The sequence below is a fragment of the Cydia strobilella genome, chromosome 14 (genome assembly GCF_947568885.1).
Source record: "Cydia strobilella chromosome 14, ilCydStro3.1, whole genome shotgun sequence".
NCBI classification, from domain to species: Eukaryota; Metazoa; Arthropoda; class Insecta; order Lepidoptera; family Tortricidae; genus Cydia; species Cydia strobilella.
Window position 1 is genome coordinate 4,390,039 of NC_086054.1, and position 72,089 is coordinate 4,462,127.

Sequence of the window (72,089 nt, forward strand, 5' to 3'; positions counted from 1 at the left end):
GCAGTTCCAGGAAGCTGTCCATCTCCAGCCGAGCGGAAGCAATCCTGAGTATTCCAGACCAGCTGTAAGGTGTCGTGAAAGCTGCTTAAGGGATGTGAGTAGATCTTTTTCATCATCCTTTCTGTTCCTTTTATACGTATCCTTACTTGTCCTAAATATATGTGTTATTAGGGATAAACAACGCCGTAATAACATTACAGTTTAGGATATAATTTTTTTTACGTTATTAAGGATAATAAAACGCCATAATAACATTCCTTAGAATATTTAGAATATTATTCGTGTTATTAAGGACAAGACCAACCATAATAACATTTGTTTACGACGTCAGCAAAGGTGTCAAACTCCACTTTCAATTGACCTACTTAGTGTACTTAGGTATTTCGTAATCAGTCTATTTTTAGCGTGATTAAACTATAGTTATTTGTATTTAAAATGGAAGGCATTACTTTAGTTCCAGAGAATGTTATTAAGATGATCCCGATTTTCAAAGGGGAAGTTAGGGAGTTAGCGGTATATATAAATAAATGCGAATATGTCATAAGTAAATTTATGGGAAGTGCCGCACAAAATGAATATTTATTCCATGTTTTAACTAGCAGACTTGCGGGTTCCGCAGCCGTTTTAGTCGGGGAAAGGGAAAACATTCGTACTTGGGACGTACTTAAAACATTGCTAAAGGAACATTTTGGGGATCCCAGGACAGAGAAATGCCTACTATTAGAAATGCAAGCATTAAAAATTAATAAGGGCGAAAGTTACTTAGACTTCTGTCATAGAGTCCAACAGTTTAGAAGTATTTTACTAGCCAAGGTCGCAGAAACCGTCGAGGATGCCACAATACGAACCGCGAAACAGGAGATCTATACTAATACCTCCTTCGATGTTTACCTTTATAATTTACCACAATATTTAGTTAAAATGATCCGCTTAAGAAATGTCAACACACTAGAGGGTGCACTCAAAACCGTTCTAGAAGAAGAAAATTTTAACACCGTTTACAATATGAAGAATCCGTTTAGGAATCCGGTAAATAATAGGCAGTATAAAGGTAGACAGAACCATAATATATCTAGTAATTCCCCTAATACGGAGCCCCAAGATAGGCAGGATAGAACTTTAAACAATAATTCTAACTTTTCTAGGCAGAGTTTTAATCAGAGACCACAAAACAATGTAAATTCATTTAATGGCTCACAACAATTTAGAAATAATTATAGGGCACAAAACAATTTTTCAAATAACGCATCTAATTTCCGTAATCAATGGCAACCATTCTCTGGGTCACCAGCGACGCCGCAAACGCAGAATCAGCAACATGCAGGTTATTCACCGCATTATTACGCGACGCAAAATCAACACGCGTCGGCTCATAATGGTACGTCGGGTAGTAACACTGACGTCACTATGAGAACGGCTAGTTCACGACGCGTTAATTATACCGAAAATATCGATGCGAATCAGATGCATTTAGAGCCTAATTTTGAACCAACCCCGGGCCCAAGCACCGAGGTCGGAAATTTTTTCCTTGCGGCCTCGAACCGAGGGCTACAATAGTGTTAAATTATAACCGAAAAATGAAACTTCCTCATATTGCAGTCCCGGAATTACAGGCTCTCATGATGATCGATACAGGAAGTGAAAGGTCATTTATGAAACCGGAACTGGTTGAAAAATATTTTGGACGTTTTAAGCACCGAGAAATATTTGAGATAGTGAGTACCCACGGACGCAGTACACATGACACGGTTATTTATATGGATTTACCAAAAAAATTTAAAAGTGATGGAAGGCATAAGTTTTACGTATACGACGTAGATGATAGGTATGACGGATTAATAGGTAGCGATTTATTGCATCAGTTAGATGCAAACGTTAACTACAAAACTCGTATGCTTGAGACAGATTCAACGCAGATACCAATGTTATACACCCCGCCCATGAAGGAGACTTGTGAATTACCTCCTCGCAGTGAGTGTAGAGTCAAGTTACCAGTAACTCTATTAAATGGCGATGCGATTTTAGAATTTCAACAGCTCTCGGAAGGGATAAGAATGCCCGCCGCGCTAGTAAAATGTGTGAATGGATACGCATCCACCGTCATTCAAAATTGTACGTCACAAGGCATGACCTTAGTAGTCACAGCACCGTTTAAAGTAGAGCCGTATTCGAGCGAGACAGTAGTTAACGTAAATTTCACCGCGGATACAACCTCAAATGATAGGTTATTATCAGAAAATCTCTCCAAATTGAGATTGGATGATTTGAATGAAGAAGAAAGAAAGGCGATTAGACAGTTGTGTGAAGAATATAAAGACATATTTTACTGTGAACACATTCCACTTTCATTCACGAATCAAGTTAAACATAAGATCCGAACGGTAAACGAGGATCCAGTTTTTATTAGGGCTCACAGGATGCCCCCCGCTCAAACACAAGAAATTAAGAAGCAAGTAGATAAAATGTTAAAAGATAACGTCATCCAGGAGTCACACTCTCCTTGGAGTGCACCGGTCCATTTAGTCCCCAAAAAGATGGACATGTCCGGGGAACAAAAGTGGCGTATGGTAATCGACTATAGACGTCTTAATGACATCACAGTCGACGATAAATACCCCCTACCAAACATAAACGACTTGTTTGATATGCTAGGCAAAAGTACATACTTCACAACGTTGGATCTAGCCAGTGGATATCATCAAATAGAGGTTGATGATGATGATAAACCTAAAACCGGTTTTAGCACCGGATTTGGGCACTACGAATTCAATAGAATGCCGTTCGGGCTAAAGACAGCCCCTGCAACCTTTCAGAGAGCTATGGATAACGTCCTGAGAGGCCTACAAGGAATACACTGTCTAGTATACCTTGATGACGTCATAATATTTTCTAAAAGTTTACAAGACCACGTAACAAAACTTAAGGCTGTATTTGATAGATTTAGGGAAACTAATCTTAAAGTGCAGCTAGATAAGTCCCATTTCCTCCGAAAGGAAGTCCTCTACCTTGGACATACTATAACGAGTGAAGGGCTTAAACCAAACGACGATAAGATACATGCAGTACTTAACTATCCTATACCTAAAACCGCTAGCGAAATAAAAAGTTTTCTAGGGCTTATAGGTTACTATAGAAAATTTATTAAAGATTTTGCAAAAATAACACGACCAATGACGGCATGCTTGAAGAAGGGAAAAAAAGTAATACTAGATGACGAATATAAAGAAAGTTTTGAGCTTTGTAAGAAAATACTAACTAATGCACCACTATTACAGTTTCCAGATTTTCAGAAACAATTTATTTTGACCACTGACGCGTCAAATTACGCGATAGGTGCTGTTTTATCCCAAGGGCCCATAGGGTCAGATAAACCTATTGCGTATTTCAGCAAAACCCTAAGTGATACCCAAGTTAGGTACAGCACAATAGAAAAGGAACTATTTGCTGTTCTGGAAGGTGTAAAACATTTTAGACCTTATCTTTACGGGAATAAATTCATTATTTATACAGACCACCGTCCACTCGCCTGGTTATACTCCCTTAAGGAACCGAACAGTAAACTCACGAGATGGCGATTAAGATTACAGGAATACGATTTTGAAATCTTCTATAAAAAGGGCAACCAAAATACAAACGCTGACGCAATGTCCCGTATCAGACTCAACGTAATAAACGATGATAATGAGTCACTGGCCGTTAATATAGATGAAAAAGAGCAAAACTTACAGAATTGCGTACAGTCATTAACAGACCAAATTGCCAAATTAAGTAGACCGGAATCGGACGAAGAAATGGAAACCATAGAAATTTCTGATTCGGATGACGGGGCTACAGCTCACTCTATTTCTAATCGCGAACACGAAGGGATTCCGATTTTAAATGAAGCCATAGATTTGAAACCGAAACAAATATTAGTATATACATGGTTTAAGGACGATATTAGCGTTAAGGATATTTCGAATAAGAAACAGAAAATTTTAGAAGTTCACATGCCAATAAATAACGAAACATTAGTCAATAAATTTTTAAAAGAGTATGTAGACTTAAAAAACAAATATTTTATTTATTTTGAAGCACCCAAATTCAGGAAAACTTTTACTAACGTAGTAACATCTCTTTACAAAAAGGGAGCACAAAATCTAATTGAATGTACCGAACGTATAGTAACCATAACGGATGAACACGACATTAAAGAATTAGTAAAAAAATACCACGAGGGCAAAACTTGCCATAGGGGCATAAATGAAACTCTAGCCAAACTCAAAAGGGATTACTGGTGGAGTAATATGAAGGAAACCATTTCAGCCATCATTAATGCATGCGAACAGTGTCGAAAGATGAAGTATGAAAGAAAACCCATTAAACCACACATTCAATTAACACAGACACAAGAATCACCATTTCAGGAAATATTTATAGATCTTCTTTTTATCGAAAGTAAATACTATCTTACGGCAGTCGACGCGTTTAGTAAATTAGGACAAGCGATAGGTATACCGAATCGAAGTACTCCAGAAGTCGTAAGAGCATTAATAAAATATTTTAGTTTATACGGCGTTCCTAAAAAGATCAGTTGTGATTCTGGATCTGAGTTTAATAACGAATTAATGAAAGAATTGCTGTGTTTATACAAAATTGAATTGCACATAGGGACCCCGAATAATCCCAACTCAATGGCAGTAGTAGAACGATTCCATTCGACTATAATTGAAATTTATCGCTTAGCAAAGTACGATAGAAGCGATCAAGATGCAGCTTCAGTAATGACGTACGCCATTATGGCCTATAATAACTCTATACACAGTGCTACAACTTTTACCCCATTCGAATTGGTATTTGGTCATACGGAAACCGGAAATACGTTTGACATAGATAGGGATCGTAACTTAATGCAAAAATTACTTATAGACCATAGAAGACGGCTAAAAGTTTTATACGAATATGTTAGCGAAAAATTAGTTAACGATAAGGTTAAAGTTAGGGATAAGAAAGGAGGCGAAAGCCCACCAGTTATCAAAGAAGGCGACACGATTTACATGAAGGACACGAGGATTCGTAAACCCAAAGAAAAACCCAGGTATGAAAAAGCTAAGGTTATAGGCAAACCAGATAAAAACATTATTCCTGTACAGCTTAAGAAAAGAAACACCCGTGTACCACGCAAAAATATCAAACGACCTCCACAGGTGGCGTGTGATATTACTGATGGCCCTGGCGCATCAGGGATGCAGCCTTAACGTCCAAAACCTCGAGCGGAGCCCGGGGATAGCTCCAGTCAGGATGGGTACAGCTCTGATGAGGACTAGCTCCTTTTTTTTTTTTTTTATACCACGTCGGTGGCAATCAAGCATACGGCCCGCCTGATGGTAAGCAGTTACCGTAGCCTATGAACGCCTGCAACACCAGAGATATTACACGCGCGTTGCCGACCCTTTAAAAACCTGTACACTCCTTTTTTGAAGAACCCCATACTGTAGCCCCTCGGGAAAACCTAATAAACCTAACCTGGAGCATAATTAAGATTATAGATTTAGAATCGATAAGTTCTTTGTTAGAAATAAATCTATACCAATACAGTAAGTTAAAACAAATAGTTGATAGTAATATAGATACTAGAAGAGAACTAATGGGTTTAGAAATACAGATAAATTCGTTTACAGAACTAGCTAGAGATAGACTTTTACAGATTTTACCAACAACAACAAGAACTAAAAGAGGTATTCTCAACCCCTTAGGATCTATAGTGAAAGTAATTACAGGTAACTTAGATAATAACGATGCTATTAGGTTTGACACGGTAATTGATAAGATGAAACATAAGGAGATATCAGTAGAGAATAAGGTAACATTACTCCAAAAGGCACTTGATAAATTAACAAACGTTTCGAGCGACATTAATTTTAACGTTAAACATTTAGGTTATAAAACAAAACAATTAGAGTCAATTCAAAACGATGAGATAAAATTAACTAACTTAATTACTATTATGAATAGCATGTATCAGATTCTAAATAACTTTCGCACTATCTACAATATCATACAAGAAATAGAAACAGCCATAGCTTTTAGTAAACTGTCAACTCTACATCAATCTATTATAAACTCGACCGAAATTATTAAAGTTCTTTTTGAAATAGAAAAACATGTCACTCTCATTTATCCAGTGTCAAAGGAAAATTTAGTTAAAATAGAACGTAGTATAGACCTTAAGTCATTTATTAGTAATAATCGTTTAACCTTTGTGCTAGATATCCCGCTCATTGAGAAAAACACATATATTTACTACAAAATTATACCTATCCCAATTTACAAACCTCAAACCAAACAAACACATACCATTATTCCTAAATACCCTTACCTTATGATGAATAGATTGAATTTCCGCCCAGTAGCTAGATACTGTGAGGAAATAGAAGAAAACAAACACATCTGCTCCGAGGACGACATAGTACAACATCCAGCAGCAACCTGCATAGAACAATTGATGCTATTAAAAGACAACCCACATCAATGCAAACAACAAATAATCAAGACAGAAGACACCGTAATACAGAAAGTTACAGCAGACCATTGGCTCCTACACGCAAGAAAAAGAACAGTCATATCTGAAACATGCGGAGACGAGATCTCCAAACAAACCTTAGAGGGAACCTTCATAATAACCCCAGCGAAACAGTGCGAGACACAAATAGAAGATATTATCATAAAAGCAGTTACCAATACAACAATCATCAGTTACGTCCTACCTCCTGTTGTACTACCAGAATTGCAGCAACAAATCCAGAAATCCAGGAATGCAGTGGACCTACGAGGCGTAGACTTCAGCGACGTAAAAGACATTCTCAACAGCGTAAAATACAATAGTGAAACTAGTGAAAGTGACAACAGCGAGAACTACATCATTACTAATAGAATCAGTGTGTGGACCATTGCCCTATATACCATTTCAATTATAATAGCAATAATTTTCATAACACAAAAATTACATTCTGTATTTTTCAGACGGAATTCTCTGAAGCCGCCACTGCCAACTTCAGATAATTCCTCTCTTAAGGAGGGAGGAGTTAAGGGTGCCAGCACCCCTAATATATCATTTGTCAGCACTAATTAACATTCAATTCAGCATGTCCTTATCTAGAGCATTACGTCAATGCTAAAGATGCTGAATTGCATTAATTAATTATAAATACTAGGTCTTAAGTAATTTTAAGTTAGAATACTCTTGATTGTAAAACTAGGTAGTTACTCTGTCTGTCGAAATAAATATATTTTTTTAATCAAAAGTCTTGCTGTTATCTTAATTCGCGCGGTGCGCGACGGAAGGGTGTGGTGGGTGACCAGCGGCCGCTACCGGATAGCCGTATGAATATAAAGGATACCTATCACAGCGTAGGAAATCTGTGCGTTGAAGAAAGAAATGGTTATTTTATTATTATACGTATGAGCTTAAGTCAAAATTAATAGAAGGTTACAAGGTATAAGTGTTTGTAAGCTATAAATACTAATACTTTTCTTATACGAGGAGCGTAAGTAGGTATAGATTAAAAGGTATCCTAAGGCAACAAATAACTTTGTGAGCGTTAACTATTTAACATTCACGTTATATGTGACAGTACTTCAAGCACGTGACAAAAGTGCTGCACCGACTCATACACCGCTAGCAACTCGCGATAGTAGGCTGGCCAGCTCGTGTATCGAGCTGGAAGCTTCCTGCTCAAGAAGGCGAGAGGTTGCCAGTTCTCAGGCGATCTCCGATCCTCGCGACTACTAGTGAGCGGTCAACAACGAATCGATTCAAGACATGCAAGCGACATCTTGACCTCCGGCTAGATGGCCTGGATATTATTTTTTTTTATACCACGTCGGTGGCAATCAAGCATACGGCCCGCCTGATGGTAAGCAGTTACCGTAGCCTATGGACGCCTGCAATACCAGAGATATTACACGCGCGTTGCCGACCCTTTAAAAACCTGTACATTCCTTTTAATTACCATAATTACTCACATTATATGTAATTTTATTTATGATTCAAATGATTTATTGTATTTTAAAAATGACATTTACTTCTGTGATATTTTATTTTTGTTTGACATTTAATGATGATTCAAAATTGCTTAGATTGACATCAATTTTTTACATGTTTTTGTTTATACATACTTATATGACGATCCTTATTGGGAGAGAAAATTATTTTAATTTATTTTGTATTTTTTAGTATGTAATGTTTGACGATCATGATAAGAAGATAAACATAATTTTGACATTAATGCAAATTTATAGTGTAATTTTTATCCTGAAATAAATCAATCTAAATCATTCTTTATTTAAGGAAAATACCTAGAGGGTTGACAAAAATATTGTTACAATACTGAGAAACCACACGCTTAAAGATGCTACCGAGCGAAACTCAGGTAAATTCGTTGTTGTATATCATAGGTGGCCAGGCCAATAACGTCATCGCGTCAATGAAACTGAATGAAAGCGCCATGAAATCTTATGACTCGTCAATGGTAAATTCGAATCATATTACACAGCGCGCAAAAAACAAGATGTGTAGAGCCAGATTTAATCAACGCGTGCAAAAGGAAAACGAGTCCATAGACGATTTCATCACAGACTTGCACAACATCGCAAAAAATGTGTTCGAAAGTCTCGAGGAGGAACTCATACGTGACAGAATTGTCGCTGGCTTGTATACTAGGCCCTCCAAAACCTGGAAGAGGAGCCGAAACTTGAAACGGTAATCAGGGTTCGACACGCCGAGATCGTGGAGGCCAACATGGCCACACTCAATCCCAAATATCCCAATCAAGTACAAGCCCCCGAAGTACATTATGTAAACAAGAGAATGAGTCCAAAGAAACCTATAATACAAGCCGGAACTTCAGATTGCTGCAGAAAGTGCGGACGTCAAAAACTGCAGACTGCGAAGCTACAAACTCTATTTGTAAAGGAGGCGGACTCAAAGGGCACTGGTTAGTTGTCTGTAAGAAAAAGAAGACAAAAAGGAACATAAAACTATTAATGAGGTGATAGAAGATGAATTTTTCTTTGGAAGCATAGAAAGCTCAGAGAAAATTATTGATTCTGTATATTATAATGGTGATGAAAGAAAGACGAACTGACTTTATGTAATTTATTCTAATTAAATATTTGTGGAGCACAGTCCCGAAACTTGTACAGCGACGCCATCTTGGGTGGAAGAGAGAGTTGCCATAGATAACACTAAATGTCAAACTAAACTAGTGATGTTATTACCAACCTAACATCCCTTTCCTTAAGTTTATATTATAATTACATTAATGACCAGTCTCTTATTTAACTCATCTTTACAACATGTTATGTTAAAGTCTTTCAGTTAACTAAGTATTAACAATTAAATAATCTTCACATTTAAACATGATAGTCTATTCTTTTAACTGGTCTCTATAGTCATTACTAAAAATCAATGTATTTATATTTATAGTTAACAATAAAATGTTCTACAAATTATGACACAGTCTTTTCATTAACTGGTCTTTACAGTTACACAATTTAGTTTACATCTTTTATGAAATAGCTTAATTGCAAAACTACATTTACAATCAGTTGACTTAATTACTAGAGTATTACTAAGTATATTTATTTTACAGTTGACTAAATTAAACTATATTATATCTAAAATTCCGTTATATAACGCTTTCGAGGTTTAACAATACGTCCTGATCTCGTCACTCTGTGATCAGTTATTACTGGTGTTGGAGTACCCGTCTCCTGCCTTGCCTCTGCCACTTCCATACTTCTTTCCCTTCGTGGTGAGCAAGATCGCATGGGAGACGATTGTCTCAAGTCACTATTCAAGATACTATAGTTATGAATAAGATGAATCCTATTTCTTACGTAAGTTACATCATTACTAGTTTTTATCACATATGACCTATTATTACTTAACCGTTTTACAATTACAGCCTTTTCCCAAGTACTGTGTGGATTTGTCTTATAATAAACCTGGTCTCCTGGATACAAAATGGACATTGATTTAGCATGCTCAATGCCATATGAATGGCCAGGCGTGGCTTACAAATAAGCCTTGAGTTGAATAGTGAAGCACTTGTGATAAAGAAATCAGCCACGGATCGTAGTGTAGGGCAGTAAAGGTTTACATCTATGCCAGTCAATCAGATATTCCGTCTATGGATTCGAGCCGTTAGGGTTCCGTTCAATCAATCAATCAATCTTTAATGTCAAAAACACATGTCAAAAATTGCAATACAAATAAAATTAAAAATACACAACACACAATATAGTTATATATATAAATGTCAAAAATAAAAAACCATTAAAAATCAAAAATACAAATATCAATAAAATAAAATACACTGAGAATCATTTCATGTTAAACTTAGTATAAAATTCTTTCACCGTAAAAAATGCCTTGTCAATTAACAACGCTTTCAACTTTTTAACAAATAGCTCGTAAGCAGCCGCCTCTTTTATTTCACGGCTCAGGCTGTTGTACATTTTTATGCCAACAACCCCCAACGAGTTGGACGATTTTGCGAGTCTGACCAAGACGGATTTAATATCACGATCAGTTTGCCTCTGATCAGGTCGACGCATCACATATTCACTCTTATGCTTATACATATATTTTGCCACCTCAAGTATATATATAAACAGGGCACTGTTAGAATTTTTAATTCGCGGAAGTACTCTTTAGTCGGAGTGAAAGGCGCCACCCCAGCCAGCATTCTAACAGCCCTCTTCTGCAGTATGAAATGAAGACTCTATCCCTGTCAGCTGCCAGCCCCCAAAGATCAATACCGTACACAAGGATTGAGTTTACTACATACGCGTAATATGCCATTCGGAGGTTCTCACGTGAAAATGCAGGGGCAAGCCGAGACAGTGCAAACGATGCTTTGGCAAGGCTTCTGGTAAGTGCGTCAATGTGTTTATCCCATTTTAAGCCACAATCAAATTCAAACCCAAGAAATCGCATGTTCCGCACTTGTGGAAGTGTAATATTATTTATTGATATGTTAAGGGGAGTCGGATATAGTCCTCTTAGCCAGAAATGCATTATCGATGTCTTATTAAGGTTAATCAAAAAGCCATTTACTTGAAACCAACATGTAAATTTTCGTAATGTATTCACAACGTTCTCTTTTAGTTCCTCAAAAGTATCACCGGTAACAATGGCACATCCATCATCAGCAAACATTATAAAATGACCATCTTGGAACAAACTAATGAGGTCGTTAACCATCACCAAGAAGAGGAAATTTCCAACCGCTGAACCCTGAGGGACAGAACAGTCATCAAGAGTCCTCATCTCAGGCTTAGTGCCCCCCCCCCCTCCCATCAACTGACACAACCTGTTCCCTATCCTTTAAAAAAGTTTTAATAAAATTTAAAAGACTACCTTGTACACCATATCTTTGCAACTTATGTAATAATAATCTGTGATCAACTAAATCAAACGCGCGGGACAAGTCACAAAAAACTGCGGCAACCATTTTCTTTTGGTCAATATACTGAAGGACACGCTGATGGACCGCACGAGCGGCATCTACCGTAGACCTGCCGTGGCGGTATGCATACTGGCGATCGTGAAGTAACTTGTTAGTTTCAAAGTATTCCATTAACCTATTACAGGCCTAGCTCACGTTGTTAGTACAATTGCTCTAATATTTGTATGTCATTGTTTCAGATCTGATTGATATTCGGAATAATGGGAGCTTGCCGGAGACAAGAGTTCTACAATGTTATGGTCAATGATGTGCAAGACTTTGATTCCACCATAATTGTCACTATTCGGAACACCAAAACCAAAACCAACCGGACTTTTGCCATTACAGGCAATTATTGCCAGATGGTTAAAAAATATATACAACTTCGCCCAAATCAATCGCCCAACGTGCGAAAACGTGCTGTCAAATAGAGAGTCTGGAAGAGTGACGGTCAACATGTGGGCGTGGATGAGTGCCGATGGTCCTGGTGAGCTGGTATTTTTACCAGAAAGGGCCACTGGGGAAAATTACCTGTTAGTATTGAAAGACGTAATGCTCCCATCATTAAAAACCGGCCATCCATCTATCCGGCGGCAGAAATGCCGGAAATAATGTTTGTTCAGGACAGCTGTCCTATCCGTAAGTGTAGGTTAGTCATGGACTGGATAGAACGGGAACCTGGGCTAACATAACAGCATTACAGTGGCCCGTCCGCTCCCCGGACCTCAATCCCATCGAAAATGTATGGGGTATAATGGTGCAGAGGTGGGATATGAGAGCCGAAAGGACCAAGGAGGCTCTCGTCCATCATGTTGAAGAGGTTTGGGAGTCGCTTAGGGGCTCTAATATCTGTGCAGACAGTAGGCCAAGAGAAGGGCGACAAGGCAAGCACCACCCGCCCTGGCAATAACGATAACAATAACCACCACGGGACAGGGAACCGAGACAAGAACAGTCTAGTGGGCTACACAAAGACCCGCTACCCATCATCGGACACCACCACTAGCCTCAGCGGATCACCAGCCCTCCAAGCAAAGCAAGCTGCATACGGACAACCAACAAGCAAATCAACCCGCCGCGCCCCTTGAGCCATCAACGACAGCCCCACCGCCGCCCTAGCAACATCGCCAGCACGCAGCACCGACCATCAACCGCAAGTAGAATTTAAAAAATGGTATAATTTCAAGTGCGAACAAACTATAGTTTCAGTGATAATTTTAAGTGCGTAATTTAAAAAAAAATGCCAGTCGCGAGTATATTATGTCCCAAATTTTAGAAATATACAACAAATTCACAGCTCTACAAGAAAACATTCGAAAGTTAGGGAAAAAACGCCGCAAAGAGACACTCGGACAAAAAAAAAACATGAATCTCTTTTGGCACTAATAAAGGTAAATCCGGGCATAAATCCGGTTATTTTTAAAGAAATCAAATCAACTGTAATGAAAATGCTGCCACACGATCGTCTGTGTACATTAATGTTCGATGAAATGTCAATTTCCCCACAACTATTTTATAATTCCTACACGGACGATCTTGCGGCGACCGTGTCCGATCGGAGGAAATGAAATGTCTACTTAGGGTACCACAAGGCTCGTGCCTCTCGAATACCCTATTCAGTATTCTTCTCAACGATCTCCCACAGGTAATAAAGGGCTCCAACATATACATGTATGCTGATGACGTGACAGCTGTCATCACCGGCGCATCCGACCAGCAGTTGGAAACGAACGTCAACAGTACCCTTCACCAACTGACCAGATGGTTTAATGCGAACGGTCTAGCCCTCAACAAAAGTAAAACCTCCTGGATGAAGTTCAGGCTTAACGGTCACGTGGTCCAGCCGTTGACGGTGTCCGCCGGTGATGACGCTGTCCAGCAGGTAACTGAAACTAAACTTTTGGGTTTCACTATTGATAACGGGCTACGGTGGGACGAGCACATCGACCAGCTGTGCGCTAAGCTGGGAAGCGCGTGCTACGCGTTGAAATGCCTCGCTAGTACTGCAACCAGGGATGTCGTCAGGAGCTGCTACTTTGCCACGGTGCACGCGTATATCTCGTATGGTACTGAACTGTGGGCTGGAGCAGCAGACTGGCATAGGGTATTTGTACTCCAAAAGCGGCCGTTCGAGCGATAGCAGGTGTTCCTGACGACGTCTCTGCGCGCGAGTATTTTCGAGAATTTAACATACTATCCCTACCAATCCTACCATGCTTATTAATAAAACAAGTGGCAATATTCACTTATAATAATAGCCAAGAGTTCGCTACGAAGTCAGCGAATACAAATTTTATAGTCTGCGCAGCAACAAAAACGCGGGCCAATTTGCCCCCGTGCCCCACAAGCTCGCGAAAACACAGCGGTCAGTATACGCCCTCGGCCCTCTAGTTTACGGTAAGCTACAGGACGGTATCAAAGATGCACCTTCCTCGCATATATTTAAAAGCAAACTGAAGAAGTGGCTGATGCAGGCACAATTTTACGATGTAAAGGAATTATTAAGTAAGAAATAAATTACAAAATATTTGTATACAATATGATATATATATACCTACACAAAAATGATGTGTCAATTATTAAAATTATTAAAACTGTGAATATTTACAACCTGACCTGTAACGATGTTATTAATACATATTTTTCTTTTCTTTTCTTGTAGGTTTCGAGAATTTGGGAAACAGTAAAACGGAACATTTTGCGAACCATGCTTTGGTGTTCATGGTGAGGGTGTAAAATTTCAAACAACCGGTAGCTTATTACTTTACACATCGGTTGTCCACACCAAAACTTAAAGAAATATGTTAACAGGCCACCGGACTTATGGTTGTGGCAACCGTTTGTGATCAAGGGCCTCCAAATCCTGCTTGCATAAATGAATTGATTAATGAAGCCAAAAAAAAATATTTTCATGAGGGAAAAGAATGGAGAAAATATATAATCATCATCAATAATCATGAAATTATTCCATTGTTTGACGTCCCACATTTACTAAAAGGAATCAGAAATAATTTATTAAATAAAGTATAGTTAAAGACACGCTTTGTTCCTAGAAAACCTGCTGGAAAAGTTGTTTTTCTGCTAGACGGGCACTCAACTTATTGTAACTCCGTGGAAATGCTGGAATATGCAAATGAAAACGATATCATTTTGATATTAATGCCGAGTCACACGTCCCATTATGTCCAGCCCCTAGATCGTTCGGTGTTTAAATCACTTAAAACACAATTTTATGAACAGTGCAGACTTAAGCTAATTCAAAACCCAGGACGTCGTATAACGGGGTGCGGGACTGGTAGACCTCCTCGTGGTGCACCCTGGGAGGGGGAGGATAGCCCTCTAGATAGAGATAGAGGGTGATTCGCAAAAGATGAAATGCCTAAAATAATTGGAAAGGATTGGCTATCCTTACTACAACTATGGCCCCCAAAATTTGAGCAAAAGACATGTGAGGAAACAAAACAAAAGTTGTGTGTAAATACATCTAAGGATAAATTAATTACAAACATAAAAAATGAGTTTGCTACAATTTTTGAGCCTGGCATGGGTGTATATAGGGGTGAGCCAATCCATTTACGTCTATGAAACCTGATGCTAGGCCAGTTTTTATGCCGGTGAGATCTGTTCCATATCCTTTAAAAGACAAAGTTAGAGATGAAATTAAAAGATTAGTTGAACAAAAGCGTATTGAGCCAGTGGAATACTTGAGTGGGGTACGCCGGTGGTCCCATTCTTGAAACCAGATGGGTCAGTTCGATTATGTGGGGACTATCGGATAACAATAAATAAATATTTGCAGATTGATCATTACCCATTGCCAACTATTGACAATATTTTAATGAAAATGCAGGGAAACAATTATGTTTGTGAACTTGATTTAAAGGAAGCCTATCTGCAGGCTCCATTAGATAAAGAATCACAAAAACTAGCAACTATTGTCACAGAGGAGGGCATATACAAATACTTATACTTACCTTTTGGGGTCAGTACCGGCCCAGGGTCATTCCAAAGGCTGATAACACAAAAATTAAATGGCATAGACATAATAGTCTATATTGAGAACATATATGTATATGGAAAAACCATAGCAGAAACGAATCAGAAGTTAGAGCAGGTATTAAAAAGACTAATGGATTCAGGGCTAAAACTTAAACTTAATAATTGCAAATTTTTTGAAGAATCACTAAATATCTTTGGTTTTGAAGTAAACAAAAGTGGTGTAAAAATTATTAAAAGCAACATTGAACCTTTACTGTCATTACCACGCCCTGACTTTGTAAAAATGTTAAAATCTTTTCTGGGTAAAGTAAATTACTTTAACAGATTCTTGCAAAACATAGTACTGAAGCCACTGTATGACTGTCTAAGGAAGGATAAATTTGTGTGGACTGAGGAATGTGACAGTGCATTTCAAAATATAAAAAAAGCTCTTGCAAATACATCCTCACTCTCACATTTTGATCCAAATGCAACAATAATACTGACATGTGATTCATCAGATTGTGGAGTAGGTGCCGTGTTATCTATAAAAGACCAAAATAATGTTATAAAACCAGTGGCGTTCGCCAGTAAAAAATTAAATGATACCCAAATTAAATATCCTATTCTTGAAAAAGAAGCTTATGCTGTGATTTTTGGTGTGAATTCTATGACTACCTATTTGGAAAAAAAATTATATTACAAACGGATAATGAGGCATTAACAAAGATATTGGGTCCAAAGTATGGCATGGCCCAAGCCGGTGCCTGCTGCCCCCACACAGACGCCCCCCACGCAGGGGGAATGGACGCAGGTGGCGAAGCGGGGGAAGGAAAAGAAGAAGGCCACCCCTCCTACCCCTTCGGCGACACAAGCGGCTAAGCCGTCGGCCCCGGCAGCCAAAAAGCTGGCGGTCCCGAAAACCGCGGCGGTAGTGGTGGCTCTTAAGCCAGAGGCGAAGGAGTCGTACGCCTCCGTAATGCTGAGAGCCACTCAAGCCTTTCGGCTCGAGGAGATTGGCCTCGAGCATGTTAATGTGCGGAAGACGGCGGACGGGGCCCGCATCCTGGAGGTGGCGGGGGCAGACAATGGCCGCACCGCCGACGCTCTGAAGGAGCGCCTGGAGGCAGCCATAGGAGACGCGGCCCGAGTCTATAGACCGGTTAAGATGGCGCGTCTCCGAGTCTCCGGCCTCGACGGGGCTGCCACATCAGAAGCAGTGGCGAAGGCGATTGCGGCCAAAGGGGGCTGCTCGCATGCGGACGTCCGGGTCGGAGATATCCGCATTGGCTACAGCGGCGCCGGTTCGGCCTTTGTACAGTGCCGCGAGCGCGAGGCGGCGAGCGTCGCGGCGTTGGCGGGTAGGGTGAAAATAGGGTGGTCGTCCGCCCGAATCCAAGCACTTGAACCTCAGGTGCTCAGGTGCTTTAAGTGCCTGGGCATCGGACACACTAGGGCCACGTGCCCCTCCCCGATAGAAAGAGGAGATCTGTGCTTCCGCTGTAGCAAGCCGGGGCACCGAGGGGTGGACTGCCAAGCAGAGGCCTTTTGAGCAGTCTGCCACCAGGCGAAATTTCCAGCGGAGCACAGGATGGGCGGTTTCTCCTGTAACCCCCCTAAAGTAAGGGGAGTGGAAGCCCGCAGTTGGAACCGTGGGGCTACGGGTAATTTCAGGCTTTAGGGCGTCTGGGGTATATCCATTAAATCCAGCAGCGGTACCAGACTACGCATTTATTGAAGAATCTGCAGGTGGTGCTGCACCGCACCAGGCTCGTCTAATGCTCATGCTGTACGAGCTATTTCACTTACTCCGTCTGCAGTGGAGGAAGACAGCGATGAAGACGCCATTATTCCGAGTTGTTCTAATGAGCCAAGACGAGATGTGAGCTATAGCCCCGAAATCGTTTCCAAGAGATCGTAACCCTCAGTGAACACTACCATCGAGTCTAATGTTTCAATGCCTGGCACTCTGGAAGAACGTCAGATTCAGTTTATTTATTGGTACGAAGAAACGATTTTTTACACGTCCAATATGATTCAGACTACACCGGCCTACACACACTCACCCCATCACTACACTCTACCATACCTTTCCCACTCATTCGGCGTGGTCGAGTGATTGAATATGCGACGTGTAGACCTACGGAGGTTTTCTAGCCTTTTGTTCCACCACGTCGTTGTGTTAGTAGTTTTTGCCTCTTTCAAAGGACAGCTTTGTTCGTAGGCCCTAAGTATGCCTTCAGATAATAGATTAACTGTCAGGTTGAGAGAGTCTGGTGTTTTGACATATTTTGGTACATCCTTTAGACGATTTTCCAGGTCAGCCTTATAGGCTTCCCATGACGTTTCTTTTGGATTTCTACGCGTTAGTGGTTCCCTATCTAGAGAGTCCTTAACACTGAACAAAATATGTCTGTGGTCCGACATTGAATTTTCGCTGCTGACACGCCAGTTGGCTAGGCAGCTTGCCGCCTTTTCAGTAGCGAAGGTTATATCTAATACTTCTTGCCTAGCTCTAGTTACGAAGGTGGGCGTGTTGCCCTTATTCAACAAGTGCAGACAATTGGTAAAGATAAATTGGGATAGTAACTCACCCCTTTTGTTGATTCCAGTGCTCCCCCAGATGGTGTGGTGGGCGTTGGCATCACAACCCACAATAAGTTCCGCCTTTTGTGCCTGAGCGTACTCTAGCACTTTAGTCAGTTCTTCTGTGGGGTCTTGCTTCTCTCCGGGCAGGTAGGCGGAGCAGACTATTACCTTCAGTGCTCCTCTCCCTTTGAGATCGACGTAGGCAGCTACTATATCTTCACTGCATAGCTCTGTAACAGGCAAGAGGTTTATATTTTTGTTAAATACGATGCAGGCTCTCGGTTTAGCTCCTTTTTCGTAGATTAGTACCTTTCCTGCTCTGTTGAGTCCTGTTGCCATGGACTTGGTGTTTATCCATGGTTCTTGTATGAGGGCGATGTCCAGGCCATTTTCGCCAAAAAGCTTCTCTACGACCGCTGTGGCCGCTATGGCGTGGTGGAGATTGGCCTGAAGGAACATCATCCCCCTACCCCTGGTAGCGTCTTTTTTATTTGCCACGGCGGTGGGCACTGCCGTGCCCTTGGTGGCCTCCTCCGTTCCCTCTACCCCTTGGGCGGTTTTTGCCCCTGTAGCCTCCCCTGTTGGCGAGAAACCGCTGCAACCCCGGAGGTCCTGGAGTGGGATTGGAAGTGGAAGGAGCCGCACGCTTTGGACCTGCAGCATGGGATAACCTCAAATCGGTATTTGAGAATAAAGGTCTGTACAGGCGCGTGCTGCTCTTGCGGCAGTTGCATCGTATAGAATATAAGCAATTTAATTGCATGTCCCGTTACCTGGAAGCGGTGATGTCGCTCGTGCATCAACTAGCGGACATTGATAAAAATATTGAAGACAAAGAAGTGGTGGAACTACTTCTTAGCGGACTGCCAGATGAATACGACGCCCTGGTAAGCAACCTCGAGACTGCGAATATTGCCGACAACAACCTCACCGCTGACATGGTGAGATCTCGCCTTCTCCAAGAAGAATCGCGGAAAAAGGAAGGATCTTCCTATGTGGATGAAGCCGCTATGTTTTCCAAGGCAAGAAATCATTCCGTCAGTGCAACACCGAGACAACAAAAGCAAGTTATTTGTCACTACTGCGGAAAAGGAGGCCACGTAAAAAGCAAATGCTTCAAATATAGGAAAGACAAGGTGAAGAATCGGTCACTTCTAGCTACCGAGTCATCGAAAGCATTCTTTGCTAAGAAGTCAACCTTTTACTGGACTCTGGTTGCTCCAATCATCTTTGCAATGACAAGACAATCCTGAAGGACTACAAGGAGTTGCCGGGCGAAGGAAGTAAAGTGACTCTGGCCAATGATGACTCTATATCAGCTGAAGGTGTCGGGGAACTACTAGTGGGTGGTGTCATCGATAAACTTAATAAGGTATTATATGTCCCTAACTTGACCGCTAATTTGTTATCTGTGAGTAAATTGTGTGATATAGGCTATACTGTAGTTTTTACCAAAGATAAATGTAATATATATAATAGTTGTAAAATTCATGGCAACCCTATTACCTCAGCATTTAATAGGAATGGTTTATATGAATGGGTTGGGTGTAGTCAAGGGAAAGGAACTTCGCAAGAAGTGCACTCTTCCATGTTCTTGCATAATAGGCAAAATACACAGAGTGCTAATGTAGCTGTTTCTTCTCTGCCAGTTCAACTTCTACATTCCCGTTTAGGTCACCTTAGCTTTAAAAGCATGTGTACTTTAAGGGATGATCCTGCAACCGGCATCAAATTTCAGGAAACTTCTGGTGTAAAGTGTGAGACCTGTCTGCTTGGGAAGCAAGTTTCCTTGCCGTATCCCGTGGGCGAGGCTACACGTGCAAACAAACCTTTGCAACTTGTGCATAGTGATGTAGCAGGTCCGTTTCAAGAAGACAGCATTTATTTATTTGTTTATTATTATACATATCAGCACTTACAGATAAACCTTACGTGCTAATAGTGTTGTTAGTAATTATTTCATGTGATTATACACTAATATAATTCTACATATTCAACTTTCTGTTATTATACAATTCTATCAAATGTTTCATTACGAATTATATCATTAAATAGGTACATACTTATTGTTGTGTATCTGTGGTTCAGCAATATATATGCTATCTGTGGTCCTGGGTACATGTCACGCAAGTTCTGAATAAAGAGTTACTATTAATTACAATATAAATTGTATTATTCAAATAAAACATGGCGCAGTCTGTAAAAAAGTAGAAAATATATTGTAAGACACGTGCAGAAAATTTTAGAAGTTGTTAAAGATGGAGCATTCCATCAAGCTGCCACCAAACTTTGATTTGCGAGCTGCAAATGCGGCAACAGAATGGCGGCTATGGCGTCTCTGTTTTGAAGACTACTTGGTGGGTTCGGGGCAAGATAATGCCGCGGATAAGGTAAAATTGGCCCTCTTGAGAAATATGTTAGGAATGGAAGCTGCCAGAATAGTCACAACGTCGCTACAACTTTCCGAGAGTGAAAAAGATAATTACGATTCAGTAATGGCCGCAATCACAAAATATGTCAGCCCGCGTGTAAATGAAGTGTTTGAACGATTCAAATTTAACAATAGAAAACAACAAGAAGGAGAAAGCTTCGATAGTTTCTTTACGGAATGTAAACAATTAATTTTAACATGTAACTATAAACAAAACAAGGATTCAATAGAAGATCAATTGTTGAGGGACAAAATTGTACAAGGAGTATTAGACAAAACAGTACAAGAATCCTTACTGAAACTAGATAGCCTTACACTTGAAAAGGCAGCCAACTATTGTCGCACTTCAGAAATGAGTAAACGACAGGTGCAGGAGATGAACCCAACAATAGAAATTGATGTGGTCAAAAAATCAAAATCCCATCAGGCACAGAAGAAATACTTATTTCAATGTAGGAGCTGTCAAACTCAACATGGGCTGCGAGAATGTCCTGCCTATGGAAAAAAATGCACCAGATGTGGAAAATTGAATCACTTGGCAGTCAGCTGTAAAGTCAAGAAAATTAATTTAACTCGAGAAGATTCAGAAGAGTCTGATGATGACACTTTATTTTGTGGTGCAGTTAGTAGTAAAGGGAAAAAGAAATGGATGGACTTTATTAACATCGAAGGAAAGAGCATATATTGTAAAATTGATACCGGCGTAGAAGTAAGTGTAATGCCAACAAAAATCTTCAAGGAACTTCATTCTAGTGCGGCGCTCAGACCAACAAAGACCTTAGAAGCATTTGATGGCACAAAAGTCAAAGCCATTGGAAAGGTCCGTCTCCATTGCAAGTACAAGGAGCGAGAGTGTTATGAGGACTTCAGAGTTGTAGATTGCAAGTTAATGTTATTAGGAGAGTCAGGTTGTGAAGCTTTAAAACTAGTGAAGCGAATTTACAGTGTTGATGAAGCTGAAGATGGGACTCTAAAAGAGGACTTCATAAAAGAAAATATAGATGTTTTCCAAGGTCATGGTAAGTTTCCAAAAAAATGTGCAATACCTACTGTTGATCATGAACAGATCTGTCATCCAGCACCAAGAATTCCTTATACATTGCATGAACCTTTAAAAATAGAGTTGAACAGATTAATGGAAAGGGGTGCTATAGCTAAAGTAGATGATATAGATAGTCTTGCTTGTATTAATAGACTTGTTATAGTAGAAAAACCAAATAAGAAAATAAGATTGTGCTTAGATCCTTCAGACCTCAATAAAAGTATTGTTAGGAAGCCAAAAACCCTACTGACAGTGGAAGAAATAGCTGCTCAGTTGCAAGGTAAAAAAGTGTTCAGTGTATTTGATTTGTCAGAAGCATTCCATTGTATACCTTTGACAGATGAGTCATCATGGAAATGTTGTTTTTCAACACCTTTTGGAGTTTTTAGGTACTTAGTTCTTCCATATGGCTTATCTAATTCACCTGATCTTTTCCAGGACCAAATTGAAGGCTACTTTGGAGATATACCAAACGTTATAACTTGGTTTGACGATATTTTAGTAATGGGCGAGACAGAGGAAATTCATAATGAAGCTGTGAGTAAAGTTTTGGCCAAGGCCAGGGAGATTAGAGCAGTCTTCAATAAAGATAAACTACAATATAAAAAGTCTGAGGTCAAGTATGTAGGCCAAATATTTAATGGAACGGGTATGAGTGTGGATAAAGCGAGAGTTGAGTCACTAATTAAATTAAAAGAACCAACAAATAAAGATCAATTACAACAAATAATTGGTTCTTTCAACTATGTTAGACGCTATGTTCCTGAAATGGCTGAATTATTAGCACCATTAAGTAAATTACTTAGAAAAGACATTGAATTTCAGTGGTTACCATTGCATGCCAGAGTTTTTAAAGAACTAAAAAATAAAATTTCTCAAGCTCCTGCTTTATGTCCATTCAACCCACAAAAACAGATAATTCTGCAATGTGACGCTTCTCAAAATGAGGTAGGTGGCTGTATGTTTCAACAAGGAGAAAATAATGTCTTAAACCTTGTAGCATGTGTTTCAAGAACTATGAATGATTGTGAGTTGAATTACAGCCAGACTGAAAAAGAATTATTGTCAATATATTTCACAACTCAAAAGTTCCATAAATATATTTATGGATCAAATGTTGTAGTTCAAACTGACCATAAGCCTCTACTTGCAATAATGTCTAAACCGATTAGTAAAGTAGGATCACCACGTTTAAGGAGACTTTGTCTGAAGCTCTTAAACTATAGTTTAGAACTAAAATATGTGCCAGGTAAAGAAATACATTTTGCTGATATGTTGTCAAGAAACAGTTTAAAAATAACAGATAATGATCCTCAGATGTTGGAAATGGTACATTCGGTATCTGTTCACTTACCTATGAGTGACGAAAGAAAGGCTCAATTTAAACTTGAAACAAGTCGCGACTTGACACTTAAAGAAATATATAAGTACTACTATGACGGATGGCCAGATGAGAAAAAACTGTCAAAAAAATGCCTTCCATATTTTAAACTCAGAGATAAAATTTATGTTGAATCGGGCCTCATCTTTCTTGAGAATAAAATTATTGTACCGGAGAGTTTAATACAGTATGTACTTAAATGTGTACATGAAGGTCACAGTGGTATTAGCAAGTCTATTCAGAAAGCCAGGCAGCTTTTCTATTGGCCAAATCAAGCATTGGATATCAAAGAGTTTATTGAGAAGTGCCGAACTTGTGAAAAGTTCAGTTCATCTAACTCACATGAGCCATTATTATCACATAAAATTCCAAAATATAGGTATCACAAAGTAGGCACAGACATTTTAGAGTTTGCAGGTAAATCATACTTAGTCATTGTTGATTATTTTTCTCATTGGCTAGAAGTTAGGCCTCTTACTAATAAAACCTCGAAATCTGTAATTGATGCCATGCAAGAAGTGTTTACAAGATTTGGATATCCAGTAGAAATCATTGCGGATAACAATCCATTTAAATCTCAGGAATGTATTAACTATTATAAGTCTAAAGATATTAATATAATAACCAGTAGTCCGCATTATCCTAGAAGCAATGGAATGGCAAAGAAAGCTGTGAATATTGCAAAGAACTTACTAAAAAAAGCTTCAGAGGATAGAGCGGACTACCGAGACTTCATTATGAGTTATAATAACACTCCTTTGTCTGGACTTAAATACTCTCCGTCCCAAATATTAAACAGTAGATGTATCAGAACTAATGTACCTACTAATGGACAAGCCTTGGAACCAAAAGTAGTTAAAGAAATTTATAAGTTGTTAAAGTTAAGGCAATCAATTACTAAAAGTATTCATGACAGACATGTTAAGAAAAAAGAAACTGTATTTAAAAAGGGAGACCATATTGTGTACAAAACAAAAAATGATGAGTACTGGAAAAAAGGAATTATACTTGGTAAGTGTAAAGAACCAAGATCATATTAGATCACTAAAGACGGTTCGTCCAAACCTTTTAGACGAAGTACTCATCATCTTAAAAAGTCTTTCACCAATGTTACAGCTCTAAGCAGAAACTCCAGCGATGTGTCACCTTTTATTGATGAAAGTGCTATGAATGTTGAAATAATTGATAATGATGGTGTTCATAGAGATAATAAAACTGATACTGAGGTTGTAGAAAAAAATTGTAACAATAATATGAATAGTGATTTGTTAAACAACTTTAATGATAATAATGTAAGAGATAATGAACCTGTATCAAAATATTACCAGACTAGAAGCGGTCGTGAGGTAAGACCTAGGCAGCTGCTAGACTGGTAGGGAAGGTGTTGTGTATCTGTGGTTCAGCAATATATATGCTATCTGTGGTCCTGGGTACATGTCACGCAAGTTCTGAATAAAGAGTTACTATTAATTACAATATAAATTGTATTATTGAAATAAAACACTTATATTATATTATTATGTCATTATGAAATTATACTAAATTATCATCATTATGTATGTCACATGTCACATTATTAACTATTTTTTTATTGTAACAAATATTACAGTACAATTTAATCCAAACGAAATTTCAACAAATCATTATTATTTTCACAGTATAAATTAAATTCACATTAACAAATAAAAGATACAACATAACATAATATAATCTAAACTTAATTACAAACGTTTACAACAATTATGTCACAGATTCTACAATAGAGCTAGGGGTTACAATACTTTCCAAGTAACGAGATGTCGCACTTAAAAATTTAGTCTCCGGCGGCATAGTAGCATTGGCGGTGCGAGGTTCATGGTAACCATGACTGACGACTACACCAGGAAGTCACACATCTTCCTCATGCGTCATAAATCCGAGGTAATTGAACATTTTATTACTTATAAGAATTTGGTAGAAAAACAATTAGGATTGCCAATTAAAACACTTCGGACAGATTTTGGGTCTGAATATTGTAACAAAAGTTTTGCTGATTTTCTTAGAAAAGAGGGTATTGTTCATCAGAAGAGTGTACCTTATTGCCATCAGCAGTGTGGTGTTGCTGAGAGACTGAATAGGACTCTTCTTGACAAAGCTAGATGTATGCTATATGAAGCTGGTCTCAGCAAGCGTTTTTGGGGTGAAGCAGTTATGACTGCCGCATACTTAAAGAATAGGAGTCCAACAAGTGCATTGTCGGGAAGTACTCCTGAAGAGCTCTGGACAGGCACTACACCAGACCTCAGGCATCTTCACGTCTATGGCTGTATTGCCTATTCCTTAATACCTAAAGAAAATCGTCGCAAACTTGATCCTAGAAGCAAACCTTATATTTTTGTTGGTTACAGTGAAACAACAAAAGGTTTTAGGCTTTTGGACCCACTGAACCTTAACCCTTAAATGCATAATGATGTATATATGCATCGTATATTTGATGGTCCGTGGCTCAATATGCAGCTATCCAAAATCACATTTATTACTTTTATACAGCATGACACATCTATTTCAATTTATTAAAAAGTTATACAAAAAATCATGCATTTAAGGGTTAAGAAAGTAATTTTGTCTCGAAATGTTGTGTTTTTAGAAGATACATTTTACAACAACTTAGATAAACTAAGTTTTAACCAATCTGACAATGAGAATATATTTTATGAATTTGAATTTACTTATAATGATAATGCTAAATCTAGTCATAATAATATTGAAAATAATGATAATTTAATTCCTAGTCAGGATAATGTAATTGAAATCCCTAGTGATAGTAATGAAAATTTAGTTTCTAGTCAAACTGATGAGGATTCAATGTCTATTCAAAATGAGCAAATTCCAATCTGTAACTCAAGAAGTGAAGAACATATGTGTAATCAAAAAACTGATGATTCTTCCATGGCGTTTTCAGATTCAGAGGAATTCTGTACCGGAAGCGAGAATGAGGAGCCAGGCTGCTCTACTTCGGGCTCAGGTGACTCGTCGAGCGAGTCTATAGTGCTGTCGCCGCGACCGTCACATTCAGGGGAAGCCCTGCCCCCAGCTGATGCGCCGGCTGTACATTCCTCACGTCCCGTACGTACTACAAGGTCACAAAAACCCAAAAGGTATGCTGATTATACGTCAGACTACTCCATGGTAGCGCACAACGCTGCGTCTGTCTGCAATCTAGATGTACCCCTATCGTATAAGGATGCTGTCACTGGTCCCCTTGGTGCAGAATGGTCTACCGCAATGAAGTGTGAGTATGACTCTCTCATAGAAGGGTTTGGTCCTACCGAGCTCAAAAATAAAATTAAAAACTTGAGGGCAACTTACTACTTGGAACTGGATAAAATTAAAAAGTCCTCAAAATCAGGCGCTGGTGGAAATGTGTATATCCCAAAAGTGAAATGGTTCGAAGAAATAGACGCTTTTATAAGAAATGTATCTATACAAAGGAAAACAACAGTAAGTACCCACAATATTTATTTATTTTTAGTATAAAAATCACACAAAACTTACACACTTAATAAATTCTGTTTAACTGCCACGGTACACTTCCATTCGTCATAAAGTATTCTTTTAATAAATCTCTTCTCTCTTTCGCATTTACGGAGTGGTTACCTCTAAGTTGATCAGTTATACTTGTTAATGGAGTTATTTCCGATCTCCAAGTACCTGGTATTGTTTGTCCTTCAGAGTCCTCTCTGTCTACACAAGCAATTTGCAACCAATTATGAAGGGCACAGGATGCACAGACGATTGCATCAACTGTTTTCAAACTGGTGGGAATTGCTTTTTCAAACACACGGAATCTGGAAACTAGAATTACAAAAGCATTTTCCACTATACGCCTCGCACGAGATAGTCTGTAATTGAAGATTTTTTCACTGGTAGACAGTTGCTTACCTGGATACGGTTTTAGTAAATAAGTCTTTAACGGAAAAGCGGCATCGCCAACAATTACTCCGTCCACTGGCAGTAATCCATCTTCTAAACGGCGATAAATGGAAGAATTTTTAAAGACTCCCCCATCAGAAGCGCTGCCATTCGCACCAACATCGATGTATGAAAAACAGTAGTTATGGTCTACAATAGCCATCAAAACAATACTATTTGTTTTTTTATAGTTGTAAAATTTACTTCCACTATTTGGTGGAGCTTTGATAAGAACATGCTTTCCATCAATTGATCCGTAACACGAGGGGAAATTCCATCTGGTGTTAAATCCGTATTCGATAATTTTCCATTCATCCTCTCCAGCTGGAATCTGCAAATGAAAAATAATAATTGTATTAAACAAACAATAAACAATCAAATATTTTCTCTTGTAGTAATGTGTGTGTAGGTAGGTACCTACTTTAGGTACCTTAGGTACACACATCTATACTAATAATAATAATAATACGCCCCCAGGGCAGCTTGTGGCGAGCTGAATGGGAAGTGACGTCCCTTGGGTCCCATACCCCCGAGAGTCGGTCAGGCCCCTCCCTCCGGCTTGCCTTTACCGGCCGTCCAGAGTGGGGTGTCAGAGCTATATGCTCGCAGGGTGGAAGTGAAATATGCATAAGACGCGAGTTGGCACAGTGGCTGTGAGTGTTTACAGCCACTGGGTAGAAAGCGGTGCACACCTCTCCACACCCTGAGCCACTCACGTGATGTTGTCCCCTTGTCGCTCCGTGCGAGCGGCCGTTTTCGGGGACCCATATTGTGAGTTGGCGAGTCACCACCTGTCCATTTTTTTCGTGTTTTTAAACATAGATTGGGGCAGGTGCCATAGTATTTCCATAGACCCGGTAATTAGTACACTAACATCTCAACACAATAGTCTAGCTTATTTTGTTTCTTATCATTGCAATAGTCCTGCACTAACCGGGGCTTGTCCTTGGGTGCACTACTATAGTGCATAATCGTCGGTTGGTGTCACATCACCTTTTAGAGTAAATTGTCTTTTTACAAGGGGTCTCTGCGTGTTGGCTTCGGCCCCACGCACGCCTTCCAAATGTCCGGGACCCCATGGTTCCGAGATTATGTAAAGGACGAACATAATAATACATAATAATAATCGATTTAGGTACTCGTTAAATAACTGATTACTTATTTTCAGGATAATTCTGATACTCCCAGAAATATTCCTGTTTCTGGTGATGATGATGATGATGAAGATGAGAAGATCAGAGAGAAGACAGCTTAGTAATGCTGAAAATAATAACAATGGGAATTCACCAGCTTCAGAATCCGGGCCGACCACACCAAACTCCAATCAACCGCAAAGACCGAGGTCAAAACGTAGCAAACTGTCTCAGATGTCCGAAATGATAAAAGACATAAAAAATGTATCACATAGTATCAATATGCCATCAGACGAAGAAAATGATTGTGATATTTACGGAAAGCATGTGGCTTCTCAGTTAAAAAAACTCTCTGAGGAACAATGTATAATAGCACAGGAAGAAATTTAGAGAATAATATCTAAGTGTAGACTGGCAGATCTAGAAAAGAGAAGAAGAAACGTGAATATCTACCCAAATACACAATTTTCTATGAGGGCCACTACTAGTACACAGCCTCAGCAGAACCGTTATACTCCTAGTCCAGCTTCTACGACAAACAGCGGCAACAGTAGCTCCTTAGGATTTTATCCCACCCAGTCTACACAGACAGCTGTCCCCAGTAGTAGCTCTATGGGAGTTTACTTTTCATCGCCTACTGAAGGTCCAAGATATGTAGATCCCAGTCAGGTGCTCATCAGTGTCGCCCGTCCTGATGTTGAGTGGGAAAGCGACAATGCAAGTGCAACTAATGTTATTGATTATGCTTTTGATACAGCTTAGTACCTACTTTTGTCTGTATTATAATGATTTATATGTGATTGTTTCTTTTTTGATACTTTAGTACTTTTTCAATAAATAACTTACCTTAATCTGTGTTTTCAATGACTCATATATTGCCCAACACACTTCCGGTATTAAATTAGAAATAGATGGTATCGATACACGATAAAAGTGACTGAGATTTCGAAACGACATGCCAGAAGCAAAAAATGTCAGCGTGATTTCGAGTTTCACTTTGGCTGGCAAGGCGTCTCTCATAAATGTGTCTTGACGCTGAATGGAGCTTGATAACACCATAAGCAATTCGTCGAAGTTGTTTGACGTCATTCTCAAAGCCAGTTTACTTATATTCCCGGGGATCTTCAATTCTCAACTGGTTTAGCAACATAGCAGAACCTCCATGTTTATCTCTGTCATCTATCCATTTTCTCACCCAAATTCTTTTCTGTTTGGATAATTCTTCTTCTAACATACCAGTTACTTCTTGCATCATGACAAACGTAAATTTTCTCAACAAATTATTTAGTTTTATTTTTTGCTGTTTTCGAGAATTCATTTTTCCGCACTGACTTTAGTAGTAAGGGTATTACAGCTTCTGCGGCACTTGGCGGCATCCTGCGGAGCAGATTTTTTTAGGGTTTTATGATCGTTTTTTTGCTCTATCCTTAATAGATATATGCTTACAGCTTCTGCGGCGGCTATTGTTTGTGTCGTGTGGATTTTTTCTCATGGAGAAAATAAAGGCGCATGTCTTGTGACCGCCCATTTTTTTGCTTTGACAGGTGTGTGATTCCGTCGTTAACGATTTATTTTATTAAGGTCAAAGTTTTTGCTATGTGGCTTCCCACGTCGTAATAATTACATTTTGTGGAATGCAATATATATTATAAAGTTATGTGACATGGGTTGTGAGAACTAAAAAACATTTTTCGAAAACCAATAAAATATCATTTATTATTACGAAATGTCATGGTCCTGTATTTTATTGTATATTTAATTATAGAGCATTTTAAAAACTGATCGGATACAAACACGTTACAACGTGTCGTATGATGCAACGCACAGGTGCTTGTTTTATTTAATAGGTTTTTTTGTTATAGAAAACCAATAAAATATTATTAATTATTACAAAATGTCATAGTCTCATATTTTATTGCGTATTCAATTAAGTATAGAACATTTTAAATAACTGATCGGATACAAACACGTTGCAACCTGTCGAATCATGCAACGCACAGGTGTCTGTTTTATTTAATAGGTTTTTGTCTTATCCGCGACGTATATATGTGTGTGTGTGTGTGTGTGTGTGTGTTGTTCAATAAAAGGAGAGATCAAATCGATGGAACCGTCATTCGTTCAAACGTGTTTGTCTGAAAACAGTGTTAAGTGTTAAAAGTAGTTTAAAGTACCGCAGTACGAGTAGGTACTCTTCATAATTAGTGTTCATTTTGAAAATCTTTCTACAACTTGCAGTGAATTAAAATGGAGGTAAGCTGAACATTAACTGACTGTTTATAAACAAACATTATCTACCTGTTTCCATTTGTGGTAAGTTCTCACAATTGTTTTTATTTTGTTTTAGATTTCAAACGAGAATTCTCTAGAGTGCACTTTCAAAAATTATTATTATGGCAATTTGAGTGATAATGATGAAACTGAAGTTTCAAAGCCACTTAAAATCCGAACCCAGAAACGAGCCAACAATATTGATGCATTTTTCGAAAAGCCTAAAAAGAAACAAGCTGCAGAATATTCGTCTACTGTTGCCCAGTTGACAAATGGAGGTACAAATTATATATCTTCACGTATAGATGACGTTTCAAAGGCCACCCATCTAATTAAAATTGACGTCTATGACATGAAAAAATTGCGAGGCATCCCAAACGATCAGCACTGGAAATTTGCGAATACTAGGATCAAATACTACACGCAGACTGAAGATGATGAGCATTATTCCAACACACAAGAATTAGTTTACAATATTACTAAACATATTGCAACTAAAAACGACTGTAAGAAATATTTCATCGAAGCAAAGCCATTTAAATAAATCATCCCTTACTCCGCCCCCACATAGTCCCCCACCAACGAACAAACGATTTTTGGGCATATATATAGCTACTCAACGCAAAGGAAACCATACCGTATCAGCACCCGTGGAAGTGAAACTACGAGTAAAAAATGGATCTACAAAACTCGCTATACGACGATGACCTCTATGAACGGTGTGAAGACGTTTCAGATCTCAACAAGTCAGTTTTTGATAATGAACTCTATGAACGTTGTTTGGAAGCCGAGAATCAGCAGCAAAATTTGTGAGTAATTTTTGAGTGTAACATGTTTAACCAGTTTTACTTTAATTACTGTTTAGTAGTGGGGAGATGAATCGAATATAAATAAAATCCCAAACAATCTGCCTCATTTAATAAGCATTCACCATCGTGATGGATTTTACTAGCGAAGACATTAAAATGTTTAGCAAATCAGTGTTATTGGCTAGTTTTCATAAATATTTAAGATTGTGGTTTATCAGTGGAAAACTTGATCCGAGTATAGCTCACGATCATGATTTTAAACCCTTTATCACCCCTTGTAGTGGGCATGTAAATGTTAAACGATCATCGATTTTACCTTATGATGAGATAGATGGTGTATTAACCATGGAAGCGTATTGTTCTCTTTGCCAGTCAAATTTAATGTCAGGTATTACGGTACAAGTGAATTTTCGTACTATATTTTTTTTTTAATCCATTCTTGTACATATGTATTTTAATCTATTCTTTTTTCTTATTTTTAGATGCGTAACACGCGGAATAAAAAGAAAACATATGTCAGAAGAAACCATTCAACCATGTGATTCGTCAAGCCAGCATCCAGCAGCTGCCATGGAGCCACAACCATCAACTTCTCGAATAGCTGCATCATCATCATCAACTCCTGTCATCGTTGATACCGTCGAATGTAAAACCTGCAAACAGAACGTTTCGAGGAGGTACTACGCCCAGCATTTAAGAAGTAATGTTCATAAAAATAATAGTTTAAAATTTCAGCATTCTTATCCCAATGTTGAACTTATTGAAACTGCATTTGGGAATAGATTATTAACTTATAGACTAACAAATCCGGAAAAAACTAACCTTGAGTTTGAGACACCAGAACTTTTTTTTGAGAGTATTAAAACATCTTTAAATAATTTAATAGATGACTGCATTCAACAGCTAACCATTTTCAAGATTAGTTTTATATTACACGCAGAGTTCATACAAGAATCTAAAGGAATCAACAATTATTTCGATTTTAATATTTTGAGTTGGACTATTTGTAAAGGTGATAACAGAGAAGAATTTTTAGAAAATTTCAAAAACTCACTCACAAATAAAATTTCAAACTTTGAAAAAAAAGACAGCGGATGGAGTCTTAAAGACATAAAATACTTAGACATGAACGTTAACCAATTTAATCCATTACGCGGTTCTTCATATGTTGATTTACCACATGATATTAAAACAAAAAAAGCAATAATCAACGTCCAAAACCATGACCACGAGTGTTTGAAATGGGCGATTCTTTCAGCGCTGTATCCGGTTAGGAACAGTTCACAGAGAGTGTCGTCCTATATTACTCATCGTAACAAATTAAAATTTTCAAACATACCATTCCCAGTTAAACTTACAGATGTTCATAAAGTTGAAAAATTAAATGATATAAGCATTAATGTTTTCGGATTACAATATAATGAAAATTCCAAATCACATGAAGTAAACGGTCCACTTTACTTTACCAAATGTCGTAAGTCAACACATATTAATTTACTTTACATATCTAATGGTAGCCAGGGACATTACTGTTATATAAAAAATCTATCTCGATTAGTAAGCCGACAGATTTCAACAACCAATTATAGCTTTCACATTTGTGATGGGTGTTTATTAGCATTTTACTCAAATGAACAACTAACTAATCATCAAAAAAATGATTGTTGTCACCTTGTTGTTAAACTCCCAAATCATGATAAGAATTATAAAGATTGGTTTGGTAAAGAAATTTCAAACCATAACATTTTTTTTGATAAATATCACCGTAAGCTTAAATTACCGTTTGTTGTTTACGCAGATTTTGAGGCATTTTTAAATCCCATATCGTCTTGTGATCCTAACATTCCTAACAAATCAAAACCAAACAAAAAGAAAGAATCAAAACCAAACAAAAAGAAAGAATCAAAATCGTACACAAAAAACGTTCAACAACATGAAGTGTACAGTTTTGGTTATTTTATAAAGTGTTCATTTGATGATAGTCTTTCACGCTATCGATCATATACAGGCCCAGATTGTGCTAAAGTATTTATGGAGACTCTTTATAATGATTTAACAAAATTAATAAAATATATTTGCTTTCGAAAACAACCCATTCGATTAAATCAGAGCGATTTAAACAAAATTGGAGAAGCTAATAATAAGTGTTTTGTATGTAATAAGACGTTAGAATCTGAAAGCGTTTTCAGTTATGATTGGACCACAGGAAAATTCCATGGAGTGACACATAAGGCTTGTAATAATAAATTCAAACCTCCCTCATTCGTGCCAGTATTTTTCCATAATCTAAGTAATTACGACGCACATTTTATTGTAAAAGCATTGAATTTCCGTAAAGGGCCCATCGAGATTATACCTCAAAATAAAGAAAAATATATTTCATTTAGCAAAGAACTTAAATTTGATGGAAAATGTTTATCACTTAGATTTGTTGATTCCTTTAGGTTCATGTCGAGTAGTTTAGATAAATTAGCCCGAAACCTTCGGGAACACCAATTCCATGAATTAAGGAAACAATACCCTAGATGCGAAGATTTTAAACTTCTGAAGCAAAAGGGTATATTTCCATACGAGTTTATGAAATCTAGTAAATCTCTTGAAGCGTCATCGTTGCCTAAAATAAGTGATTTTTACAGTGCCTTAACAGATAGCTGTATAACAGATGAGGATTATCAACATGCACAAAACGTATGGACCCATTTCAACTGTAAAACAATGTTGGATTATTCTAACTTGTATTTAAAAACAGATGTCCTCCTATTAACCGATGTCTTTGAAAATTTTCGTTCAGTGTGTCTTGATACATACAGCTTGGACCCAGCTCATTATTTTACAGCTCCTGGTCTCAGCTGGGATGCTATGCTAAAAATGACTGGGATACAACTTGAACTTTTAACAGATTTCGATAAAATTTCGTTTGTTAAAAAAGGGCTTCGAGGTGGTATATCACAATGCAGTAATCGTTATGCTAAGTCAAATAATTATTATATGTCAGACTTTGACTCAAATGAACCGTCATCTTATCTTATCTACCTCGATGCTAATAACTTGTATGGTTGGGCGATGTCGCAACGTCTTCCTGTTGGTGAATTTGAATGGGTTGACCCAGCTATGGACTTTAAACTCTCAAACGATGCTGATTATGGGTACATTTTAGAAGTCGATTTGGAATATCCAGATTCATTACATGATTCTCACTCAGATTTACCATTTTGTGCTGAGCACATAATAGATAAAAGTAAACAAAAAAAATTGATTCCAAATTTGAAAAACAAAATAAAATACATTATACACTATAGGAATCTTATACAATGTTTAGACAATGGATTAAATTTAACAAAAGTCCATAGAATCTTAAAATTTAAACAAACCAATTGGCTCAAAAAGTATATTGATTTGAACACTACGTTAAGGACATCTGCAGAAACCGAATTCGAAAAGGACTTCTACAAGTTAATGAACAATGCAGTTTTTGGAAAAACGATGGAAAATATTGAGAAAAGAGTGGATGTGTATTTGCTTTCACAGTGGGAAAGTAAAGATCATATCAAAGGAATCGAAAGCTATATCGCTCGTCCTGAATTCCATAGTATTTCTATTTTTTCTGAAAGCTTAGCTGCAGTACAGTTAAAGAAAACTAGTCTACTATACAACAAGCCTATATACTTAGGATTTTGTATATTAGACTTGTCAAAAACTTTAATGTATGACTTCCATTATGGATATATGCAACAAAAATTCGGGAATAATGTTAAATTGTTATATACAGATACAGACAGTTTTATTTATCAAATTTTTACAGAAGATTTCTATTCTGATATAAGAAATGACTTGAAAAAATATTTTGATACATCTGACTATGACCCCAATAATATTTACGGTTTTCCATGTATAAATAAAAAAAAATTAGGATATTTCAAAGACGAAAATAAAGGTAAAATTTTGAAAGAATTTGTGGGTTTAAGATCTAAAATGTACGCATTGAATGTTGAGGAAAAAATAGTGGCCAAGGCTAAAGGTGTAAATAAATGTGTGACTAAGAAATTTAAGTTGCAAGACTACAAAGATTGTCTAAATGAAAAGAAAGATTTATTATCAGAAATGCACAGATTTCGATCGATAAAACATGTAATATTTACACAGAAAATCAATAAAATTTCGTTATCTTATTCAGACACGAAAAGATATCTTTGTCAAGAATCATTTGACACCTTAGCTTGGGGCCACTATAAGTTGAAGTAGCGAAATAAAGGGGGGGGGGGGGGGGATATAATGTATTTAGTTTTAATATTAAGTGAATTTTGTAATAAAACATAAAAAAGGTATGTTTTAAACAATAAGATATAATATAAGAGATCTATTTTTACGATGGAAATTGTATGTATATTTTTTTGTGTATCAGTATTTTTCGACAATTATAAATAAATATATTTAAAAAAAGTTTTTGTCTTATTCATAATGTAGTAAACAATTTTAAATAAATATGCATTTTTGTGTGCAAGAAGGTGCGCATGTGTATATATATATACATAATCTTATGATTGAATTTTATTTTCTTGACGGTCTTTAAAGGAGAAAGACCGTTTTCTGTAATGTATCATTTTATCCATCCATTTACAGCTATTATTGCTGGTCCAAGCGGTTGTGGGAAATCAAACTTTGTCACTAACTTTCTGAAAAATGTAGGAAAAATGTGTAATACAGAATTCACTCAAGTGCTGTGGTGCTATGATGAAATGCAACCACTATATAATTTAAATGGTATCGATTATATTCAAGGTATTCCCGATTTAAGTTTGTTTGATGGGAAGCAACCTAAACTACTTATAATAGATGATTTAATGAGAGAATCAGATGGACGTATTGTTGATATTTTTACTAAAGGTAGCCATCACAGAAATTTAAGCGTTTTCTATATAACTCAAAATCTATTTCATCAAGGGAGAGGACAACGTGACATATCTTTGAACACAACATACATTGTTTACTTTAAAAATCCTAGAGACAAAACTCAAATACGGTATTTGTCTCGACAAGTTTATCCTGAAAATACTAAATTTGTTGAAGAAGCCTACAAAGATGCAACAACGCCAGCCCATGGATACCTGATGATCGATTTGAAACAAAGCACTGATGATATATGTCGTTTTAAAACTAAGTTATTTCCATTTGACAAATGTTGTACAGTATATATTCCGAAAAAAGGGTTTAAATATGTAAGTAATCATTCTGTTCTTGTCAGTTCTAAATGATGCCTGATAGAGTAACCACACATCAACATTTGCTTAAAGCTCTACATACGCTAAAACCAAAATATCGTAAAGCTTTACTTAAAGCATGTGACGAAGATGAAATAAATATTATTTGTGAGTGCATTTACAACGTTTTAAGGGGAAAAGTTCCATTAGACAATACAGAAAAGATCAAGTTACATAAACATAAAAATATATTACGGAAATTAGTTTCTAAGGGTAAACAAAAATTAAGGAAGACTATTATAATTCAAAAGGGTGGTGCGTTTTTACCAATTATACTAGGTGCTGTTTTAAGTAGCTTACTGAGCTCATTAACATAATTAAAATGGAGAACACGAAGAAAATGATTCTAGTAGAACCAGATTTCATTGAGAAGCTTAAACACAATGACAATGCACCTTTGAATTCATTATCTCGCTTAGACGCAGACATGCAAAAGATATTGAAAAGTAAAATGGGAGATCGTGAAAAATGGGCATTATATTCCCAAACACTGCAACGTTTTTTGCATTTTACAGAAACAGATCGGAAACCGTTCAAGCTACCTATTATTCTTGATGATATAAAAAAAGTTCATGAAGACTATGATAAGTATATGGATAAATCTATGGTTAAAAAAGATGAAACTGATTATAATGTGACATTACCAAATGCTAATCCATACGAATATGACGCTACTAGTACTCCTTTAACTCGCACTTACCCTGAACAGTTTACTCCATCTCACATCGTAAATTTAATTCCAAAAAGTTACCAAAAAAAAGGTCGCTCCCTGCTTGATTCTATTTTAAAAAATAAACCGAAGATTTGGTGGAAAGAAGGAGGGGAAATCGTAGTGAATAATCAAGTAATTCCAGAAAGTAATATAACTGATTTGATAAGTGACACCGTGAGACCTCTCAAACGAAAAATAAAACCCACTGGCTGGAAAGAATTTGCTTCAGTGTTAAATGACATTGGAGTTCCCGCATCTTGCATAGGCAATCAATCTAATCTAGAATATATAAATAATCTTCATCCTAACAAGGCTCAAGATTCACCAATATATAAAAACACAAGATCAACATCGACTCAAGTAAAAGGAGCCTCTACACCAATTTCACGCAAAACTCCTGAAGTGTCAAAAAAGAAAATAGATTGGGAGAGATGGACCCCTTATTAGATATCAACAGGATTTACTATGATGTTTCTAATCCAGCTGGCTACAGCAGTATTGACAAATTAGCTAAAGCAATGCATGGTCAAATGGACAAAGATGAGGTAAAAAACTGGTTACGGTCTCAGGAAACCTATACGTTACATAGACCAGTTCAAAGGCGTTTTACACGAAACAAATACATTCTTTCCAATTATAATGAACTTTGGCAAGTAGATTTAAGTGATATGCGTACATATAGTAAATATAATGATGGATTTAAATACATTATTTGTGTTATTGATGTCTTTAGTAAGTATGCTTTTGCTAGATCCATGAAAAAGAAGGATTCAGAAACAGTTAAGCAATGTTTTGATGACATATTTATCGAAGCTAGAGCAACTCCGCGTCACATTCAATCTGATAAAGGGACTGAATTCGTTTCCAAAGAAGTAAGGAACTATTTTAAAAGTAAAAACATAAACTACTATACAACGAATAATCCTGACATTAAGGCAAGTATTGTAGAACGATTTCAAAGAACATTAAAAATGAAAATGTGGCGCTATTTTACACACAAAAATACTTATAAATACATTGACATTTTACAAGATCTCCTTTATTCATATAATCATAGTTATCATTCTAGTATTAAAATGTGTCCGATAGATGTCAATTTTAACAACATTATGACTGTATGGACTAATTTATACGATACGCCAAGAAATAGATTAAAAAGTAATTATACTTCCAGTTTCAATGTTGGTGATCATGTCAGAATAACTAAATATAAACACATATTTCAAAAAGGTTACGAAACCAATTGGAGCGATGAAATCTTTGTTATCGAATCAATAATAAAAAGATCCCCTCATTTTGTTTATACCTTAAAGGACTTACAAGATGAACCAATCACAGGCACTTTCTATTCTAAAGAGTTACAAAAAGTTACTTATAGCCCCACCATGACATGTAAAATAGATAAAATAATACGTTCGAGACGAGTTGGTAACAGAAAGGAGGTGCTTGTGAAGTGGAAAGGTTATCCAAATAAATTCAATAGTTGGATATCTGCGTCGAGTTTAGAAGAAATATGAGTGATGATAGTTTCTATTTAACTTTGTTGAGCAACAGCTCAATACAGTATTACCCCGAAAATACAACAGCAAACTTTCTCACCAAACTCCCAAAGACAATAAAATTAGAAGGAGAATGGGTTGTCGGATTAGTGGAGTTTCATTACCCGTGTTCCTTGTACAACGTGCAGGAACATGAAAACGTGGTGTATGTAAAAAAGAACGTATTATTACAAAATGAAAAATTACCTGTTTCCGTTGAATATAAGTCCCATATACCGGCTACGACATATGACGACATGGATCACTTTCTATCTGCCTTTAATGAAAACTCATTATTGAAGAACAAGGTGAAATTTAGCTATGACAGAATATCGAAAGTTATCAAGGTGACTTCTTTGCATAAAGAAATAGTTTCGGTACATGCAACACCAATACTAAACCTTCAGCTAGGTTTCAAACCAAATACGAACCTTATACAATGTCAACTTGGAAAATTTCCTGCTAATTTATATTTAGGCCTACCATCGCAATTATTTATATATACGGATATCGTTCAACCTCAAGTGGTGGGGGATGTTATGACATCGTTAGTAAGAATAATACCGCTTGATCCGACAAAATACATTTATGGAGCATATAAAATGCATAGCTTTTCTCCTGCACATTACATACCCGTTATGCGTAGAGAGTTTGATACAATTGAAATTGATATAAGAATGCATACGGGTGGAAAGGTTCCATTCCAGTTTGGAACTTCATGTGTGAAACTACATTTTCAACGAATAAAATGAATCATATTAGCCGTGAAAATATTCGCTGTCCATATGAACATTATTATTCTCATCAAGCTGGTTCAGGAGTAGGCATTGTATATAAAGGTGTTCCCCACCAACGAGGACACGGCATAGGAAGTTTTTTGGGGGGTCTGTTTAGATCAGTATTTCCTCTGTTATCCAGCGGTTTTAGAACGGTTGGAAAAGAAGCATTAAATGCCGGAGTTGGTCTCTTGTCTGACATGATGAATTCACACCCTATTGATGAATCATTTAAGTCTCGTTTTAAGAATGCAAGCAGTAATTTAAAAAGAAAAGCCGATGAAAAAATTGATTCGTTGATGTCAGGGTCTGGGTATAAAATGCAACGAAAGAGACAGGAGCGCACCATTACATCCAAAGCATTTCGAGAGAGAGGTACAAAGAAAAATAAAAAATATATCAACGATATTTTTTCTAACTAAACCATGTCATTTTTGCATAATCATTCATGCGAATGCGCTAAGTCCGAGTTAGATTTGTTTGCCCTTCCATCAACACAAACAAGTATAGAAAATGGACAGTGGATACACTATAAACCTATTTCTTCTCTTAGTGATGATGGTCCTATTGAATTTCAAGTGCCAGGATCAGGTGATGACTATATTGACCTGTCTCACACTTTACTGCATATTAAAGCAAAGATATTGAATCAAGATGGTTCTAAAATCAAATCAACAGAAACTCATGTTGCTCCAGTTAATAATTGGTTACATTCACTTTTCAACCAGTTGGATATATATTTAAATCAAAAACTAGTATCACCGCCTAATAATACTTATGCATACCGTGCATATATGGAAACTCTACTAAATTATGGTCCGGCAGCAAAACAGTCTCATCTTACATGTGGGTTATGGTACGAAGACACTTCGGGTCATATGAATGGAACTGATGCGACTAATAAGGGTTGGACCAAAAGACAAGAATTTATTAAAGACAGTAAGGAAGTTGAAATGATAGGACACCTACACGGTGATATTTTCAATCAAGAAAAGTTTTTAATAAACGGTGTTGAAATTCGTGTCAAATTAGTACGATCCAAGGAGTCGTTTAATCTCATGTGTAGTCAAGATAAAAAACTTAAAGTACTTATAATGGACGCAAGTTTAATAATTAGAAGAACAAAAATTAACCCGAGCGTTTTACTTGCACATCAAAAGGTTTTAGCTTCAACGACTGCAAAGTATCCCATAACAAGAGCGGAAGTTAAAGTACTTACAATACCAACAGGCGTGCAAGGGAAATCGCTTGATAATATTTTCCTCGGTCAAGTTCCAAAAAGGTGTATTGTGGGTTTTGTTGATAATACAGCATTTAATGGTAGTTTAAAAAGTAATCCTTTTAATTTCCACCACCACGATATGAACTTATTTAGTTTGTATGTAGATGGTCACCAAGTTCCTTCAAAAACATTACAACCATCTTTCAGTACCGGTTTAATGGTGTCAACATATCACACCTTGTTTTCTGGAACGGGTATTCATTTCCTTAATGAAGGGAACTCAATAAGTAGAGAAGACTATGGAAATGGTTATTGTTTGATGTGTTTCGATTTAACACCTGATTTATCAGCAAGTTCTACTTCCCATTGGAATCTTGTTAGACATGGTAGTGTACGATTAGAAGTTCGATTTGAAAGTGCTCTTACCACAACTCTTAATTGCATTGTTTATGCAGAGTTTGATAATATCATTGAAATAAACAAACATCGAGATGTGAGTGTAGATTATAATAGTTAATTAGAACATGCATATATAATAATACATTTATGAAACATTGTACCATTAGTTCCTAAACCTTGGTAATGAATTCATCTGTGAATTCAATAAGTATTGTATAATGGATACCAAGAAATTACAATTATGTATGAAAAAAATTTGCCCCGCGATTGAACCACATGTTTATCCGGCTAACAGAATACCTGTTTTCATGGCTCTACCTGTTTATATCATAAGCAATTTAGACCCGGATTTTAAACCTGGTTCACACTGGGTAGCAATTCATATTGATATTCATGGCAATGGTGAATATTTTGATTCTTTTGGTAGAAAGCCTTCTGGTTATCATAAGCTGTTTTTAAAAAGAAATTCAAAGAAATGGTTTTATAACCATGTGTCTATCCAAAATCATTTTACATCAGTTTGTGGCGAATACTGTTTAGTTTATATATATTTTAAATTTAATGGTAAAACGATGTTTGATTTTTTAAGCTTATTTTTAAATAATACCATGTATAATGATTATGTTGTAAAGAATATGTATAGATCAATTTTTTTAAATATGTAATAAATAAATATTTTCCCAGACAATGTCTTTCATTTCTTTTCTTTATAATTATTGCAAGTACACAGACAGGAATTATAACAGTAAAATACAGGAGAAGTATTCAACAAATTTATTTAAAAAAAAAGGTTTAGGGTTACAATGAATTGATAACTAATTACATGCAAGTCTTTCCTACATTAACACAAAATTTCACATAAAAACACACATATAGTCGGTCCTAATTTTAAAACATTTAGTGTAGCATCTTATTGCATGTCACATAATTTTTTGTCCCACTCCGATGCCCAATCATCATGTTGTAGCATAGGCGACGAACATGTTGTAGCACAGGTGGCGAAAGTGTCATAGCACATGGGTTCATATGCATCTTCACTGATAGATATAGTCGTGTTGTCCATTTCAATGTCTTCCTCTTCAGATGAAGATTCCCACGTTATCAAAAGAGGGTTTTCGATATAACTGATGTATAAAGGCGGTGAAGCTGGTGAATATCCATTAAAGTTTAGATTTTGCATTTCAATGTCCTCGCAAAGTTTAGCCAGGTCATCGTCGTATAGCGAGTTTTGTAGATCCATTTTTTACTCGTAGTTTCACTTCCACGGGTGCTGATACGGTATGGTTTCCTTTGCGTTGAGTAGCTATATATATGCCCAAAAATCGTTTGTTCGTTGGTGGGGGACTCTATGTGGGGGCGGAGTAAGGGATGATTTATTTAAATGGCTTTGCTTCGATGAAATATTTCTTACAGTCGGTTTTAGTTGCAATATGTTTAGTAATATTGTAAACTAATTCTTGTGTGTTGGAATAATGCTCATCATCTTCAGTCTGCGTGTAGTATTTGATCCTAGTATTCGCAAATTTCCAGTGCTGATCGTTTGGGATGCCTCGCAATTTTTTCATGTCATAGACGTCAATTTTAATTAGATGGGTGGCCTTTGAAACGTCATCTATACGTGAAGATATATAATTTGTACCTCCATTTGTCAACTGGGCAACAGTAGACGAATATTCTGCAGCTTGTTTCTTTTTAGGCTTTTCGAAAAATGCATCAATATTGTTGGCTCGTTTCTGGGTTCGGATTTTAAGTGGCTTTGAAACTTCAGTTTCATCATTATCACTCAAATTGCCATAATAATAATTTTTGAAAGTGCACTCTAGAGAATTCTCGTTTGAAATCTAAAACAAAATAAAAACAATTGTGAGAACTTACCACAAATGGAAACAGGTAGATAATGTTTGTTTATAAACAGTCAGTTAATGTTCAGCTTACCTCCATTTTAATTCACTGCAAGTTGTAGAAAGATTTTCAAAATGAACACTAATTATGAAGAGTACCTACTCGTACTGCGGTACTTTAAACTACTTTTAACACTTAACACTGTTTTCAGACAAACACGTTTGAACGAATGACGGTTCCATCGATTTGATCTCTCCTTTTATTGAACAACACACACACACACACACACACATATATACGTCGCGGATAAGACAAAAACCTATTAAATAAAACAGACACCTGTGCGTTGCATGATTCGACAGGTTGCAACGTGTTTGTATCCGATCAGTTATTTAAAATGTTCTATACTTAATTGAATACGCAATAAAATATGAGACTATGACATTTTGTAATAATTAATAATATTTTATTGGTTTTCTATAACAAAAAAACCTATTAAATAAAACAAGCACCTGTGCGTTGCATCATACGACACGTTGTAACGTGTTTGTATCCGATCAGTTTTTAAAATGCTCTATAATTAAATATACAATAAAATACAGGACCATGACATTTCGTAATAATAAATGATATTTTATTGGTTTTCGAAAAATGTTTTTTAGTTCTCACAACCCATGTCACATAACTTTATAATATATATTGCATTCCACAAAATGTAATTATTACGACGTGGGAAGCCACATAGCAAAAACTTTGACCTTAATAAAATAAATCGTTAACGACGGAATCACACACCTGTCAAAGCAAAAAAATGGGCGGTCACAAGACATGCGCCTTTATTTTCTCCATGAGAAAAAATCCACACGACACAAACAATAGCCGCCGCAGAAGCTGTAAGCATATATCTATTAAGGATAGAGCAAAAAAACGATCATAAAACCCTAAAAAAATCTGCTCCGCAGGATGCCGCCAAGTGCCGCAGAAGCTGTAATACCCTTACTACTGACTTTACAAACGTGTGTACACCGAAAGAAATATCCTCGACTACTGACGAAATACTGACTGCGTCTAAATAGCACGAGTCAGTTTTCGGCGCCAGCACTGACGTCAGTTACTGACCCTGTGTAAAATTGCCATTATTGAAATGAAGTTTGTTCGCTATGCTCCAACTGTTTATCCGGTCTAGGTCATCTTGCAGTGTTTCACAGTCACATTCCCCCTCAATGATGGAGTGTTGAATGAAGTGGATCAGTTGGATCTTTTGCTGAAAAAGCAAGGAAAACCTTCGAGGAAACCTGTAGAACCTTTGTCAAAAGATTTATTAATAAACGATCTTACGTCAGAAGTAACAAAGATGTCCCAAGTTTACACATTTGATAGCAGCGTTGTAGCCTCAACTTTCAAAGGAAGTGAATTTTATGACACACATAAGGATGACATTTTTTTGACAGACTCCACAATTGTTGAAGGCATATTGTGCCAGGGGAAAAAGATACGACAACAACTTAAGACTCTCCAGCCAGGACAGGTTTTGACCATGGGTAATGCTATGATGACTTTTGAGAGACCTCTAATTATAAAGAAAGGAGGTGGTGAAATTAGGCTTGGTGATGAAGAGTACACTCTGAATCGATTAACTGGGATGTGTGCCGCCTATGCTGCAAGCCAGGGTTCAAGCTTCTCACCAAAATGTGCTATGGCTGTTTCACTAGGTTTGGATGTGTCAAGGGATAGAATTCTCTATTATTCGGCGGCGCCAGGAGCAGAGCATTTTACAGAGGTCTTTACCTATTTTCCGTTGCTTTGTGCACTGAAACAATTAGAGAGTGGCAAGGTTACAAAGGAGAATAAAGCCAGAATTGCAGCTGTTAAAGATGATTCAGGAAGGACTCTGGCAACATTGTTGACATCTCAGAAAGCCAATTTGCCAGCTCGTTTAAGCAAGTTTGGAGCAGGAGGAACTCGAGGTATGGTTGAGCTGGACAAAGCTTTACGTGTATTGCAGAGTCTGGCACCTTCAGCTCCACGCTAGGATGAGCCATTTTTCATCCCAACTCAAGTTGGTCCTAACAACATGGTAACATCTTCTATACTTAATTTAGAATTCGAAACCATGTTTTAAAATAGTAAGTAAATTCAATAAATTCAAAATTTAAAACAAAAAAACTAAAATAAATAAATAAATAAAAACAAAAAAACAACGATACACACACACATAGACCATGGAGTGATGTGGGACTATGGGCAAAATGCTGTCTACAGTGTCAACGTGCTAAAATAACTAGATACACTTTGTCAGAGTTAATGAGTGCCATTTCGTCGAGAGATTCGAGCATGTCAATGTGGACATTATAGGATTACCAACCACAGCTGAAGGATATAGGTATTTTTTATTGGATAATCCATTATATTCTGTAAAAGAATATATGGAAATGACGTCTAATATTATCAATAGATTTAATACAGTGATACAGTACTTTATTGGTAAAAGAAACATATACAATTACACGTCATTTCATTACTTAATTACTATTTACATTTTAATATACAATTTATAATAATAACATTCAGATCTACTTATAATCACGATCCTCAGTTATGAGGGAGCGACCACAGAAGGAGATAACATTGTTGCTATTGTCATATAGGTACCGGCTTTGGGTCAATGATCCTACCGTATACTTGCGAATTCATCTATGCTGTAATAAGCTTTATCTAAAAGTAACAGTTTAAGTTTGTTTTTAAATATTGCATCAGTTTTTGAGTCTTGTATCTCGTTTGGTATTGCATTATATACCTATAAGTTAGGCCCCATGATACTGAGTGACCGTCGTGATTTGGCGAGTCGGCGTCTAGGAGCAAGTAGCCTGGGTCGCCTGCGCATTTGAGACCCACGGGCTTGAGTGCTATATTTATACATGGTGATGTTGGATCTTACATACATGCATGCTGTGAGTATATATATGCATGGTAAAGTAAGTATTTTGTGTTTTTTAAACAAACTCTGTGCTGGGTAGTCTACGGGTTTTCCATCGATTATACGCAGGGCGCGCTTTTGCATCCTGAATACTCGGTCGCGCTCAGCAGCTGTGCCCCAAAGATCCACACCCTGCAATAGAATCGAGTGGAAATACCCGTAGTATGCCATTTTTAAGTTTTCGGCAGACAGACTGGGTGCTATTCTGGACAATGCGTAACACGCAGAGGCTAATTTGTCGCATGTTACCTGTAGTATATGTGGGGCCCAAGTCAGTCCGGAGTCAATTTGGAATCCGAGGTACTTCGCGGACTCAACTTGCGGAATTTCGGTGTTATTTAGTACAATATTGAGTTTAGGTTTGTTGGATTTTTTTAATTGGAAATGTACAATACTGGTTTTCTCTAAATTCAACAGCATGCCATTGGCGGTGAACCATCTTACCATTTGATTAATGACATGGCAAAGTTTAGATTTTAAGCTCTCAAAATCGTTAGCATTGACAATAATACAGGTGTCGTCGGCAAACATAACATACTCCTGACCCGGGCAAGCGGTCGTGATGTCGTTGACGAGTATCAAGAATAGGTTATTTTTATTTTATTTTATTATGGCAACAAACAGTCATTACATAGAAAGATACAATAAATAGACTACAGAGAAGACAAACAGTGCCGAATTTTTTTACATGTGATATTATAGAAACATTATAAGAGTTGATACTGAGTGGTAGAGAGATTCATCGTGCAACCCAACGGACAGGTTTACAACATTTAAACTGATAACTGAGTACTTTGTATACATACGTATATGTAATGAATTTTGAAAACCTTCCACTGTCAGTTAAGTTGTCGACGAATCCGAGTAACAGTTTAATTAAATGACAATTTATAGGAAATACTTATTAAATGGAAAGTAGCAAACTGAAGGTTCTTAAAATCTATATCCTTATAATCGATAATACATATATCATTTACGTTTTACATTATTCAAAGTTCCAATTATTAAGAGTTATTGACGGGGATGTTTTAATAAGCAATTAGATATTTCGTTTTTAAAAGATAAAATGGATACATTAAAAGGGTTTATATGCAAAAACTGATTATTATACATTTCAGGCGCACGGGAGAGAAAACAATTTTTTGTGTATTTTTTCTTAAAGTGGGGAGGTGAAAATAGATATTTTTTACGTGAGGAGCGAGCTGGACGATTACTACACGAAAGCCTTATTTTAGATAACAAAGTAGGAGAGTCGATGAGATTATTTATAATTTTAAATAAAATTGTCGCATCAGTCAATTTGCGTCTGTTCTCTAAAGATAGAAGTCGGTAGTGCTTTAGAGCTTTAGTTATTGCCGGCGACCGATCCCTGAGGGACAGCACAGTTACCTATCGACTCCATTTCAGACTTCGCGCTTAGGACGTAAGTACATTGCTTCCGATTATTTAAAAAGGATGTGATTGTATCCAGAAAGTTACTGGTAACACCATAAAGGGAAAGCTTTCTAATAAGAAGGGAATGGTCTATCATTTCAAAGGCGCGCGACAGGTCGCAGAAGATCGCAGCAACCTGTCGTGCGTCCTCAAGATGCCCCAACACTCGGGCCACAACGTCTCGAGTGGCATCAATAGTCGACCGACCGGGCTGATAGGCGTACTGCTGACGATTTAATAAACTGTTACCAGTAATATGTTGCATAAGTTTCTTGCTAAGTAATCGCTCAAATACTTTTGAGATGACTGGTACCAATGATATTGGTCTGTAAGACATGGGCGAGTACAGTTCGCCTTTACCCTTGTAGACCGGCTGTACTTTTATCAATTTTAAAACATCTGGATATACACCAGATTTAACGCAGTCATTAAATAAAGACAGAAATAGGGATATAACTACCTATATAGGCGGCAAACAATCCAGGATATATGTGGTCATGTCATTTATATTTTTAGAAGTTTTACGTTTAATATGTTGGCATGCGTTTATCATCTCGTAAAGGGTGAATGGAGTAAAAACAAGAGGTGGCGGTGGTTGGTCTAAATAGTTGTGAAGATATTCAAGAGCAGTGGGAGCGCACGGTCTTGTATTGTTTACGTTCGCATCGAGATAGTACCTATTTAGCAGTGTGGCGGAGTTGGCGGCACGCGCGCCCTGGCAGTCGCCCGCAGACTTGCTTACAAGGATGTCGATTGCTCTGCTCCCGCTTTTGGTACCCTTGCATGTTTCATTCGATATTATGCGCCAAACACTACGTGACATATCGTGACCGCTGTTTGCAATTTGGCGGTTTATATAACTCCTACGTATATTTTTTATAAGGGACCAGTATGAGTGTTCTAGTTTTTGAATGCTGGAAAGAGACTCAGCATCATTGGGGTTTAGACTTAGTTTTACCTTAAGTTTATGAATGTTATTTCTTTGTATTTTTACAGTGTCATTGACCCAAACTTCGTAGGTTTTTTTAACCGGATGATACCTAATTGGGAAATGAACATCGAAATAATGCTTCAAAACATTTATGATAGATTTCATCTTTTCACCTGGGCAGCTATTTTTACTTAGGATGTCATCCCAATTTTGGAAATCAAGACTTCGCGTGAAGTCCTGATTTAATTATATGATATGATATTGCTTACCTTTTCTTATATTGTAATGCATTGTACTATAATTTGACGACCATTACGAGATACCATAACTAGCCATATTGACATCTTTTTCGTAACCATGCTATCATTGACATCGTATATTTATTTCCCAATATTTATTTGACTTTGTGATGAATTTTTATCTGTATTGACATTTGTATATAATAAGTGACGATCATAATATAAATTCGTATAGATTAAGTTAAAATAATTTATAATGTAATTTAATATTAGGAAATAAATAAATCTAAATCTATTGTGTACCAGTCGTAGACAGGAAAACACGTTGGCCAGGGGCTTTTCCTCTTAAAGATATAACTGCAGAGAACGTAGCTAAAGTCATTTATGATGGTTGGATAGCTCGCTACGGGTGTCCATTAAAATTAACCAGATCAAGGCTTAAGATTCTTGGAGTCAAAAAGCTAAGGTCTACACCATACCACGCGCAGAGTAATGGCATGGTCGAAAAGTTCAATAAATCATTAAAAGCTAGTTTGGTTGATGACTCATGGATAGATCAGTTACCATATTTCATATTTCATATTTATTTATTGCAACCATGGTTTTATAGGTATTACAAATTTTTGGTAGTTCCACATGGACCCCGTGGGGGTATAGCAATATTACATGCATACTTAGGATCTAATCTTAAATCTATGTGTATAATATAAAAGTAGGTCAATTTAGTAGTTTCTATACATATGAGCCGAATTGAATCAGATAATTGTCAGTGTATTAAATACAGAAATAAACGGGCAAATAATTATTATTAAGTGATCAGACCATCAGTTATGTTAGGTCTTCGTGCAGCGCTGAGAAGCGATAATAGCGTTAGTGCTGACGAGATGACATTCGGGAGGAAACTTCGTTTACCAGGTGATTTTTATGACACTACTACTACAGATACAGGTGACGACGATAGTCTCGTCGAGCGATTCGCAATTCCATAGGTAAGTTTAAACCCGCCTTAAAATCACACAGCAGTTCTAGATCATTTTTTGTTCACCACGATTTGAAAACGTACACAAGTTTTTGTCCGAGATGACACAGTTAGACGTCCATTAAAATCCCCGTATGACGGTCCATTCAAAGTTCTTGCGTTTCGATAAAGTATAAAATTCCGATCCCGGAGTTAAATAAAGCGTTAATAGTTTTCCACATGCAATGTAGCCCTGTGCGCCAAAACATGTTTTAAAAGTTTTCATACTGTTTCATCTGAAGAAGCACTGTAATACTTTTAGATGATAAGCTGATTGCATTGATGATTCCGCATTGTTTAATGAATACTATTTATTCCAAAGATGTTCTTCCAAAGTTCTTGTAATAAGATAATAAATAAATAATAATAATAATAATCTTTCATTTCAAGAAACACACACAAAGACGATCCTAAATATTTGAACTAGTTATATTTCACACTATCAATATATGGGATCATCGTTTCTTGTTCTTGTAAATAAATGTCAGAAAGTTCTGAAAGGAGTAGTAGAACTTCTATAAGATCTACTTCCAGACTAAGAGACTATTCACAAGGTTCTAGAACTTCTTCTAGATCTGTGAAGAAATTGATAGGAGATTTTGAAAGACAATTCTCCAGTACTGAAAATAGTCCTGAAAGACAAGTTAAGTCTTATCAATTGAATAAATACTTAGGAAATACATCAACTAGCAAGATGACCAATGAAATTAAGGTAGGTCACGTGGACTCCACCATTGCAATTGCAGGTGGACAAGCTTTTGAAGCAGGCTTGAATAGCCTCATTTCTTAGCTTTCGGCCACGAGGGTCGAGAGGGAAAGCCGAAGCAATGGACGCACTTGACTCGAAAAAGGTCCAAGTAGTTGCGGAGTGGGCCGGTCTCCGAAAGGAGATCATCCTTCTGGAGGAGAAGTTGAGAAAAAAGAGGCGAGCACTGAAAGAATTGGAGAAGACCAACCTGTTCCTTGGCAATGTAAAAGGTCTCGTGTCAAAGAAGAGGAAGACGAAGCCTCGCGCCGGGGTCGGGCAGCAGGGCGGGGAACCTTCCTCGAAGCCACCGGAGGGTTCCAAAGCAAAGAAGAGGAAGGCGGCTGAGTCCAGGGAACCACCTTTGAAGATTTTCCGCTCCAGGGAATCCACATCCGTTGGGGAGCGGTCGTTGGTCTCCCACCGAAGCCTGTCCGCGAGCTCGCCGGAGGGGGATACTTTCCTCAAGAGCCTTTCCGAGAGCGTCCGGGACCCGGAGATGGGGAGGGTGGCTCTGGAGATGCTTCTCGCGGAGTCGAATGCCGGAGGAGAGGGATCATCGACCGAAAAGAGGTCCCCGGCCGAACCGGGAACGTCTTCCAAGTGATTTTCCAAATAAATCCAGAGATCCAGATTTCTAAGGCAATTAATAAAGCCAACATCTCTGGAATTTTACAGGAGTTTATCTCCTCACAGAAAATAAATCTAGCAGATTGGGTAAACGAATCTGTTAAGTTCCAGGGCTTTGATGCCATTGCTATGAGATCAAAGCTTGTTATGAAAGCAACAGCAGATCTTATCACGATCTGCGTGTTAATTGGCTTAGTTCGAGGGAATAACGTTACCAGAATTATGACCTCCATCAAAAGTGCAGATGCTAAGGCTAGACTGAAAAAAGCTAAAGATTTATTGAAGATAAAAGATGCAGTGCAGCAGGACTATGAGGCAATAACTCTATCCAGAGTCATTGCCTGTTTCCCAGAAGCAGTCACACAGATCCTCTTCCAGCATGAGTTGCCCATGGCAGTCTCCATGGACACTATCGGAGGCATTCATAATGAATTCCCCTCAGTGGCCAGACATCAGGTCTGTGCAAGCATTCTTCCAGGGGATTTATCTGATGCAGACCTGGATGAGGCTCTCAATGTAATTATGGTGCCATATATGATGACATCAGAATTAATCAATGTAAAGCCTGGGAATAGATGGAGACAACAAACTCCATCTGAAAAATTCTCTTCATCAGAGACGTATTTGATGAACTCTTACAACTCTAAGATTCTAGGAGAAGAATCCAGACAGAGGCATTCTAAGGAGTTTGGCATAGTCACTATGATTGGTGGCCAGTCCAATCTCACCACATTGTGGAAAACTGTGACTGCCAGTGCTTCTACCTGGCTAGTGCAGAAGTATGGGTGGAAGGTAATGACCACAGCCTCCAAATACAAATTTCTTCAAATTTTATATAATAGTTCCTATTGGTGCCATAGTTAAGTATAGGTTAGTTTTGTTGTAAATTCTATTTAAAAAAAAATCTTTCATTTGTATTCCCAACTTCTTGTAATAAGATACTAAATCTTTCATTGTAGGCCTGCATGTTAATTTTTTTTACTGTTACTGAAAATCATACTTGAATTCCAAGCAAAGCCGGGGGGAGCTACTAACTAGTAAAAAGTTCGTAACCATATTGGACAATGGGAAACTATTTCCCACTTCATTTAAAAAGTTTGCTATTCTGTGACGGATAACGGGAAAATATTTCCCAACGCAAAACCCCCCTTTCCCCCACTTAAATGCTTTTTTTAAATATATCTGTTAACCCAGTGTCAAATTGTGCTGGTAATCATGGTAACTCCAGGTTTAACCGGTTAGCCCTGGGTTAGTGGGATGGTGCAAGTGGCCCTAAGCAGTATTTATATGTGCAGTCTGTTGGGGTGTCCGCAGCGACCGCTGCAGCCTTTTGAGTTAATCAAATATCCGACGCTCGACTGCGATGGCTCCGGCCACTTCGCAATGCATTACACAGCACACCGCTCACTGTCGGGCTCATAACCCATAATAAGCAAACATAAGTTGTCAGGGCAGAACTGACTCAGACAAGAGCTTCAGTTATAAAGGTAATTTTATAATAACAGCTTGAAACAAAATTAGTCATAAAAAACTTATTTTCAGGTAAGCAAGCAAAAAGGAAGAAAATGATGATAGTTTCATGCCAAAGGGGAATGGAAAGGAGTATGCTTAAAATAAAGAAAATAGACAAGATCAGGCAAGGCAGGCCTTAACAATTTCTGTTTGGCCCAGTGGTTGACTGGTAGAGAATGCCTCAAGGCATAAGGTCCGCCTTTTGTACTTGTTCTTGTGCAATAAAGTTTAAAATAAATAAATAAATAAATCAGGCACTCTATAATCAGAAACTAAGCCAGGCCCAGAAACAAAAATGGAGATGGGCTGGCCACGTTGCCAGACTCCAGGACGTGAGATGGACCTTACAAGCGACAGCCTGAAGAAGTCCAGATGGAAAAAGGCAGTGGCGTAGCTAGGGGGAGGCAGGGGGGGGGCAAGTGCCCCGGGCGCCATCCAAGGGGGGGGGGGCGCCAAAATGGGCAAAAGGCAGGTAAACTTTTGTCAGTCGTCAGGGGGCGCAAATTTGGTGACTGCCCCGGGCGCCATATCCTCTAGCTACGCCCCTGGAAAAAGGAAACAAAGACGGGCATTGGCACGCTGGGCTGACGACATAGTTAAGGTGGCAGGGGCCAACTGGGTATGGGAGGCCCAAGATTGAGGGAGGTGGAAGATTCTGAAGAGGCCTATACCTAATAAGAGGGTCTTGGTGTGATTATTTTACCCTTACAAATTTAGGTTTATATCCTAGACTATAATTTTATATTTCATATGTTTTACCCAGAACATACAACAACAACTGTACTTACAACAATCAAGTCCCCAAGCCGACTGGTCATCATGGGGAGTCAGACCATAACCCTCCACCACTACATAAGCAAAATAAACGCAACAAAGTAAACACAAGCAAAAACAAGGAAGAAGGCTGGAGGAGGCTTTTGCCGAAGGGCAAGCAAACAAAGAATAGAAAAAAGTAAAAATGGGAGATAATAAATAAAATATGTAGAGAGTTAATGTGAAAACTTTCGTCCAATATCTCTGATCCCAATAATATCAAAGATTTTTGAACACATGCTGAGTTCTAAAATAATGAGGCATATCACCTGTAATAACCTGCTTAACCATCAACAGTACGCGTACCAACCGGGCCGATCTACTACTGCCGCAGCTCGTGACGTGATCTCGCGGGTACTGACGCACCTCGAGGGCGGGCGGCAGGTAGCAGCCATCTTTTGCGACTTGTCCCGCGCCTTCGAAATGATAGATCACTCCCTCTTAAAGAAAAAACTGGCAAGATATGGTTTTGAAGGCAAATTTTACGGCACCATTGTCTCATTCCTAAAAAACCGAAAACAAACGACCTGCGTCCTCAACGCAAGATCTGATCTAGAATCTATAGGAGATTGTGCTGTACCACAGGGATCGAGCATGGGAAATAACCTATTTCTCATGCTCGTAAATGATATAACTGCGGCATCTCCCGAACTAGAATACGTAATATATACCGATGATACTTGCATAATAGTAGTAGCTGAAAATTACACTAGCCTCGAATCAAAAATCAATGTAGCAATGGTTGATATCAACAAATGGTTTTTGGCAAATGGAATGCTTTTAAATTTAGAAAAAACTAACATTGTTCATTTTCAGTTACGGAACACCAACAGAAGTCTCCTAAATATTAAAATAAATAATATTCTAGTTCCACAGGTGGAACAAACTAAATACTTGGGATATGTCATTGACTCAGGGTTAACGTGGTCCTCTCATATAGACTATCTTTGCGACTCACTTTCATCGGCGTGTTTCGCCCTGTCCAGACTCGCGCCAAGCCTGTCTCCAAATAACCTAAAAAAGGCATATTACGCATACTTTCACTCCATCCTTATCCGAGGCGTTGATCTCTGGGGTCTGGCCGCAAACCGTGACAAGGTATTCAAAATACAGAAACGAGCTTTGCGTGTAATCTCCAAAAAACCGTTTGATCACCCCGCCAAGGAACTATTTAAGACCCATAAGATATTAACACTGCCAGCCGTTTATATATTAGAAGCATGCAAATACGTTAGAGCAAACCTAGATGCATATAAAAAAACCTGTACCCGCGACGCAGACAGCCGCAGAATGCCCATGCTAATCGCTCCTACTCAACGACTCGCGAAGGCCCGAAAGTCTCTCAGTGTTATCGGGCCAAAATATACCACAAAATTCCTAATGACATTAAATTTACAGAAAGCGATTCAATATTTAATAAAAAACTTAAATATCTACTCCTTGACCAAGCATGTTACTCTATTGATGATTTTATGAAAGAGATTATTTAAAATATTATTGTATTGACAACTATTGCACGATGATTATTTAAGAAATTGAAAACTTTGACAAATGTATTTTATCTATCATATTTAATTGTATATTATAACTGTCGTATTTCAAATGTACCTGTGTGACCTGTAAAATATTTTTTACCAATAAATAAACTGAACTGAACTGAAACTGTTCTTTGTGTTGTAAATAAAGGCTATTATTATTATTTGTATCTCATATAAACTCACGGGTATACACATCCCGGTCATTTGATAGGCGTGCGTGGGTGGGGATACAGATCCAACACGTAGAGGCCCTTTGGAGAAGTTTTCTGTTATGTAATACACCTGCTAGAACCCATTCACGGGTACAAATAGATACCCGTAAATCGGTTCCAACAGGCGTAGGGGCTATTATAAACACAGTGGAAAAGAGTGCCGGTTATGGTGTTGAAGTTTGGCTGGTCAAAAGATTGGGCTATTGCTGAGAGGTCCGGACACCTGCCATAACAATGTCTGTACACGTTATCGAGGCAGGCGGTGACTCGCCGCTGACTAGATGGGCTCCTGAAACTGCCGTCGTAAAGACGACCAGGAGCAACACCGGTGTGAGCGGCTCAGGGGTGTCGAGAGGTGTGCGCCGCTTTCTACCCAGTGGCTGTTACCAGCCACTGTGCCAACTCGCGTCTTATGCATCTTTCACTTCCACCCCTGGAGCATATAGCTCTAGCGACTCCTCTCTGGACAGCCAATGAAGGCAAGCCAGAGCTGAGAGACCTGCGGGTCCCCTTGGGGTCCACTCCGACCAACAAAGACACGCCGGAGACCCTGACCGACTCTCGGGAGCACTCGGGTCCGTGGGGTGGTTACTCCCCAACAGCTCGCCACAAGCTGCCCTGCGGGCTTATTATTATTATTATTATGTTTTACCCAGAAATAAAAGGCTTTTTTATTTTTATTTTATTAAGCAAGCCTTATACCTCAGCCACAAACTCGACGAGTGGCATAGAAAGTAGCGAGGGAAGTCGGCAGAGACGTAGTGTGGAGTGTGGCCATGCTCATCTCATTCTCATCATCTGCCGCCATGCTGCCATGCATACTTCCCATACCACTTGTTAAGTATGTGGCCGACGTATAAAGAATGTCTTACTCTGTAGGGAAAAATTTTAGTGTATTAATTTTGGATATAAAATAAATCTGACTGCAGTAATAAATTGATAATACACATCACTTCATCTGCTAAGAATGAGTGTTTTATTTAAGAAGCCATCCGCTATTCTTGTAGCTATTATACACCATATTCCACTGCATAGCCCATTTTTTTTAATGTAACAACTTGAAACAATCCGCTATTCCTAAGGTAGCAATCAAACAAGAGCTGTCAGGTCAGAACTGACTATCATTTCAGAACAAGCTTTTTTAGTTCAGGTGAGCGAGCCTTTTAAAGGCCTTATTGACAAGTAGGACACAATTTTAATGTGCATCAGTTTTGGATATAAAATAATTTCTGATAAGTCCATGCACTGGAAACATTCAGGAAGCTTATTGAGGAAACAATTCAATAGTATAGTGAATAACTTGTGATGGGAAATAAATGGCTTTAATAATAATAATAATTGAGGAATATGGATGGTACTTTGAGCTTGACTGGGGTTGGATTGACCATGAGAAGTTACTTATCAGAAGCTGCAGTCACTAATATATAGAAATTTATGGTTTATTGGTATTCTATTTGGAATCACTTTTTACAACCATTACAATAAACGAAACACATTTTTCCTTACAATCCCTAGACAACAAACACCTATATAAAAAAAATACATTTTTAATTATTAGCAATAAACCAATAAATATAGGATGTCTGTCTTAATCACACATACATTGGTATAAATTTCCCATGTCCAATCCTCCATGATATTTGGAAGCGATACGAAAGCTGGATAGAATACGAAATATACGAATAGAATACACTTTTGGTATGACACAATTCTGACAAACCACGGCGTAAATTTAGGGTGGTACACCAGCCACAATGCTAAGGACGCCTGACCCATGAGTGGCCCGAATTAAACCGAGGCGCCCGAGGGGCCGTAATGACAGGCCCCCATTCCACCCATTCGATGATTTTGTCACAGGCCTTAACATTATTAAACCACAGACAAAGTATAACACAAAGAACACTGAAAATAGAATGAAAGCGACAACGAGATGCAAATAAATACACTTGATGTATCCAAGGCTAACAAGAACCATCCATCACATCCATAACCTTGGTTCATGCAATGCATGCAAGCTGTGCAAGTGACAGCCGGACCGGACAGCTAGTGAGTGTTGCCGGCTAGTTGAAAATTACGGGGTTAATGTACTACCAAGTGATGTACAGCCTAAAAGGTCTAACAGACGAGTGTACCGTACCGCAAACTTGATCTGTTCTGTTTATCTCCATCTTGCTCTAACTTATAGCTGTGTTCTTTACGGACGTACGGCGAACCACCTTACACTCAATCGAACAGTCCTCGGGCCTCGGACCGTATCGTATCAACCATGTACGTTGCGGTCCGAATCGGATCAGTCATATCGGACCGTCCGATACGACTGTCTAATTATTGAGGCCCTCCACACTCATGCACGAAGTCGCGCACGAGTGCCCTCCACACTTTAGCTTAGTCCGACTCCATAATTTATCGGTTTTTCGTTTCGGTCAGTGATGCTATTAATATTATTTAAACAGGTAACACATGAACCGCGTCACGTGGTTATGGTCACATCCAGTGTTGCCAGGCGAACGATAAATGTCGTACATGTACGATAATTTGGGCTCCGGTATGATATACGTTCCAAAGAGCATTATCGTACGCAAAAGTACGATAATGTCAGCCCTTGGACGATGCCACGTATGCCAAGTAGTATTTGAAGCAAAATATTATACTTTCCCTCAGAAATAGGCTACACCTAGCACCTGATGGGGGTTCGACTCCTTAGTGCAAGTCAAAAATTGCGAAATTTCCTGTAAACCGTTTGGATCTATCACAAATTTAACACAAGTACAAAACTGATTTTTGGGAAATTTTGAAGAAAATTGCCTTTTCTTTGATTATAGATTTGTATTTATAACTGTTTTACTAAGCCATACGATTAAATAAATATATTTTTATTTTATTTTATACTTTATTGCAACCATGGTATTCATCAATATACAATTGTTATAAATAAAGTTACAGTATTTCATGGACCCTGATCAGGACATAGCAAATTACATATTTTAGCAACTGTATTTTACAATATTAACTAAATCTTAAATATAAATCTACAAGTTGTTATTTAAATTGTTGTGGCTACATTTCAAATATCATCGTTCATAAACTCTGATACTGCATAATAACATTTCTCCAGTAAGAATGATTTTAAAGAGTATATAAAAAGATTTGGTTTCTCAATTGTTTTTAAAGAGATGGGTATTTTATTATAAATTTTGATTACGCTGTAATAGGGACCTTTCTGATAGATGTCGAGGACAGATTCCGGAAGAATTAGATTGTATTTACGTCGTTCGCTCTTATTATATTTGAATAAATGTGGATTTTTTTTACAAACGTTACTACCTCTAAAATATACAAACAGGGAAGTGTTAAAACTTTTAGCTTAATGAAGTGAGGCCTACAACTTTCAGATTGGGGTATGTTGGCTATTATGCGGATGCACTTTTTTTGCAGTATAAAGAGGTCACTTGCATTTGTGCTATTGCCCCACAGCATGACACCGTATCGCAACCATGCTTGTCCATATGCGTGATAAGCAGATGATGTACATATAAGCAGATAATGTACATAAATCTCACAAGATTAGACATGTGAGCTTATTTTGCAAGAAATCTTAGACGTAGTGCCTTTTTGATAGGCGTACGATATTTTTTTCATCGGTACGATAATTCTTTTCCGCTCACCCGGCAACACTGGTCACATCATCCATCAGTCACAATCACATCATTCACAATTTTACCATTTTACAAATTTACATGTTCACATTGTCGAATTCCTTCTTATAAATTTTTATAGTTTTCTATTATCGCTTGTCTTGATACTAATTTAGAGCATTTATTATGTAGTGGACCTCAGGTTAGGGAGTGAGTCAGAAAATAGTTCTGAGTATTGTTTTTGCCGTCACCACTGCAGCCCAGGTAGCAACGTATAAATGCTACTGGGGAGTTGGCATAATTTATGGGGTCACCTATATTGAATATTCCTTTCTGTGACTCGTTTTCATTGCTATTATGGCCCTAAAATATTTATTATCATATATTAAACTAGTTTAATATGAGTAATGTTTCGGTTTTGATAATATTGGCTTTAATTCCGCCCTTAATTGTTGTTTTGTGAGTAACAGGTTTTGATATTTTGTTTTGTTGAAATGGACAGTTTTATTCAATACATGCCTTTGTGTGCATCTGTTTTATACACATAGTTGGGAGATTGTTAACATATAATTAAAATGGCCTGTATATTTACATTAATTTTTATTGTCTAATTTCCATCTACAACATCAACTTGTCTTTCGAACAGCTTGCTTAAAAAACCTTCAATTGTCTATTTTCTGTTATTTTTCTCTTCCAAGATAATCTTTCTAACAGAGTAACTTAAAATATATAATGAAAAAAATATTAATTTGGATAGGTATATAGTTTATGTTTCAGAAGGTTTTCCTGACTTTTTGTGATGAGATAAGGGTTTAAGTTAAAATTTTCATTCACTTTTCCAATGAAGTTACTTACACAGGCTTTTATACTCAGGCTAACTTGATTTGTTTTTTTATTCTATACCAATTTCAACTTCAATGTTGTAAGACTCATCTGCATTTCTTTGAAACCATCTCAAATTTGTCAATGGATGGTCAATGGTTTGTTAACTTGCATGACATTATATGGGGCAATATCTATTATAAAAATACTGAAGCCATTTACAAATAATAGATGGTTTCAGTATTTTGATATGCTTGAAAATCATTACATATTGTAATAAGGTCATGGTATGCTAATCGGGGTATGTCAGGCGGGTTTTTGTATCTGTTGGACATGTTTAACTCCTGTGATGCTACACAACAAATGGACAAGTCCCCTTAATGCTTGTACAGTTGTAACAAAGGTTTTTCTGTTTTGTGTCACTGTATAAGTACATGTTGTTCAAGGGTCTAATGGGCTTATAGTACGAGAAAACCAAGAATATAAATTCATTGTGCGCCGCGCCCGTATGTATACAAATACAAAATGACACCACGCTGTATTGACGCCCAACATTCCTAACATTCCTCAGCCGTGCACGGAATACGCGCGCGGACTATAAGCGCGGGCGACGGCGGCAGCAGGAGAGGTGACAAACTACCCTCGTGTTCGGCATTGTTGTCGTCATGGAGCGAAACATGTCCAGCAATCTTCCATTGGCGATATAAAATAAAAATGGTTTAATGTATTTAATACACGTTAAAAATAGCTACTTTTAACCGGCGCATTTGTGTAACATTCTGGGTACCGTAGTACTGTTACCCCAGTACCGGAGTTCTGGGTCCGACAAACAAAACTTAAGCATACTACTTAAACAGAGATGCTGAGAAAGTTTCAACCCAAGTTTTAAATATTTTGTGAAACTATTCCTTGCGGTGCATTTTATTTACTCTAGTTTTAAACTTTTAAGTATTTGGCTTTAACATTGCAAGTTTCGGCCTAAATTAACATAATAACAGTAACTATACAGGGTGTTTGGTAACAGGATGCAAAGCCGAAAGTAGGTGGTAGTTTAGGCCATTCAGAACATTTTAAGGCTTAGACAAAAAAATTTGTTTTTTTTTTTAATTTAAGTTTTACCATTTTTCTGAGACAACACCAAAATTTCAGACTAAATCGTCCATAGTAATTTTGTTACTGTAGGTAGCATTTTTTTTGTTTTATTTTGTATTGTGCAATGTCTATCGTACACCATAAAAGTAATTTGAAACATCTGTGTCTAAAGAAAAAAAAACTACAGCGATTTTAAAATCTAATAACAATAAAATAAAAAAATTAAGTGTTTATTATTACAAAAATACATGATTAACAAATATTCTTAAAAATAGAGTGTTCCTTATGCTTTATAGCAGAATGAAAAGCACTATGTTGTTAATTGCCGAAAAAATATGATCCAGATTCAACAGGAATTTCATCAGTTTCAACAAAATCATTCCCATCAAACACAAGCCACTTCTTTGTACCAGCTGTCGTCAACTTTTTTCTTCCTTGGTCACTAAAGATCTCATCTTTAACCTTCTTCAAAGCAAACTGCAATTGCAAAGGGTCGCTAGGTACTGAGGATTTTAATGAAGCGTTTTTAAAGTTTTACGACCTTTTGCGTTTATTCTACGACTTATGTTTTCCTTGGATTAAAATAAAAACTAGCAATCGCCAAAATAAAATTAAGTGGATTACCAAGGGTATACGAAAGTCATGTTACACAAAGCGTAAACTGTATATGAATTGTAGATCATCAAAAAATAAGAATGAAAACATACATGTACTGAAATCTTATAATAATATTCTCAGGAAGTGTATTTTAGCATCTCAGAGAATGACCAATAAACAGCTCATTATGAATCATAAGAATAAATGTAAGGCGACATGGAATATAATATCATCGATGACATCTAATAATAAACACAACAACAATCTTGACTCTATAGAATTTAATAATATGACATATACCGATCCACAAGAAATTTGTAATTTATTTAATAATTATTTCATTAATATTACCAGTTCTAATTTAGATATAATACAAGTACCCCCCCAAGCAACAAACAATCTGGATAAGCAAATAAATTCAATGTTTCTGAAACCAGTTGATGAACATGAGGTGTACAAATTAATTCTGTCGCTGAATAACAGTAAAGCTTGTGGTTATGATGACATTATTACGAATATTTTGAAATTAAATGCAATAAGCCTTACCCATCCCCTGACACATATTATAAATCTATCATTCAGTCAAGGCATTTTCCCAGAACAACTAAAGTTATCAATTATAAAACCATTATTTAAAAAGGGTAGTCGCAAAGATCCAAACAATTACAGACCTATAACATTAGTTCCAGTTATATCCAAATTATTTGAAAAATCAATGTCTATGAGGTTAACGAATTACCTTGAAAAGAAAAATATATTACAACCAAATCAGTTCGGTTTTAGAAAAAGCCATTCGACTGAATTAGCATGTTTTCATTTTATCAAATATGTCTCAGAAGCGATAAATAACAAATTGCCAATAACATCAATTTTCCTTGATTTAAGTAAGGCTTTCGATACTGTTAATCATAACATACTTTTGAAGAAGCTTGAAATATATGGGATTAGAGGTTCAGTACTTGCTTGGCTCAAAAGCTACCTGGGAGACAGAAAACAGTGCACGGAAATTCAAAAATTCGTTATCCAGGGGAAAAGTCTTGTAAAACAAAAGTTCCGGTCCAATTTTCGTGAAAATAAATGGGGAGTTCCTCAGGGCAGTAACTTGGGCCCATTGCTATTCCTGGTCTATATCAATGATCTTCCCCAAGCTACCGCACAAAAGTGTATATTATTTGCGGACGATACTACACTGATAATTAAGGGAGAGAACATTTTAACGTATGAAGCTGAAATAAATAAAGCCTTGACTGATATCAGCACATGGACCAGCAATAACAACCTCAAGATTAACCTAACAAAAACAGTGTATACACAATTTCATTCCTATCAAACCAATCCTGACCAACTTGACATCAAATATAATGACATCCTTGTAGAAAAATGTGATAATGTGAAATTTTTAGGATTACATATTGACAAAAACCTAAGCTGGAAACAACACGTCGATGTTGTTTGTTCCAAACTTGACGGATTTGTGTTCGCCCTAAGGAAACTTAGAAACGCGGTATCTTTACAGGCCTCAACAACTGCCTATCACGGATATGTGGCATCTGTACTTAACTACGGTCTTTTACTGTGGGGCAAAAGCGTTCATTCAGCAGAAAAAGTGTATATTCGTGCGATAGCCAACGCTTGGATCACGGACAGTTGTAAACCACTGTTTAAGCAATTTAATGTTTTGCCTTTGCCTTGCATGTACATAAAAAAAGCATGTCTATTTGTGAAAAAACACCCTGAACTTTTTAAAAAGAGATTTGATGTATTTGCCGGAAATCGGAGAGCGCAATACAAGGATTTATTGTATCAACCTCCTTCACATTCTATTGTATACCACAGAAATGCATACAATATGTGTATAGTTATATTCAACAGTCTTCCTGATGAGCTAAAGCAAATCGATAGTAACCAATTTAGCAATAGGATTACAAAATGGCTGTCTGAAAATTGCTTTTATAGTGTGAGGGAATTTCTAGAGCACAATAATAATTTAAAGCAGTTAGAATGATAATTTAAGTTGCATAAATTATGTATATATTTTGACATCTTATTATTAAATTATTTTCCCAATGACTTTTAAATAAATTATACACGACATCCATTTTGTAATTTGACTTTTTATATAAAAAATTTAACTTATCGATATTAGTTTTATTTATTCATGGACATTTTATTATTTAATATTCAAATTGTTACCAACTTATTATTAGTTTTTTAACAGGAAAAATTACCCACTGTTTTCATTTCTGTCGTAATATTTTCTATATTGTACTTTATTTTATGTTAAAATTATTAAATTGTCAATTATTTGCATGTCGTGTCCTCGACTGAATACTGATACATGTAAACCTTTTCTGTTGTCATCTTATACACGTATTCTGGCAAATAAAGAAATTCTATTCTATTCTATTCGCTCGAGAAATTGATAGCGCTTTTGCCTGTTGTCATGTAGTTTACAAACTCTCCAGTAAATACTCTTTTCTCAAAAATGGACGGCAAAGTCGACGTTGCCGGTTAAAAAGTAGGTCGCGAAGTGCGTAGTTTATGGTCAGTCAAAAATTAAAAAGTTAAAAACATTGCAGTCTCGATTTCGGGACTGCAATGTTGCATACAAATTCCATTATTTGTCGAGTTGCAAACTTTTTAAAAGTTGAAGTGACCATATCAAATGAAGGCATAGGTCCATTAAACAGACGAACAGATGATCAGTACTTATTATTATAATGTTGGTACCGCGACTATTTAGGTGTTTCAAATAGGTTGGCGTATTTTCAGCAGAAAAATACACTTCCATTTTTAATAAAAAAAATAAAACGGCGGCAAAGCAAATCTTCAAAGTTTGAGAAAAATGCGAATTTAAGTGGTCAAGAGAAAAAGGGAGCGAGTCGACATCGGTCTTGGTTTTACCAATCCCGAGTGATCGGAGAAATTTCCACGTGTCCGCTGGGGAAGAAGTCGAGATGTTGTCGTGTATGTAACGTCGTTTCGCTGCTCTTACCATTTGGTTGCAGCGATTTCTGGCAACTTTAAAAAGCCGCCAGTTTTCATCGCATCGATCTCGCTTGTAAGCACGAAAAGCCCTGTCTCTCCTCATCATCGCCATACGCACACCTTTCGAGATCCATGGAGCTGGTGGCCTCTTTAGCCGAACTGGTCGAACCGGAGCATGAGCATCAAACAGCTTCAGAAGGACGGAGTTGAATTGAGAAATTTTATCATCAACTGTTGGTGCTCGCAGCGTGCCCGTCCAATCGGCCCCAGTGGCATCCTCCTTTAATTGGTTAACATCGATTCGTGCAAAGCCACGTAAGTGAACGACTATTGGTTCCGATTTAGGAGGCTTGATTTTGTATGAAACATAAATCAGGTCATGTCGCGAAAAGCCAGGTGCAGAAAATTGTCCGGATTTCAAAACGTGCTGAGGCGACGATGTAAGGATCAGGTCTAACCAGGAATCTGATGTGTCGTTATTGTGGTGCGTCGCGTCTAAAGGCAATAATGAAAAATCAGATGAAACAATAACGGTTCTCAGCCTCCGCGACCTGGGATTATCTCTCAGCAGGTCTGTATTAAAATCTCCCATAACAATATGATGGGCGCATTCAGTACCAATACCCGTCAGAAGCACCTCGAGAGACGAAATATAATCAATTGTTGGTGGGCAGTACACAGTACCTAACATAATGCGCACGCCAAGAAGCTTCACCTCAATAACTAAATGTTCCATGGAGCCTGAATATTGTGAGGCAGAAGAATCGACAATTTTATAGGGAATGTCAGCTCGAAGATACATCGCTACACCTCCGCCGCCTTTGCCTGTTCGATCATTACGTAGTAGGACGAAACCAGGGAGGCTGCAGGAAGTTGAAGGTATGCTAGGTTTTAGCCAACTTTCACTGATAAGAATAGCATGTACATTGCACGAGGAAAACGAATCAAGAAAATCAGTGAAGTGGCTCAAGATACTCTGAGCGTTTATATGGCATACGTTGAAAACATTTTTATTACTATGAAACTCTTCTCTCAATGACGTGCCAAGCGTAACAGGTTCACTCGGCTCGTCAACCGAATGAAAAGAGCTGGACAAGCTGCAAGCAGAATAAAATGAGTCGTCACATCCATCAGTAGACATAAAAATATATATTATAAATACTATATAATAAATACTATACGCACTATATATAAAATAAAATAGAACAGTCTAGCTAGTCCCAAACTATTACGGGCCTGTTTAACCCGCCGGTCAACAACAATACACAACAATAAAAATTGTAGAAAACTTACTCTAAAAATATATAAAAACTGCTTTGGAAGAATACATTACATTGGGCAAAGTGATTAGTTACTAAAAGACTAAGTGAAGTACGACAAGCAAATTATAAGAGACGTTACAAAACTCTGTGCAAAAAAAAACATCATATTATTTCCGAACGTACCCTGCATTCAGCGGCCGTCAACTGTCAAGTAGACCTAGTGCCCCTAGTGCTGTCACTTACTCACATAAACAAAACAAGTTATAGAACGCTGATTGTCGGTAGACTATATAAAGTGCAATGCAAGAAAGAAATTGAAAGAAAAGGGTACACGTAGAACAACAGAAAAATTAATCACTACCGCAATGAATATGGGCTTATTTCAAATTTGTTTTGGCTCGCCTCGTACTACGAGTCATCGTGACGCTGGCGTTCTTTGAAGCCTTATCATCATCAAGGCCTGTAGCGGCTGCAGCCGTGCCACTGGTCGTCGCAGCTTCTTGTGGGGCGGGAGGTGGGCACTCGCTGACCAGCTTACGCAGCTGCTCCGCCGTAACCACCCGACGCGTCTTGCCGGCCGAGACCTTGACGAAAATAGTACCTTCCAAACTCCAGACACTACGCATGCCGTAATGCTTACGGGCTTCGAGAAATACGGCTTGCCGTTCACGTGTCAAGTACTCCGATACAACAACAGAAGATCCCTTAAGCGCAGTCTTCTTCCTCCAAATCGCATCTTTGACTGCTGGGTTGTTGCAGCGCACCAAAATAACGCGAGTACGCCCCGCGGTAGCAGCACCAAGCCTGTGGCACACGGAGAAGGACGACGACGAAGCCTCCGCAAGCTGCAGTCTGTCCTGGCATATGGCGGAAATTGTCTCGGCCACATTTTCGCCCGAGGCCTCCGGAACGCCCGCGAACAGCAGATATTTACGCCGGTGACGCATTTCAATGTGGTCGATGCTGTTGCTTAGTGCTGTGATTTGTGCATTGATAGCCGTTACCATACCTAGAGTCAACTGCTTGAATTTTTGCAGCTCCGCACTTAAAGCTTCAATTGTGTCACACTGCGGAGAGGCTGTCTGTAGGGCTGCTTCAAACTCAGCAAATCGTTTTATCATCATGGTTTCCAGGGTACTCTGTGCAGTAGATATAGCCTCCAGCGAAGACATTTTTTAAATGATGTTTTAGTGAGTCCAAAGTCCAGTAAAGTGATATGCAGTGAGATTGCCGGCAGGTGCTAGTGCATAACTTTTTATTGGGGCATTGTTGGAACTTGCCTACACTGTATGTAAATATTTATTATTTTGACACTATTATTTTAACAAATTTCTTTAAAAATACTGTTTTTATACTAATAAATGAATATTTATGTTTAAGATGACTTGTCACTTTAATGAGCACCTACCCTCTTTCCTCAGATTCAATTAAACGGACTCCCAAGGTCGTCCGTTTAAAACGAATCCTCAGCCAGCAAGTAGCTACTTCCGAGCCTCGACAATAATGTACTATTTTCTCATCCCTGTGAAAGAGGGCCTACAACATATTACAGGATCCACATTCCCCAAACTCTTGGTTTGCAAAGCTTGAGCCATTTTGGAATAAAATCTGAACTTTATCGGAGAGAATGTTACCTTATTTTGGCTTTTCCTCTCTGTGAAAACATTATTGACATCTTTCCGTTTTTGCCATGAAGACGTCCTATCTGTGATAGATGAAAGTAATCCAAGATCATCCAAGTATGTTCCAAAACATGCATGAAACACAACCTGTTTTACATGGTCCTCTATGCCTTTTGTTTTTAGAGTAAACTTATATTGTCCTGCTACATAGTTGTATAAGATCATACTTCCAACTCCCGAGAAACTCCACTTCACTTGTGGAAAAGATTCTGATGCTTCCCACATTTTTATCAACATAAGTAAAGGCAAATATACTTTTTGTGTGGATCTAGCAGTAGTTACCAACAACAAATCACCAAGCTCACTCAAGACGCCCTGAACAACACCAGGAGTTTTTGCTTCTCTCAAACATCTAGCTATTTCTGGTGCCATTGGTAACATTTGCAAGCTATTTTTCAATGCAGATTCGATTTTATCAGGATATTTGTCCTCTTGAACCAAAAGAATTGCTTGAGCTAAAGGTCCTAAGCTTCGGATCAAACCTGTTCTACGTTCTGGAGGGAAAGTGATACCTTGAACCTTGAAGCAATGGAATATGATTGTTGTTAAGACCATAGCTTGTCAAATTTTGTTCAAATATAACTTTGTCACCATTTCCCACAACACGCTTGGATGATCCCTTAGTACCACTCCTAACCTGAAATTTTGTCACTCCATTTCTGACCTCATCAAACGATGTCCTGAATAGCGTCATAAGTTCAACTATAGGAGTCGCTATCATAAAATTTATTTCAATCTTTGCAGTGTTTATAGCATTTACAATGGCTTCTATGGACAATTCAACATTCAAAAGTGTAGCTTTGTATGATATGTATTTATTAAGCCCACTATTCTTATTGGCTCTCTTCCGCAAGCAAGTGAATACTGTCATTAGAATTCCAGACAATTCATTTGAAAAATCAAGATCAATGACTTTGTCAGTAGCATCTTTATCTAACTTGGCCTTCACTACATCTCCAGCAAGTGCAATTATTACATTTACAATCTTGACTATAATCCCTATTTGGTTGTCCCTTTCCCTATTCACATCTGTCTCCACCTCCATCACGACTGTTGACGCGCCCTGTCCAGGCATCTTTTTCTTGTGATATTAAAAAAATGTCTTTCTGATTATTGTCTTTAAATTATAATATTTCCTATCTGTTACTGCTTTGTTTGTCAATTCATTTCTTAGGACGATCAAAAAAAACTAAAATAGCCCTGGTTATTCAAACCATTTTAGAAACATGCTTGGCTATTGCCCTTTCATTTAAGCCTTAAGCTATCAAGCACGGCTGTAGCTATCGTATAACTAGAGAGCTGAAATGTTTAGCTCTACTTGTGACGAATCTAATTATGATTTTGTAATAAAACATTGGTTCTGAATACTAAGTTGGCGTTTACCTGACATTTGACTTGTTTTTAAAGGGTGAAGTGTACTGGACAAAACTACCACATGCAATTTTAATAAACAAAGGCTCGCGGTGGTTGTAAAACAAAAGGAACCGATAGCGGCGAGCGGCGTAAGATGACTTGAGCCGTTTTATCTTTAAAAATAAGCTACCTGAATTAATAAGAGGGAATTTTTGTTTTATATTACTTACGACAAAATCAAACAAAAGCATAAAAGGTAAGTTATTCATTTTCACACTTAATTTAAAGAAGAAAAACAATCATTGCTCGTTTTCAAAATGTGACCCGCCGTTTCGAATACAAGCAGGGCTCGTGCTTCTTATTTCCGTGGTGGTTGTTCCGAGAGTCATTTCTTCCCTCATGGTTTCGAACGCTGCTTGTATCCTCTCCCTCAACTCTTCTACGGTATTAATTTCCTCTTCTGTGTAAACTAGCTCCTTAGCCCGGCCCCAAACGAAAAAAACGAGTGGAGTTAAATCGGGTGACCGAGCGGGCCAAGGGATTCGTCCGCCTCTGCCGATCCAACCGTCAGGAAAACAATTATTCAGGTGTTCCCTTACAGCCAGGGAGAAATCGGTCAGGGACAACCCTCGTGCTGGAATGTCACAGCATCGGGCAGCTGGTCCTCGTCAAAAAGCCCGGGCAAATCGTTTTGAAGAAATTCCAAATAATTTACCCCATTTAAATTATTTGGCAAATAATGCATGTGGCCCAATAAGGACTCCGCCGTCTCCAGCCCACACGTTGAGGGAAAACCTTCTTTGGAAGAACTTTTGCTTTTTCCAATGTGTTTCCAATATTGTTTTTATCACCCCATTGGTGAAGGTTGTGAAAATTAGTGATCCCATTCCGGTTAAATTTGGATTCATCTGTCCAAAGAATACTTCTCAAAAAGCGTTGGTTTTCGATGTCTGCATTGAGTAAAAGTCGGCAGAAGTCTACGTGCAGGGTCTCCTTCCTCCAGACCTTGAACTCCGGTGCCGTGAAAAAGATATTTTCCCTCGCGATGCATGGTGCTCCATACTTTCCATATGGACATGTTCAGATTACGAGCTACCACTCTGACGCTCGTAGTCGGATCCTCTGCAAATGCCCGTAGAACATCGTCCTCCATATCAGGGCGATTACGTCCTGGGTTCCCTCCACGTTGCCCGGCAATTCCATTTTCAAGTAGTCTTCGGAATGAGTCGTAAAATACTCTCACATTAGGCAACCTCCGGTTTGGAAAACGCTCTTGGTACATCAGTCGAGCCATTGCTCCATTACCGTCAGCTCTGCAGTACATGTAGACAATGTCAGCGTATTCTTCGTTCGTATACTCCATGTTTACAACGAAGAAGTCGTAATTACACGTAAAGGAGCGCCTACGGCAGCTACAACGACACGGTAAATTTTGGATGACACAGGGAAATTAAAATCACAATGAACGTCTAACCGCAACTGAAGCTGTAACTAGACTTAATTAATCTTTAACAATAAACCATGGTATAATAAAATCAAGGTACTCTCTTCCGAGACTCGCGAACAACGTGACTGACACAAGCCTACGTCATCGTGCTGTTAAAAGGTTCACGATGACGTAGGCTTGTGTCAGTCACGTGGTTCGCGAGTCTCGGAAGAGAGTACCAGGCGGACTATATTATTATACCATGCAATAATGAATAAACCAACCAAGAATAAGACCAAGTGCGGGTAGTTCGAAAAACTCGCTCGGCTAGAAGATGTTGATGTCAACTCTAGCCTGTCTTCTCCGAGACCACGGGGAGAACGCCGTCCTCGAAACGTTGGAGGTAAATCTTAAAACTTAAATACGCGTTTAAGTCCCGTTTTACAATTTAATAACAATAAAGCACAATAAATTAATTTTGTAATGTTTTATTACAAAATCATAATTAGATTCGTCACAAGTATCACAAGTAGAGTGAAACATTTTAGCTCTCTAGTTGGTTTAGGTGGCTTATTTTCAAAAATACGATAGCTACAGTCGTGCTTGATACTCGTAGCTTAACTGAAAGTGCAATAGCCAAGCATGTTTCTAAAATGGTTTGAATAACCAGGGCTATTTTTTATTTTTTTTTATCGTCCTAAGAAAACACTTAAATAATTTTTTTTCATGTTATAAAATTTTTAAATCGCTGTAGTTTTTGTTTCTTTGGACACAGATGTTTCAAATTACTTTTATGGTGTACGATAGACATTGCACAATACAAAATAAAACAAAAAAAAATGCTACCTACAGTAACAAAATTACTATTGTCGATTTAGTCTGACATTAGGTGTTGTCTCAGAAAAATATTAAAACTTAAATTAAAAAAAATATATATATATTTGTCTAAGACATAATATGCCTTTGCATCCTGTTACCAAACACCCTGTATATATCAATACTCTATCAAAACTTCTACTACCTGTTCCATACTGTTTATTTATTTAATTATATGTAACTGCCTGTGATTAGGATTTTATGATTAATGTTAACCTACTTTATGTGTTACTATAATTAAAACTTAAATACTACCTTAGGTACATTAAGAGCGTGTACGCCTTTACGGTTTTAATATTGTACTCCACGTGGATAATATAATGTAATTGATAATGAATCGAAAAAGTGATTATTAAAACGAATTGACTTGCTAATAAAAAAATACAATGTAACTTTCATGGAAACAAATTATGCACATACATGATATTATATTATATTGCAAAGAGATCATGCATGTAAATGATACTTGTTAAAACTAATTATGGTAGAATAAAAGGCTTTTTTATTTATTTATTATTTATTTTATACTCTTTTTAAAGGTCTACCGACTCTTTGCAGTACTTTTTGCCGTGCCCAAAGCCTAGGCAAGTGGTGCACTGCACCAGAGACGTTTGGTCTTCCACTTTGATGCGCTGAAGATCGATGTGGACGCTTCCTATGTCTAGCACCTTGCGCCAGATGGTCGGCGAGACGCTTATCACGAAGTGATTCGTGTGTGGGTTCCTTGTTCTTCTCCTGTATTTAATGTCCACACGATCATCTTCTGTAACCTGTATATTAAGCTATGGATTATATGTAGGTTCTCTCAGGGTCGTGGGCCTCGGCGCTGCTATCACAATACACGTCTGGCAGTTTCCTAAGGTATCTCCAAGTAGATAAAGTATGTTAAGCTAAAGAAAGACTGGGCGCCAGCACACATAAAGCGTGCAAAAGAAGGAAGATTAATATGAGATGAAATAAACTATTGTTTATTTATTTTATGTTCCTTGCTAGGTTAATTTAAGTCTTAAGAGATCACCAAGAGAAATTAGAGTTGACCACACCTGAGACACGTGTTGCTGCAGAACTGTGGCTACATGCCGTTCCAGTGGCGCGCAGCAGACGGCAGGAGTCGCGACGATACGCAGCGAGACCGTCGTTGCGTATCCAGCCAGCCGTTCTACCGGTACGCCACAGCCGCGATGAACAGCACGGAGTCACAAGAACAATACTGCAAGAGCAGGCTGCGCTAGCACGTTCCAGAAGACAAAGCCAGGTGCAGGGGCGAAAGGAAGGACCCGGGGAAAGGACCGGCTTTCAAGCTACAAACAAAATTACACATTGAAACACATGTTGGCAAAAGTGCATGCCCATGTGCACCTTGATTTTATCTCCCACGAAAACATTTATTTATTTTATTATTTTTTATTAAATTTGGTACCCATGGTCATTATTGCCACGTATGCACAAAGACAAAGAAAAAAACTACACTTTTCCATATTAGATC

At 37.7% G+C, this 72,089-nt stretch overlaps 3 protein-coding genes across 3 annotated transcripts; 2 read left to right on the plus strand and 1 right to left on the minus strand.

Moving 5' to 3' along the window:
- Positions 1-17,543: 17,543 nt before the first annotated feature.
- On the minus strand, positions 17,544-18,519 carry LOC134747379 (uncharacterized). The gene is made up of 2 exons (XM_063682004.1): positions 18,369-18,519; positions 17,544-18,289 (listed from the first exon to the last, which is right to left on the minus strand). Exons 1-2 carry the CDS (start codon positions 18,415-18,417, stop codon positions 17,544-17,546), a joined length of 795 nt encoding a protein of 264 aa, XP_063538074.1. The 5' UTR covers positions 18,418-18,519.
- A 1,798-nt stretch (positions 18,520-20,317) lies between these two features.
- On the plus strand, positions 20,318-22,461 carry LOC134747380 (uncharacterized). Its single transcript, XM_063682005.1, has 2 exons — positions 20,318-21,509; positions 21,971-22,461. The coding sequence occupies exons 1-2, from the start codon at positions 20,318-20,320 to the stop codon at positions 21,979-21,981; spliced, it is 1,203 nt and encodes a 400-aa protein (XP_063538075.1). The 3' UTR covers positions 21,982-22,461.
- A 9,785-nt stretch (positions 22,462-32,246) lies between these two features.
- LOC134747347 (uncharacterized) lies at positions 32,247-35,319 on the plus strand. The gene has a single exon (XM_063681981.1). The coding sequence runs from the start codon at positions 33,106-33,108 to the stop codon at positions 35,314-35,316; it is 2,211 nt and encodes a 736-aa protein (XP_063538051.1). The 5' UTR covers positions 32,247-33,105; the 3' UTR covers positions 35,317-35,319.
- Positions 35,320-72,089: the final 36,770 nt, after the last annotated feature.

What these genes read in the sequence shown, in the direction of transcription:
- LOC134747379 (XM_063682004.1), bottom strand. Translation starts at nt 18,417, where the DNA reads ATGGATAAACACCAAGTCCATGGCAACAGGACTCAACAGAGCAGGAAA. An exon ending in GACTCAACAGAGCAGGAAAG is followed by an intron (nt 18,290 to 18,368) that starts GTACTAATCTAC and finishes TGCCTGTTACAG; the next exon opens with AGCTATGCAGTGAAGATATA.
- LOC134747380 (XM_063682005.1), top strand. Translation starts at nt 20,318, where the DNA reads ATGGAGCATTCCATCAAGCTGCCACCAAACTTTGATTTGCGAGCTGCA.
- LOC134747347 (XM_063681981.1), top strand. Translation starts at nt 33,106, where the DNA reads ATGGAGACTCTTTATAATGATTTAACAAAATTAATAAAATATATTTGC.